This window comes from Colias eurytheme, chromosome 2 (assembly GCF_061535395.1).
Source record: "Colias eurytheme isolate Ceu_HAF_F1 chromosome 2, ilColEury1 Martin Lab GWU primary, whole genome shotgun sequence".
Taxonomy (NCBI): Eukaryota; Metazoa; Arthropoda; class Insecta; order Lepidoptera; family Pieridae; genus Colias; species Colias eurytheme.
Genome location: NC_142981.1, coordinates 7,865,862 through 7,937,950, shown reverse-complemented (window position 1 = coordinate 7,937,950; position 72,089 = coordinate 7,865,862). Strand labels below are relative to the sequence as shown.

At 32.4% G+C, this 72,089-nt stretch overlaps 4 protein-coding genes and 2 long non-coding RNA genes across 6 annotated transcripts; 3 read left to right on the top strand and 3 right to left on the bottom strand.

The window, feature by feature from the left end:
• The first annotated feature begins 4,154 nt into the window (after positions 1 to 4,154).
• LOC149910509 (uncharacterized) lies at positions 4,155 to 5,285 on the top strand. The gene is made up of 2 exons (XR_016457974.1): positions 4,155 to 4,436; positions 5,002 to 5,285. It is a non-coding gene; the product is annotated as an uncharacterized LOC149910509 (long non-coding RNA).
• Positions 5,286 to 14,447: 9,162 nt separating this feature from the next.
• Positions 14,448 to 28,803, bottom strand: PNUTS (Phosphatase 1 nuclear targeting subunit). Its single transcript, XM_090114594.1, has 5 exons — positions 28,339 to 28,803; positions 26,686 to 26,783; positions 25,529 to 25,803; positions 24,261 to 25,409; positions 14,448 to 16,105 (listed from the first exon to the last, which is right to left on the bottom strand). Exons 1-5 carry the CDS (start codon positions 28,339 to 28,341, stop codon positions 14,631 to 14,633), a joined length of 3,000 nt encoding a protein of 999 aa, XP_089970720.1. The 5' UTR covers positions 28,342 to 28,803; the 3' UTR covers positions 14,448 to 14,630.
• A 1,449-nt stretch (positions 28,804 to 30,252) lies between these two features.
• LOC149910507 (calcium load-activated calcium channel) lies at positions 30,253 to 31,996 on the top strand. Its single transcript, XM_090114588.1, has 5 exons — positions 30,253 to 30,480; positions 30,737 to 30,814; positions 30,917 to 31,091; positions 31,352 to 31,492; positions 31,580 to 31,996. Exons 1-5 carry the CDS (start codon positions 30,420 to 30,422, stop codon positions 31,674 to 31,676), a joined length of 552 nt encoding a protein of 183 aa, XP_089970714.1. The 5' UTR covers positions 30,253 to 30,419; the 3' UTR covers positions 31,677 to 31,996.
• Positions 31,992 to 34,097, bottom strand: LOC149910506 (FAD-dependent oxidoreductase domain-containing protein 1 homolog). The gene is made up of 6 exons (XM_090114578.1): positions 33,663 to 34,097; positions 33,278 to 33,581; positions 32,861 to 33,197; positions 32,451 to 32,685; positions 32,238 to 32,352; positions 31,992 to 32,164 (listed from the first exon to the last, which is right to left on the bottom strand). Exons 1-6 carry the CDS (start codon positions 33,924 to 33,926, stop codon positions 32,025 to 32,027), a joined length of 1,395 nt encoding a protein of 464 aa, XP_089970704.1. The 5' UTR covers positions 33,927 to 34,097; the 3' UTR covers positions 31,992 to 32,024.
• A 1,417-nt stretch (positions 34,098 to 35,514) lies between these two features.
• Positions 35,515 to 50,396, top strand: ath (ATP-dependent RNA helicase DHX33). Its single transcript, XM_090114561.1, has 12 exons — positions 35,515 to 35,950; positions 36,034 to 36,243; positions 36,489 to 36,708; positions 36,847 to 37,031; positions 37,138 to 37,213; positions 37,317 to 37,504; positions 46,927 to 47,100; positions 47,438 to 47,562; positions 47,661 to 47,785; positions 48,057 to 48,221; positions 48,293 to 48,421; positions 48,789 to 50,396. Exons 1-12 carry the CDS (start codon positions 35,724 to 35,726, stop codon positions 49,065 to 49,067), a joined length of 2,103 nt encoding a protein of 700 aa, XP_089970687.1. The 5' UTR covers positions 35,515 to 35,723; the 3' UTR covers positions 49,068 to 50,396.
• LOC149910505 (uncharacterized) lies at positions 45,949 to 46,778 on the bottom strand. The gene is made up of 3 exons (XR_016457970.1): positions 46,308 to 46,778; positions 46,120 to 46,181; positions 45,949 to 46,044 (listed from the first exon to the last, which is right to left on the bottom strand). It is a non-coding gene; the product is annotated as an uncharacterized LOC149910505 (long non-coding RNA).
• Positions 50,397 to 72,089: the final 21,693 nt, after the last annotated feature.

Below are 72,089 nucleotides of genomic sequence, written 5' to 3'. Positions count from 1 at the left end.
CTACCTTTAACTTGACACTGGCAAATGGTTATCTTCTTGCCATAAGGAAAAAAAAAAAAAAAAAAAAAAGTGACAACTCAACATAGAATAGACTATAGAGTAAATTGTATACCTAAGTGTATATTATACTATCTATAGAGTGCGAACAACCAAGTGGGAACAGTAGGCACAGGTGGGAACAACACGAAGTTCCCGCCGCGAGCGCTCGTAGTCGTGGTTGAGTGCTGTCGAAGTGCGTTGCTCCGGAATTTTTTTCATATATACGAATAAACATGGTGAAATGTGCAGTTCTATCTTGCAAAAAAATAAAAAAAATAATAAAATAATGTTTATTTTCGTAAGTATTAACAGATACACACGTTAATTATATTGACCGACCCGCGAAATTTACTTAATAATAATTTATTGTAATAAAAAAATTACATTTAAATTATCTCTAACTTAATTAACTAGTAACTACGTTCAATGTTGGAACCAAGAGTGTCCATTGTCTTCGGCGGGGCAGCGCGCGTCGCGGTGGTGGTGATTGCCGTAATACCTTCGGTTTTGGTTTCCAATCTGTTCGTCTTGTAGCTACAATCCAAATTTGTCGTAAATTATCCGGTTCTGGAAAACTGAAACAAGCCATTGAATATTTCAGATATTTAATTAAATACACACTGCAGAATATATATTATTATTTCCCATAATAGTGGTAACAATTTGTAGAAAAGTTGGCAACACAAAATATTTTAGGTTAAAATTTATAAGTGTTATTTTTGTGGTTTTTAAACAATGTATTCAAGTCATCAGCATGTGATACACAATATATTAACACGCTAAAATATGATGAAGGCCTATAAACTGATAAAGAGTTGTATACTTACGAGTGAAAAGACAATCCAGGCATTTTCATTCCATTATCACTTTTATACCCTTTAACGCTACACCGCACCATGGTATTATTTTATAAGGCATTAACAGTAAGTCTAAATCATTCAAAACCAAACATACCATGAATTACGTAACTTAGAGCAAGTAAAACTATATTTTTATGGAAGACGATAGCTAGCTGTCAAACTTTGTTTATCAAACTAGGTTGCTATTCTTATTTCTTGAAAAAAGTGGCACGCTGCGTGAAACAAAAAATTTTATCGTTCTCTCTCATTTCTTTACACAACACCGGCATAAGTTAAGCGTCTAGCGTCTTATTCACGGTCAATCCCCGACGTACGTCGGCTCAAGGCCGCGGTGCTGGATGTATCCTACTGACGATCGTGCGCGCATCAAGCATGGCTAGGGTTGCCAACTTTTATTTGAAGAAATAGAGTATATCTGATTTTAAAGGAGGTAAATAAAGAGTAAATAAATATTTTTAAAAATGTATTTTTTTGTACTTTTTGCAGTAACTAAGAATTTTTCATTATTTTTAAATTATATGAATCCAAACATTCCAAATCTAAATTTATATATTTCAAGAGCTCATTTTTAATTAATTTTTAATGAAGCTCGGTTTCTCTCTTCCCGCCACTTCACATTCATGACCGAAAAGACTCTTTCAGTAAATGCTAAAGTGGCGGGAACAGAGAGTATATAGCTAATCATTTTTTTTTAAACAAACAAATTCGTCAAGATATTTTATTTTAAATAAATTGCCATTTTTCTGCAGTGGACTTTTGCATAAAATCTGTGTTATTCAACAATTCGCCTTGGAGTTCTTTTAAAATAATAACTTCTGAATATAAACTGTCCATGTGTACAAGGTTGATCCAAAAGTAATGATAATTGGGATTTCCTGTGTACATAAAAATCAAAAATAACCGTTTCTTGCTTGCTCATGTACTCACTAAGTTATCACAAAAAAATCATATCAATAGGCCACGTTTCCAAGTATTTACATTAATTTCTGTTGGCAACACTAATCTGCTGTACGTCCGCGCTATTCACTGTCCATCTGCACGACGTTCGCGGTGGTGGGGGTGCTTGCTGGATGAAAAGTTGGTCGTGCACATCCAGCAAGATAATAATAATAATTATTGACGTACGTCAACGCTATTCACTGTCGTTTTGCGTCGTGCATCGTGTATGACCTTGGCGGGACGTACGTCAAGATGGACCATAAATAAGCGTTTATTTATTTAAAAAAAATATCTTGACGAATTTGTTTGTTTAAAAAAAATGATTAGCTATATACTCTCTGTTCCCGCCACTTTAGCATTAACTGAAAGAGTCTTTTCGGTCATGAATGTGAAGTGGCGGGAAGAGAGAAACCGAGCTTCATTAAAAAATAATTAAAAATGAGCTCTTGAAATATATAAATTTAGATTTGGAATGTTTGGATTCATATAATTCATTGAAAAATAATGAAAAATTCTTAGTTACTGCAAAAAGTACAAAAAATACATTTTTAAAAATATTTATTTACTCTTTATTTACCTCCTTTAAAATCAGATATACTCTTTTTCTTCAAATAAAAGTTGGCAACCCTAGCCATGCTTGATGCGCGCACGATCGTCAGTAGGATACATCCAGCACCGCGGCCTTGAGCCGACGTACGTCGGGGATTGACCGTGAAAAAGACGCTTTAATTACTCTTTTTCTTGTGTGAATGCGACATAAGATATCAGTTTGTCTCACAGATATATAAACATATATTTGGATGTCTATGGGTCTATGACGTTGACTGAGGACTCACAACTTTACGTTTACGATCTATCACTTCTGAATGATAAATGACTGAATTATTCACTGATTATCTCTAAGGACCAAAGACGTACATTAATATCATCAAATATCATAGTATCTAAAGAACAAGTAGGCCGACTTCCAGCGTTTAGGAGCGCACGGTACCTTAACTTGCGAGGTGCAGGTTATTTTTATGATAAACTAGCGGTCCGCCCCGGCTTCGCCCGTGGTACATATTTACGTTTTCTCTACATAAGAACCATCCTCGTACTTCAAGGAATATAATAAAAAAAGAATTATCGAAATCGGTTCAGCCGTTCTCGAGTTATGCGCTTACCGACACATTTTGCGATTCATTTTTATATATAAGATTTACAATGACAATTATGTATTTGCTTTACAATTATGTATTTATTTAAATATTAAATAATATTTTATTGGAATTTGACATAATATGTTCTTTGGGAAAAGTTGTTCAGTTTCAGTTTAGTTAGTTAGATTTGTTGCATTCTGTATACGTAAATATAAAAATTCATATAAATACACAAATACCATAACAAAACAGTTTGTCAACAAACAAATTAAAATAATTATCCATTTACGTTATTTTTATTTTCTTTTTTGCTGACCCTACCATATTATGTCAATGTAAGCTTTGGCCGCCATTCAAGATTCATTTCTTGAATAGTTATTATTATTCTTGATAGGCATATATTTTGTTCATGATTTGAATTATATTTGATAAAAATACATCTCATCAGGTTATCAGATAGGTGTAGGTCGATCCTCCACCAGCTCTTAGATCAATATAGGATGTGATACATTATATAGCTTCGGAGTTTGCCTATAACCATGTCTGGTGCACTACATACAAAAGACGATTAATGCCATCCGTCTACCAATAGATGCCGCTAAGTGTATCATTTTAACCAGCAAAAAATAAAATTAGATTTAATTGCAATTTCATTGCTTTTTATAATTTTTTACATACTTTTGTAAATGGAACCTACCTATTTAATTTAATTTTCACTCGATTTTAACTAATTTTACAGAAAAGTTTATATTCAAAACAACGCCATCTCATGAAACTACTATAAACAAGTTATTCTCCTCCGATTTGGCGATGCTAAACGAATACTAGATGGCACTACAGACGTTTTTACGTTACTTTTCACGTTTTTGGGCATTTTCACAAAAATGTATACCCCCCTGATTTTCAACTGTCCCTCGAATTCATTAAATTCTATATAATGAAGTAGTTGCCAGAATTATTTATATATGTTATCAAAGTGATTATACGTATACAATATTTTGTTTTTTTAACAAAAACTATGACAAAATCTAAAATAAAGTTAAGTTAATTATAAATAACAATCGAAAAATGGGTAATTTTACGCTGTCCCCTGCTTACTCTTACGCGTTTATTACATTATTTCTTAACTTTTTTGTAAGAAAGGTACCATCTTTTAAGGTTAAATGGTCCAGGATAATCAGTTACTGTGATAATAGTTAAAATATAATAACCTTATATAACAAAATAAAAGATAAAAAAATAAAAAAGAAAATCAAAAAAATTGTCCTTCCCGGAACATTCAGTTGTGTCACCGATTTTCTAAAAAGAAAATTACTGTGGTTCAATTAATTTTGCATTACTGTCAACACCATAGCTACTGCTATGCAACTTATCAGGTTAGAAGCCGTCAGGGTCAAAAAACTGCTTAGAAGGAGTGCACGCGTGTTTGCAAGCCGCAGGGACCAAATTCTTCATTCAGGTATGTGACCATATTTTGGCTTATTTCTATCTATTTATCTTGTAGTATTTAGTTAATTTTGTTTTAAATGTTTTTATATGTAAGTTGATCAAAAGTTTTGATGAATATAAGTGTTGTGGTTATATTTTAAAACGTTTTTATTACTAGAGGATTATCAAATGTGACTTCCGCTGTGTGACTATTTGAGCGGTCACATATACGCTGAATGAAAAGTCACAACATGCCTGAACACATAAAGCAATGTTTACATGGCGATTTTCTTGAGCTATAAAAATATTTTTCTAAGACATTTTTGACTGAGTAGGAAACTACGGCAAAAAGTAGATTTCAAAAATAAAAATTATTTCCCCATACAAATCGCAACAGCTGATTGATCATTTTGCATGAGGAAGTAAAATTTTTTTTTTGAGGAAAAAAAAAAGAAGCATTATGCAGAAAAAGAAACAAAATAAGCCAGCAGAACTAAGAATCTAGACAATGTGCCTTGTATAACAACGAAAGATAATAATGGAACAAAAATTAATTTTTTTCACGATATTTTCATTGGTTTTTTTTTTATTTACAGATTAACCTTCGTGTTTGCAGCGTCCACTGAAACAAGATTTTTTTTATCAAATATGGTGATTGAGATTATTTAAGGTTAATAATAAACGAATCACGAAGACTGATTATCGACTGATTAATTTGATTAGTGCCAATATAAAACATAAAAGAGACTTCTTATTCTTGAATCTTGATAGTAATTTACCCTTTAGATAAATAATAATAATGTGATGGCTTAAGCCCGAACTGATTGTGATAATTTAGTTTGAAGTTAAGTTAAGTTTATAATTATATTTATTATGTGTGCCTGCGTACTTTTTTTTCGCCATGTAAACGCACCCTTTCCCTTTTTAGGTATTCGGTTGTGTGACTGTCCCTATATTACGGAGCTGAATTTTTTAAATATTTCAGTAGATTTTACATTTAATGCCCTTCAAATCAGTCTCTTTAATGGAGAATAATACATAAGTGTAATATTTGTTGCCTTTTCTCTAAAAAAGTATCTAACATTTTAAATGTAAAGATAATAATGACAGTTGAAGTACCAGAGTCACAATACTGAATATACTATTGTTTTTTTTAATTAGCTTAGATCCAAAAGTTGGGAATAGTGAGTGTTTAAAATATACAAAATAACGATTTTAAGTTAATAAATAAACAATATCTAAAAATTCTTATATTTTGCACTGTTTTTCCAGCTACTGAATATAGTCACACAACTGATATAAAATTGCGAGACTTTCCATTGTGTCCTATTATTTTTACAGTTTTCTCATTTTAAACCCATCATATTATATGTTTTCTTGAAGTATATTGAATTTCCGTTTTAAAGAGACCAAAAAAAGTTTAAAATATAATATGTACTATCAAAAAAAATATATTTTTCAAGGAGGGGGTACATTTTTGTGAAAATGCCCTTTTAACACAGACTAATAATAATATCACAGACCACAGACTAATAATAATATACTACGTTTTTAATACATAACCTCATTGCCTTTGCAGTACCTATAAAAAATATTGTAAATGGGTTAAAGCCGTTATTAATTATTACTAACTGCGTTCCTGTAGCGGCTTATATTTGGTAGGTACCTAGTGTATTGATCGTTTTCATACGAAAAATGAATTGTCGGAAAACTTGCGAGATTGTGTGAATATTTGATTGCAAGATCTCATTACAAAATAATATACATAATACAACCTATACTTAAACCGTAGTAAGTATATTATTTCTAGTCACATTTAATTATAAGTATATAAATTAAATAAATATTAAAGGACAATATTACACAAATCGACCTAGTCCCACAGTAATCTCAATTAAGGCTTATGTTGTGGGTACTAGACGACGATAAATATAATTTAATATTTTATAAATACATATATAGATAACACCCAGACCCAAAAACAAATAATCAAGTTCATCACACAAATATTTGCCCTGACCGGGGATCGAACCCGGGACCGTCAGCTCAGTAGGCAGTTACTTTACCTCTGCGCCAACCGCGTCGTTAAGAATATCAAGAATTCTTAATGAAAACATTATAATGATAATAAATCGAAACTAAAGTTAAATACCTACCTACGTCATCTTGTTTTATTTTCTAAATAATCCTATCAGATTACCTTTATAATTTATATGAAGTATGAACCAAAAAGTTTTGAGATTTAAACCGTAGAAAAGGTTTTGAATGATCCTTTGCGTTTTTTTTCTTTATGCGCCTAAAATTAAATATTTCGACATCGATTCCCATAAGAATGAAGTATTTTCCCGTTATAAAAAGTAGCCTATGTTCATCAGGTAGGTATAATTTTTGCTTCGAATGGTGAAATAATTTTTCAAATCAATCCAGTAGTTTCGGATCCTATCCAATACAAACAAACAAACAATCAAATCATTTCTGTTTTGTAGATAAATACGAAAGTTACTCCGTCATAGTAGCGTATTTACAAACTATACATAGCCAGAACGCAACCATAGGAAACTGCTCGTGTATACTTTGTAATGCTGTTTTTAAGTTTGTTATTACAAAATATACACGAATTTTTGCGTACCGATCGTGTATACTTTGTAACGCGGATGCTTGCTTCTTCGTTCCAAACTATACACGATCAGTACGCAAAATATAACTAAATATACCTACTACATCACTTACGCTTGAGTGAAATAATAAATAAGCGTAGGCAATCAAAGACTTGTACAGCTATACCTATCTATCTACTTTTATTCTTCTCGATTGATTCAGTAAAATATGGAATAAAATATTATTAGGTGAGCTTAGAAAAATTAATAGGTAACAGATATAAGGGTTACCTGTGTGTTAGGTTAGGTTCGTGTTTTTTTTAACTACACAAAAATAGAAGCCCCGCGAAGCGGGGCTCAGTCGCCTCGCAACCGTCTTCTTCTGGACTTATTAGGTTCTTACATTTTAGCAATATTGTCAATTGTAAGTCGTGCAGTATAGTCGGGAACGAAGACACAAGCATCCTCGATACAAAAAATATACGACCAGTACGCAACATTACATAGTACATACACAATACACATGCATTTTGATAATAGATTTCAAAACAGCAATACAATAATATAAGCGCGAGCAATGGAAAGACGCCGCGCTTACTCCGAAACATACACGATTAGTCCGCATGCGTACTGGCGCTGTATATTTTGGAGCGCTATTCTTACTTACTTCACTACAAAGTATACGCGAGTACTTGCGTACTGCTGTTGTATAGATTGGAAGGACTTTGTAAAAAAGTTATTTCCAAACTATACGCGATTAGTTTCACACCGTTGCGTACTGGCCTTGTATAGTTTGGAAAGACGCGTCATAGTAGGACAAAATAGAAAATAGTGGGACCACAAGAAAATAGGTATTCCCGCACGCGTCTGAACCGATTTTGACGGAAATTTCGATATACATACACGGTACATACCTACGTTGAAAAAGGACATCTCAATTTTGTTGCATAAATAGGATTCAAGGTGTAGGAACAGGGATTGAATAAGGCACACGGTTGAAGCCGTAGAATGAAAGTTGGTAATTTATAAGATTAAGAGCCCCTTGTACTGAAAGTTTAGGCATTTTAGGCACTGAGATGGCTCGCGCCCGCGTTGCGCAGGAGCCGGCGCGGCATGAACTCCGGTGACCTATGAAGGCGGGCGATTATGCCACAGTATAAATAAATCAGTAGTTCGATTTTATTTGCTATCGTAGGAATGTTGTTGATAAATAAATTTACTACTTATCCTATACCATTAAACGAGCAATATTTGCATATTTATATATTTGTTTGTATATATACAGTGTGGAAATTTTCGATGTGCCCTGAATGGAAAGTACTTGAAATACTAGGGATAGCAAATTTTTCTGAAAGGAAACATTCCTTTTTCAAATTTTATTTTATTATTCAAATCGATAGAAACAATATAAAAGATAATTTATTGTTTATTTCTCGTAAAAATTTTTTGGTCTATTTTATACATACATTTAAAGTTTAAAATGAAACTCTCGTTCTGGATACATTAATTTATTTTCTTCTGAAAATATTGGTAATAATAATTAAAAGTAAAACAAATAAAAAAGGCAAAATAATAATTGAATATAAGTATGTAATAAGTAAGTTAGTGTATTCAACCAACTTAAAAAAGTGTGACTATTTTACAACAATTTGAATAATAATCAATTAATGATTTGTATTATTGTATACAATATCGAAGCTTTTTAAGAAATGTATAAAATACTTTTTTATGAATTATTAATTATTATCATACATCATAATATTATGTTACCGGCAATATATTAAACCCTTCTTAGTAAATGTATGTTATTCCGAGAAACGGTCGGAATGAAATAAATTATATTCGTCACATTACCTATGATATCTTTAAATCTGAACTTTTCCTAAGTAGCAAATGTGGGTGGTTTTTGGGCTAGCGATTAACCAATATGAGGTCAAAACTAAAATCCAAGATGGCGCCGACGAAAATTTGAAATGTTTTTTCACGGAGAAGTGTGCCTGATTTAGTAAAAGCTAATTTTCAGACTGTTTGTATGCATTTCCTGAGAACATTTACTATGGTGGTGTTTATTTTTTTTACACCATATGAAAGTAGAGATTTCAATGAATAAAAGGCACCCCAAGTTTTTGAAAAAAGCTGATATTTTGACGGGTGACTTTTCGATTGAAAATTAGGTTGTTTTTTTGGTATTAATTCAAAATAAGGCGAAAAATAAATATTTTCAATCAAATAAATTACAGTGTATTTGGGACATAATGAAGTAAGTTTCCACCAAATTTCGTACAAAAAAAAATAAATTTTGAAGTAGATAGAAATAAAAGACCAAAAACTTGGTTTTTTGAATTTTTCACCTAAATTTTTAGGTTATGTGAAAAAATTGTGAATACAAAAGTTGTAGAACTTTTAATTACCTACACTTTTGCCATTGAACTTTTTTCTATAGGACTTATAGTTTTGTCGGAAATCGAGAGAAACCATTTTTTTCTCTTAAAAGCTCCCCCCTCCCGCTTCCCGAACTCGGATTGACCGTAATTTATTTTTCCTTACATTTTTATCATATTCCCCTCCTTTTCTAATGGGTTTCATCCGACTGCGATTTTTTTTTGTTTCAAAAATTATCTAGTTACTCTAGTCTAAATAATTGAAATAAAATTTTGATTTAGATACAAAAAAATTATCAGAATCTATAAAGGACTATATGTATATCCCTCAATAATTTATAGGTAAGAAGATAGATTAGGCTTTTAATTTTCTTAAAATTGTACCGTTTTAGACCCCATTTTTTTGCATTTTATGCGATCATTGTGCTGGGAAAATCGTATTTCAGCGACAATTTTGTATGACGTCGTACAATTTTTATAAGATGATCGTAGATCTGAATATATTATCTTTAAATTAAGATATTACTTTGTTCTCACGTGTAATTGCTTTGAGTTAAAATGGTACCGTAAAATAGCGTTTTTTGTTAAAAATCGGTAATAGCACCCTTAAATACTTAAATGAAAATTTGATTTGATTGAATATAAGTTGATTTAAGAAATGTTAATTAGTAAGATAATATGAACATATTATTATTATTTTACGGTAAGACTGTTACCCGATTGTCTCAATAAGTGCTATAATAAAAAAAATAACAACGTGTTTTATTACAGAAATCATTTACTTTATATACATTTCCTAATACGATATTGGAATTATATATAATTCCAAGGAAGATTATACATTTACTAGGATATGTATGCATTAAATAGTTTATTAAACAACTAGCGGTCCGCCCCGGCTTCGCCCGTGGTACATATTTACGTTTTCTCTACATAAAAACCATCCTCGTACTTCAAGGAATATAATAGAAAAGAATTATCGAAATCGGTTCAGCCCTTCACACGTGATGCCATGACAACGCGAAACGGGTGCAGACCCGCCGCCTTTTTATAGCTCCCGCCGCGAAGCGCGTCGAACGCGGCAACTGACACACAAAAATAATCCTTATGGCATGATTCTGTATTCACGCGCGATGACTTATAGCGTATTTCATGTATAACTTTGGTGTTTCTACACCGATTTACATGATTCTTTTACTATAACCTGCCCAGGAGTATGAAGAATAATTGTGCCAAATTTGGTTAAAATCCGTCGTGTAGTTTTTGTTTCTATAACGAATATACAGACAGACAGACAGACAGACAGACAGACAGACAAAAATTTTACTGATTGCATTTTTGGCATCAGTAGCGATCCCTTATCACCCCTTCATAGTTTTTTTTTAAATATATTTCATGTACAGAATTGGCCTCTCTACAGATTTATTATAAGTATAGATATTTTATACATTTCCTAAGTGGCATCGGCATTGTACACATTTCCTATTAGTTTGAGACCCATTCGTTAAAAAGTCTTCAAATAACGTTTGTTTTATTATCTCGAAACTGCAATTAATAAAAAATGAAAATATTTTTTTTTTAATAATTAATAAAAAATATCCTGTCCAGGATTTTTCCAGTCAAACCATTTTTAATACACTTAATCTATACTTATAATAAATCTGTAGAGAGGCCAATTCTGTACATGAAATATATTTAAAAAAAAACTATGAAGGGGTGATAAGGGATCGCTACTGATGCCAAAAATGCAATCAGTAAAATTTTTGTCTGTCTGTCTGTCTGTCTGTATATTCGTTATAGAAACAAAAACTACACGACGGATTTTAACCAAATTTGGCACAATTATTCTTCATACTCCTGGGCAGGTTATAGTAAAAGAATCATGTAAATCGGTGTAGAAACACCAAAGTTATACATAAAATACGCTGTAAGTCATCGCGCGTGAATTACAGAATCATGCCATAAGCACAGACTAATAATAATATACTACGTATACAACATAAGGATTATTTTTGTGTATCAGTTGCCGCGTTCGACGCGCTTCGCGGCGGGAGCTATAAAAAGGCGGCGGGTCCGCACCCGTTTCGCGTTGTCACGGCATCACGTGTGAACGGCTGAACCGATTTCGATAATTCTTTTCTATTATATTCCTTGAAGTACGAAGTAACGTAAATATGTACCACGGGCGAAGCCGGGGCGGACCGCTAGTTTATTATAAAATTGGTCTCATTCTATTATCACGCCGTTGCATTTCGACTTATATTCGGATCTTAGACCACTAGGATTTGTATACAATTCCTTGATTTCATACATTTCCGGTAACATATACATAATTTAATTTTATTTATTTACATTAAGTATATACATAATTACATACTGATATTATATCTACCTATACATAATATATATATGTATATATATGTATATATCATGTTTTAACTGATGTATTTATTTATTAGTATTTATCATATTAATAGAAATATATCTTTCACATAATATACTCATGTTAAATTATCATTATATACAATTCTAGACTGAAACTCCAATAGTCACTTGGGGTCACTGAAAATCAGTGGTGGTGAGGTATTAATCACCTTGCCATCATATACTGAGTTGGCTCCATTTGTCAGGTCACTCACTGCCACATTACAGTTCTTAGGAATAAGATTATTTTTATTTAATTATTTTTCTTTTTATTTCTTTTTGTTTTTCCTTCGTTTATAAATGTATCTCGTGTTGTGATCTTGACAATAAATGTGTTTTATTTATTTATTTATTTAATGTCCCTTACTGCATGCTTTTCATGCAGTTGTCCGCACCATATGTATTGTGGTCTTTGTCCATACACACTTTCTCCAAAGCCCTGCTTTGGTCTTGTTTGATGTATAAGCTCCTGTATATTAGTAAAAGTTAATCAAATATTTAATTCTTATTTCTTGAAATTTGGTATAGTATTCTTTGTGTGATACAAATCAAAACCAACAGTCAGGTTAGGTAGACTACAATTTACAAAACTGGCAGGGTTGCCATGCAATGGTTGGTGGTTAATGAAACACTTGACTCGACTGTAAGCTTGTATTGAACTGCTTAAACTGTAGAACAACAGGACTATATATTCTAGACGCACACATACAATAGATTACACACTACACTGTAAACTGTAGAAGACATAGTTCACTATATATTTTGTAGTCTTTGATTATTTATACAACAGACTAGAAATAAATACTATGTATGCGATTATACCAGCTATTCTAGCCATCCATTTTAGTGTTCCTTAAAATTAAGTACATCTTAGTCAAAGGACAACTTATTGTGCCCTTGCCCGTAATGCACTCATAATAATTTTAAGTTGAATGTTTGTCATTCTTTATGTACCAAACACAGTCACGGCCACGGCGCTCATTCCATTTTACTGGTATTAAAACAGATGAAATCCTTCATGATCCCATATCCTTCTTAGTAGCAAATGTAGAAATCCCTTTCTTGTGTCTACAATGTTTTTGTGGAGAATCGTATTTACATCTAAAAATCCGAGTAGGTACAAAATATTATGTTGACAGTTGACGTTGACACTTGACGCCAAAGACTTGAAAATAAAAGGTACGTGTACATATATTTACATTAGTGCCATCTAGTGGCTCTGGAAGGAAAAGAACATCAAGTCTGTGTTTAACGTGCCATCTAGTGTGTTAAAAGCAAAAGACTAAGAGATATAATCGAACACGTAGTACGTTATTTCCCCACTGGCGCTTTAATTGCGTAAATTCATAGTGCAACTTTTTTTGTATGGAGTGCACCGTCTGTTGTATACGTAGTATATTATTATTAGTCTGTGCTATAACATATACATAGACATCTAAATAACAAGACACTATTATAGAAGTCGTAAGCGCGCGTGACCTTGTCGCCACTCAGGTGACTTCCAAGCCACCAGTGCGTTCGTCACTGTTCAGTTGCTCTCGAGACGTATGTGTGTAAACATGGTGTGTTTCAGCATTTCCCATTGCGGAAATTCTTCCATAAGTTGTAATTATACTAATAAAGGACTAACATTTCATCGGTATTTTTTTAGAAACCATGCCGTTTTTTCTTAAAATTATAGAATACTTACGAATAATTATAAGTATTACGAATGTCACCATAGAAATCTAAATAATAATGAATATCACAGTCGACCGTTCTTATTATCACGTTTAACACAAATATCAACCTTATTTCTATGTGCTTAGGTTCAAAGTTATATCTATTGAAAATTAACGCCCGCTGTTGTAGAAAAGCCGATTTTTTTCGTATTGGAGCAAAAAAAAACAAAACGTCTCATGTACCTACGGATGTTATTCAAAAATAAACCGTAACATCGTGCGTTAGGATACAAATTAAAAAGCTGAATTTAATATATGTAGTTATATGTTACTAGCGGTCCGCCCCGGCTTCGCCCGTGGTACATATGAAAAATAGATGTTGGCCGATTCTCAGACTTACCCGATATGCACAGAAAATTTCATGAGAATCGGTCCACCCGTTTCGGAGGAGTATGCAGACTAACATTGTGACACGAGAATTTTATATATAAGATTTTTCACTGAAATCAAGCTGTCCAATAAAAGGTATAGTTTACAAATAATTGTGTATGTTTAGCTATCGGTTTAAATGTGTAGATTTTCATTTCATACTAATTATAACATTGTAGCAGTTCTAGTGTCTTGTTATTTAGAGTTCTATGATGTTATGTGTTATATATATACTAGCAGTCCGCCCCGGCTTCGCCCGTGGTACATATGAAAAATAGATGTTGGCCGATTCTCAGACTTACCCGATATGCACAGAAAATTTCATGAGAATCGGTCTGTATGTGAAGGCATCACGTGAAAACTAACTGTTCGATTTCGATGAAACTTGGTACAATTATACCTTATTATCCTGGGCATAAAATAGGATACTTTTTATCCCGGAAAAATACGTAGAAAAAAAAATCTTATTTTTTCTTAATTTTTCCGCGCGGACGGAGTCGCGGGCGGAAGCTAGTATATATATATATATAGTTAGAGGTTAAAAAAAGTGTTTATCATGTAACATATTTTATTTGCACCATTTTGTATAACAAACTTGGATAGGTACTTAATTTAAGATATTTACACTTATTTGTACAATATTTACAATAGCAGTCTTTTGGCAAAAATATAAAAATTAATTAATTCATATCTTATGTACATTATTTCTTACTGTGTTATATTTACTTAAAATTTAGAATGGACAGTTGACGCCCGGATGTAAAAATGAACAATTATCACCCTGTCGACATGAACCTTTTCTTTGAAAATATATACAAACGGCTTTCCGTCCACCCCCGCGACCTCCACGACCTCTCTGGGACATGTCCCAGTTGCCAGGGGCTTTTCCTCTCCAATGTCCCCCTACGCCACGCCCACGCATAGCTCCACGGAAATTTCCAGGCCCAGGAAACCCATCTGGCCCGGGTGGTCCTTGTGGTCCACCCATGTTAAAATCAACAGGATACATATTTTGCTGCATATTAAAGCCGTCAGGACCGACGGGAAACATAGGGTTAGGTCCTCCAAACATATCAGGACCCATCATCATATTATCGGGAGGTACCATTAATCCAGGTGGTAGATTACCAGGCGGCATAGGACCAGGAGGCATACCTGGTGTTGGTATTGGGCCAGGCATTCCGTTTGGCATCATAGGTGGCACTCCATTAGGCCATTCACCAGGCATAATTGGGGGTCCTTGAAAACCAGGAACACCTGGAAATTGTGGACCAGGAAAACTCGCTGGAAATTGCGCCATGTTTGTAGGAAATATTGGAGCAACGTTCGCATTATTGGTTGTAGTTGGAGGGGCATTACCTTTAGGTTCTGGCCAGGGCATATTTCTGAAATCGCTTATATTATCTTGATTTCCTGTTACATCTTCAAGTGGTATAATCGTTGGCTCTGAATATGTGTGTGTTTCAACATCTGGCTCAAGTGGTGAATCAGGAATCATTGATTTATAAAAATATAATGGTTGTAGAGTGCCTTTTTGTCGGATTGCTTGAATATCTTTTTCTTTGCTATTTTTGCCATATTCTACTGGAGTTTGGCCTTCAACATCTATGAGAATTAAAGGTTTCCAACTCGTTTTTTCTTCCATAACATCATCATTTATGAGATTTCTTGCTTTTTGGAATGCTTCTCTTTCATGGACTCTTTCTAAGTATTTCATATCCGTAAACGTCTTTGTAACATTCACTCTTTCAGTTTCGTCTAGTTCAAAGTATTGAATCTCTTCCAATTCTGAATCAGGCTTCCATTTTATGCTTTTCTTGGGACCTTTTCTTTTGTGATAGCAAAGAACCCCTTTTATTCCATTTATTGTTAACGTATGAGGTTCTTCAACTTCAATCTTATTGTCTTTACTTGTATTACTTTCAGAAATTTCAGTAGTTTCATTCTCCGATTTATTTTCATCTGATTTTTCTTTACTCTCCTTGTTTTCATCGTTATCTAAAGTATCTTGATAAAATCTTGGAGGTACAGATTTATTTTCACTGTTAGGACTTGTTATAGTAGGTGTGTGGGGAGGAGATCCATCACTTGAAGGATTACCATCTTTAGATCCACTTGTCCGTCGCTTTCTTTTCTTTGGTTCTTTTTTATTAGTTGCAGAAGCATTTAGAGCGTCCATAAACATGTCACTCTCCTGAAGTACCATCGCTGAAACAAAATAATGTAATTATAATTTATAGTCAGGTCAACTTATATTAAAGTTATAGACTTAATCATTTTACAACACGTCAATAAATAAGAATAAAATGTATAACTGCGGGTATCTAGGATATAAAATAATTAGAAACAATGACAAATCTGGTTTGAAATGTGTGTTAAAACAGGATGTATTAAGTGTATCAGAAGTGTTATTATTTAATAGAAAAAAAAAACTCGATCATTACAAACCAAAAATACCATATCGACGAGTAAAAAATATATAATTATGCAATCCATCTTTATTCGTATAAAATTTAAATTTTGAAACCGAGCGGAGACGCGGCATGCAGCTAACGAAAGAAACTAATTGAAGACTAATCTATCTTATTATATATAAATCTCGTGTCACTATGTTTGACCTCAATGGACTCCTAAACCACTTAACCGATTATAATAAAATTCACACACCATGTGCAGTTCGATCCAACTTGAGAGATAGGATAGTTTAAACATGTAGGTACCACGGGCGAAGCCGGGGCGGACCCTGACTGCTGAGTGTTATAATAGATGTGGATTCATTTTGATAATATATCATAGCTACCGTAGCTCAGAGCCTTAGACAATTTTTATCGCTAAAATAATACTTAAGTGCATAGACATTGGAAAACAGTTGTGGTGCGAAAGGGTGAAGTACACGCGAGCAAGGTCTCGGTAGAAACAAGAAAACTAGTTCATAATACAAATTACAATGTCACCTTTCGTTATAAACAGCGCACTATGGTAGTACTCAGTTATGTATCTGAATACGTCGGATAACTAGATAATTTATCGCATTTTATACGCTGACCTAATAAATTTATTAATAGGATTAATTTATAAATATTAAACACAAAAATAGACCTATTACAAATCTGTATAGTAGATAATATGTAGGTATAAATGTATACCTCTCACTGGCCCGATTTTGATAATTTTTTGTAAGTATTTATGTATAAAGCTTATGAAATATAAAATTACATGTAGGTTCATATGGTACATATATTTAAAATTATTCGAACAGAAAACAAAAATATATTTCTATTTAATTTTCGTCTTTCTGTCTGTGTTTGTACTCGAATCACGTACCTATATAAATTTCTACGTGAATTAAAAATTGATTTTTAAAAATGTAGGTATCAATTGAAAGAAGCTTCAAAATTAAAATAGGTATATTCTTTATTTGGTACTTGTACCTAGTAGGTACATGGATGGATCGATAGTCGATACGGCTGAATAAAGCTAATTTTTCTCCACAAAATCTATAAATTAAAAAATACGTAGCTTACGAAAGCTTGTATAAAATATACTTAGATATCACATTTGCGCCATGTTTTGATTAGGTACCTACAGAAAATATGGATAATAAAAATAACTAAATGAGTTAGAAACAACATAACTGAATCAAGTCAGGATTCGAACCCGAAATAAGGCACATTTAAAATTTATAAAATAGTGATAAAAACAGGTTTTTTTCGATGTACGTATCACAGTAAAAAAAATAATAAAATTATTATATTATAATAAAATATAATACAAATTATAATACAAGTTGGTATTAATATAATAACGAGGGCAGTTCTTAGACTTATTTATTAGATAACACGGAGCGGATCTCTTAATGAATTTTGTAAAAATAAATCCTTGTTTCGATTTTTATACTGTGTGGATGCTAGTATTTACACTAAAACTGTATCTGGGTTAAATTAACGGTAAACTATAAAATATAAATCGACTATTAAAAGAGAAAGTTGATGTTAAATCTCACAAAACCCAATAGACGATTGTTCATGTTCATAAAATATTACGTACTACCGGTCCGCCCCGGCTTCGTCCGTGGTATATATTAACGTTTTCTCTACATAAGAAACACCCTCGTACTTCAAGGAATATAATAAAAAAAGATTATCGAAATCGGTCCACCCGTTCAAGCGTGATGCCGCGGCCGTGACCAAGAAAAACGGGTTTCATTTTTATATATTATATAGATGACCGTGACGTATGTTTATAATGGTGTTGCTCAGGTTTTTTTGAAGTCATTAAATTACAATTATTAAAAATAATAATTAATGTAAGTAAGTAACTAATTAAAAGCATTTAAGTTTTTTTCTACGCGAAAGCTCGGATATGAAACCGGGTTATTAACGGTGCGAGAGATAATTACGCAAATAGGTACCTATGCAAATATTTACCGCACAAGCCAAACCTTTTTATTTACTTCTCTAGACAGTAGAAATACATTTTAATTGTGTATTATTGTTAGATGTGAGATACATTTCATGAAGAACGCTAGTCGAAGAGAGATACCTAAGTCCTAAAATACCTACTTTATTTATTTATATATAGGGTACCTAGTAGTTCCATAATTAGGCAAATGAAAATAAACAAAAATTTCAACAGACCTAGTTTAACATGCAAATTAAAATAAGATAAGAAATAAATGATCTTTTATGAATGTATGATGAATACATGCAAAACTATATCTGATATAAATAATAATTGTACTATTTATGATAATTATAGGCATACAGCATACTTATCTTCGCAATTTATACCTATTTAAATTAGCCTTGTTATTAAAGCAGGTACCTACATTAAAATATATTTCAACCAATTAATTAAAAATATGACCTAATACCTACTACTGATACTGAAAAGATTCCATCTAAATGAATTTGGAATTTAAAAATAGCGTTTGAAATTTAAAAGACATATAATTTGAATTAATTATGAAAGTTGCATATTTGAACTAAACAGTGCAAATTTGAACAAATAATACTTGCAGACTACATGGCGCAAAGAGCTATTGAATATTCATATTATTATTATGTGTATTCTAAGCAACGTTATATATTCTACATTCAAAATTAACAAGAAAACTAAACATAATTAATGGTTTTCTAATAAAACATAAGTTTTGTTTGTTTCTTAAGAGTCCCTAGGCTATTGTATTACTTCGTATTTTTGCCTGACGATGCGAAAGTAGGATTACAATTTTGACCAGTACCTATGAAGGTATGTGGGTCTGGATGTTCATCTCATTCACTCATAGCTTCTAAACTAGTAATCATTAGACAAATACGGTCTTTAGAAGCCTCTTCGTTAGACCGGGAGATACTGACACAAAATTTCGAGTCATTTGTAACAGGATGGCGGTTCTACAGGGGTCTTAGTACGCAATGACAAAAAGAAAAACGATGGCGTGAACGCTGGTACCGGCGGCTTAGTCGCGTGGGCGTTAGTCGAACTCGTCGGAAAATAGCGAAAGTCAAACGATTTGTAACAGTATGGCACTTATTTTTCCTGTAAGTTTGAGGATCAACAAATATAAATACAAAATTTCAAAGAGCTATGTGTTGGAAATCTTCACTTATATAAATTAATAATAAATTAAGTTTTCAAGTATGACAGCACTTTTTCCCCCTACTAGAAGTATGGCAAATATAATAATGGTCACATTTTATCAAATACTCTCCAAAAATCCAAATGCAATACTGGTACAAAAAGTTTGGCGAAATAAAAATTTTTTGCAGATTTTCGGCGGTATGGCGACCATTTGGAATCGTCCGAAAAGTATGGCATGGCGATTTTCGTAAATGGCTGCACGACGATAGTTACCTGTGCAAAAGTTAGCCTGGTACAAATGGTTGAATGATTGTTTTATTTAAATCAACACATTCGCGTCGGTATGGCGGGCTGTAAGTCACACCGGAAAAGTATGGCATGACACTACCGCCTACTACTTTTTTATGGGCTATCGGCAAATTCTAAAATTTTTGTGTTACAAATCGTTTGACTTTCGCTATTTTTCCGACGAGTTCGACAAACGCCCACGCGACTAAGCCACCGGTACCAGCGTTCACACCATCATTTTTCTTTTTGTCATTGCGTACTAAGACCCCTGTAGAACCGCCATCCTTGTTACAAATGACTCGAAATTTTGTGTCAGTATCTCCCGGTCTACGTTGTCCGCTGGTAGTTCGTTATTTTTAAAAGCGTGTTTTAGTAGTCGGATTTAAGTTTTTATATAATCAAATAGGTACATAGCATGAACCTATATGATTCCAAAATGCTCTATCGCTAATCGCTTCTAATAATTTCTTATGAAGAGGGCTTTTGATTGTTTATTAGGTACTATTTAATTTAATACCTATTCCATCGATTTGAAAAAATATAATTCCTTTATTTTTTACATCACCTAAAGTATATTTACATCTTTACCTTGTAGGTAATAAAAGCTAGTTCAAACACATACCTATAATTATTTATATGTATTATGTACCTAGGTATGTAAAATAGGTATTTAGCTAATAAATTAATATTATACCTAGATATAGTTACAGACAGTTCCTTGACATTGTAACAATATCTTCAACTAAAAAAACCCGTTTACGTTGAGATAAGACTACTTTAGTAAGATTATTAATAATCTAATAAATAGACCGTTTGTCTGGATTTTAGGCATGATTTTATCTTGAACTCACAAATCCTTTTCTAAAATCGAGCAGTACCAGTAGTAATTATGTAAAAAGTATATATTTTAATGATTAAAAAAACAAGGTATCTGATAATATCAATTTTTTTCACGTGATTTGCTAAAATACGGTTTGCTCATAAAATATCAAAATATACAGACAATGGAGCATGCCTACTTAATAAATCTAAGTAGTAATACGAATGCATTTCACCAACGAATAATTAGAAGAGTATGGTAGGTTTAAGGTTAGTAGGTACTTACGTTAATGTTATTATCTACTAGTTATATATAAATTATCAACTTCGAAAGCGCACACTTTCCATCTATAAAGATATAGGCTACCTACGAGTTCTTGTCTGATGGAGACGCAGTTTTAAAAACAAAAAAATTAAGAATATTAGGTACTCAAACCTATCTATCAACAAGTTTCTCGTAACCTTACTAATATGTATTTGTAAGGTTATCTACGTTTCAAGAATATTTTAATTACTATCATCGTTGAAGCTGCATAAATTGCAATTATTTTAGTATGAAGTGACCAAAAATTATTCTCTCGAAATTTCTGAGCACTTTCACAGTGACAATGAAAAAACGGGTTGTTAATAAAGTAGGCCACACAGTCTATTAGATATTCATTTTGAGCAAGAGTTTTAGTTCTACGGTGAACCATTTCATTACATTGTGTATAAAATTGATTTACGAACCATTAGTAGAGAAGGTATATTTTTATATTTCAGTAACTAGTTAAATTTAATAAATTACATTTATTTTTCACTGTCGCGACGATCAAAATAGCAATTCTACACTTTAGATCATGTGTTCTGGTAATATATATACGTGTTTATACCTAGCGGGGCCACTCGAGCTAGACTGAAAAAATGCGGCATTGCTTTGCTGATCCAATGATCATGAATTTATTAACAAGATCCAATATTCTACAACAATCTAGAAAGAAATTACGATGAATCCTCAAATCCATCCAGCGGCGATCCATCACTTGTATTTTGTATTACGCTCAGAATAAATAATAATCTGATCGAGCCTGTCCTTACCTAACACTTAGATTTATGTATTAATACATAAACTCCAAGGATTTTTTAATAGAACAGGAATAACTCAGCGAGAAAGTTTTGTTTTTCGAGTTTCTTGCGGAGTCCTTAGTAATTTTCAATATTATTATAAACACGATCAGAAAATGCACACCAGTCTTATAAAATATAAAATTTCGCGGGGATAAAACCTACACCTAGTGTCTGCTATCTGCTACATTATTTTATGGAAAAAACTACGAAATTTTTGTAAATAATTGTGAGGTACGTAGGTAATACACAAGAACGGCGTGCATTTCAAGCTTTTTACTCAATACCTACAATTATAAACTACATTTTACACTTTGACCGTAAGAGCGGTTTCAGACTAGGTAGGTAGCGTTTTATATGTGCGTATAGGCGCGCTTGTATAATTCATGTCGATACTGACACGACTCCACTGCACCGGTTCGAGTGAACAAACCGAAATAAGCCCGTTTACGCGAGTCTGATTTTTTCAAGCACATAATATGCAGCGCGTACGTACTGAAACAACGCGCAGAAAAATACGCTAGTCTGAAATGGCTCTAACGGGAAAGGATCAGGATCGGAAAGCAATACGATATCGTCTACTATGCCCACTAGAGCGTATCAAAATTGCCGTATGTATGTCAATTGTGACGCATCGTGCATGCTTCGTCTGTGCTGATCGGCGACGGCTGTGGGCAAAAGCCTCGTAATTTTCAATACGATTGAGTGTTGATAGGAAAGTGCCAGGCAAAAGCCTGGCACTTTCCTGTTCCGGGCATAGTATGATACTTTGTAGTAGGCCGATTACGGTGCCGGTGTTATATTTTTAATTAAAATTACGGTGATCTGAATTAAAAACTGGAAAAATAAAACTTTTGTTACTGATTATTATTTATTGTACCTGTCCTGTTAGCGATGCCTTCTAATTGATACACAAATCGAAAGGTAGTTTGAGATGCGATACAATCGGTATTATTTATTCTGAACGTAATTCTAGCGAGAGGCCTGCTAGATGGATGAGGCGATTGCCCTCCTAAATTGTTGAGGTACATTGAACCTTGATAATAAATTCGTGAGGTACTTTGCCACAATTTTTTTAAGCCAAGGTCGAGTGGCTTAGCTAGGAAACTTTAAACACACAATTCTAGATCTTCATAGATTTTTATATAGAACAAACGTCTGATGTCGGTACTCACCCGCGAAGTCAATATACCCTTAGATACTCATGTAATGTGGGAACTTTCGCGTTTGATAAAACTAGTGCTTTCTTCTATGAAAATATATACTTAGTGCTTCAGATATTACTTGGATTATATTATTATTGCCTAGCAACTTTATTTACGCAAATAATCGAACAGATACGAAGATTTGAGACACGAAAATTCAGGCTGTCTGTGTTAATAGGGAACTAAAAATTATTAATTTAAAATCTTCAATTATCTATGCCCTGAATTTTCTTTAGGAAGATATAAATGCAGTAACTTCTGGTAGATTTCATCTGGCAGGCATTACGCTCATTGTGGTGTGAAATTTCGAGCGATGTTTTTTGAAAATTTTATCACCACATCGTAGATTGTCATGTGCACACGTATTTTTTTTCGTGTTGAAGTACTTAGCTACAGAATGCACTATTCTATAATTTATGATATCAAAATGAACACATCTCAACATGCTATTAATTAATGTCTATACTGCTCATCATAATCTATCACTTAACCTACTAATCAAACTTATAGCAATATGAGTATTCCAGGTAAGATATTTTCAAATCTTCAGTGTTTATATAAAAAGAAAAACATTGTTAATTTCAGTTCCCGGTCAAATGAGCTAGAAGACTAAAGGAGATATACAATTCGTTTTCTACTTTATATTACTCATTAATTAACAGTTATGATAAATTATCAAAATATAATTTCTTATGTTGTCAAACAAGGGGTCACACAAACAAGCTGAGTAGGTACGTCTTCTCTAGTTAAAATTTGAGAAAGGTATTCTTGCTTTGTTTAATAAAACTCATAATATAAATATGCCAGATTCATCAACCAGAAATAATTGCTTTAAATAATTTTCCTTAATGAATATGAATGAAGACTTTTTAGTTATCTGTTATTTAACATTGCCTGTAGGTTGAGTTTATTCCACTCCTCAAATAAAGTTTATTGCAAGTGTAGTACAGTCTGAGTTACGTGTAATTTCATGTGAACCTATTATCAGTCCTCCATAAAACGGACTGACGAAGACATTTTGATGCGACGACGCCCCATTGGCTCGGCGGCGAGTCCTCGGGATCTTCCACCGAATGATGATTCGTGCATATTTCATATCATCTTTAAACAGATCAGGTCCATATAATTATTCAACGAAAGAGTGTAATTCAATTTAGCATTTATTTGAAAAACCAAATACTTTACAAGAAATAAATTGTTATAACCCGCCAAGTTATACATTTTAGACTTACCACACAAATTACACTTAAAATTATATATGGAAAATGATGCAAATGTTGGCAGCAGTTTTGGCTGTTGCGTATTTCCTGGAAAAATAAAATATATTAGTAACAGTGATAATAAGGGATATAAGAAATCACACTTACGTTTCGGTTTAGCCGGTATTAATTTTATAGAACCCGGTTTCTCCTTTATTTCATTGATTTCTAGCATTTTAGGTTTTTTTTCTGGTGGTGTTTCATTATGCACTGGAGATGGTCTTTTAGGTATTGAAACAGTTGGTGGTAAAGCTGGGGGAGGTTTTTTATTGCTTAATAAAGTCGCTCTTGATGGAGGAGGTTTAACCTCTTCTTCGAGACCATGTTTTCGAAATCTAGAATGAAATGTTTTAACTGTTTTAGGTTTAGGTTCATCTGGCTTCCTGACTTCTATTGATATTGATGGTTTTTCTTTTTTAACATCACTCAACTTTGGAATCTTGCCCAATTTGTGGATTGAAGGAACTTGTGGTTTATCTTCAGCTTTATCATCTTTGTCATCCTTAACTTTGTCTTTTTCAGATGGTTTATTTGAATCCTTATCATCTTTTGATTTACTACTTGATGAACTAGATTTCCTACTACTACTACTATGTTTAGACTTTGAACTGTCAGAGCTATGCCTATGTTTATCCTTTTCCTTATCTTTAGATTTTTCTTTACTATCGCTATGTTTACTTGAACGATGCTTATTTTTGTCACTTGAAGAACTGGATGGTTTGCTAGAATGTTTGGAAGAACTTGACTTAGAAGAACTACTGCTCCTTCTTTCTGACGATTTTTCCTTTTCTTTGTCTTTACTTCTACTTTTTGATTTGTCTTTCACTCTTTCTGTGTCTGATGATGAATCTTTTTTCTGGCTTTTGTCAACCTCAACCTGTGTTATAATTTGTTTTCCATTTTTCAAACTTAATTTTATAATAGGTATAGCTTCATGTTCCCTATCTGATTCTACTGTCTCTTTGACTTCAGATAAGTTGTCAGCAACAGAAGTATCTTCTTCTTCAGGTGGACTTTCTTCCTTTATACTTTCATTTGCATCTACATAGCTGGTATTATTTGACTCATCGCACTTAACCTCATTTGAGTTTTCAACATTACCATTCTCAAAAATTTCAGGTTTAACTACTTCTGATTTTGCTTCTTGTGCTTTTGCAATAATTTGAGGGATATCTGATATAGATATTAAAGTTACTTGTTCACCTTTAACAATTTTTAGCCATTGCTCTACCAACTTTGATGCTAGAACTCTGATATCTACAAAAAAATTTGTATATTATTTTAGGTTTATTAAAATGCACATATACATATTTATGACAAAAAATGTAACAAAACATAAATCATGGTTCTTAACTAGCTAATTGCAAAAATCTTACCGAAATGATTGCCATCTTTTGATAACTCCTTTACTAGTTTTGGATTATTATTTGTTTTTAGTCTTTCAATATCCACAGGACAAAGTAAGAGTAATTCTAACAATTCTCGTACAAGAGGCCAATTTTGTGCTACTATACTTTCTGTTAGCCACATATGTACTAATCGCCAACCACCACAACCCATAAACGAAGCTAATAATTCTAAGTCTGTACATTTTAAAATCTGTATATAAATACATTTAGACACCAGCTTTTTGGAATATGTGGTCATTAATCTGAAATATAAAGAAATCTCTCTCAGTTATTATAAAACATTAAGGCCGGTTGCAGAGCTTGACCGACCATCAGTGCGTACGTCAGTCGCGCTTGTCATATGTATGGAAATTCATAAAACCGTTCATAGCTAGACCGACCATACGCACGCGTATTGTCATGCGCATTAGTGTCATAGTCATACAATTGTTGATGCGTATCGTCAGGACCGACGGTACGCACTGACGGTCGGTCAAGCTCTGCAACCAGCCTAATAATGTATATTGTGTATATTAAAGTACAGTTGCAAGCTACAAAGAAATTTGTACAAAAATCCAATTGACGGTTAACCTAAAAGTGAAATATAGTATAAAGTTATAAACCTTAAATCACGATATTCAAGCGACGCCATATTTTTTGATGTTATAGAGATGTTAATTAAATGGAATGGGGTAAAATCTACATTTAAAAAAAATATCAATACAACTGTCACATCTTAGTAGTCACATAAAGCCAATTCTTTTTAACACTATTATCTGTATGTAATCTTATGCAAACAAGGGAAAATCTTAAGATCATAGGTTTGCAAAAACGATTGTCATTGCTTCGTGAAAGCGGGATGCAAAATATGCAGGCAAAATGGACAGAAATAGGTTATTTCAGGTTAATGTACGAAATTTGTTCCCAGTTTGCAACCACAATTTAGTTCAAATTTTGTATTTTTCTGCTAACCCACTTTCCTTTTGTTGCAAGGTATACAAATCATATTCATAAATTTCAGGACTATAATGAATTATAAGTTCCATTATTATAATTCCACTTCTACACATAAAAATTCTACTATACAGGGAAAAGAAAATAATCTACTAAGTATGACACAGCATAAATAAAACTTTCGTACTAACCTTGCAAGAGGAGTAATAACTGAACCATCTTTGATGCCGCCAGTGTCGGAAAGAAGAACTCTCAAACAATTCAGCAATCTTATTGGTTCAATCCGTGGCTACAACAAATCAATGGCAAATTATTAAACACATAAATAAAACAGTTGAAACAGTATAATATCAAATGGGTAAAATTAAAAATATAAAAATGGGTTATGTGGTTTTATGGATTTAACTTTTTTTTTAATATCACACATTACACAGCATTCCTAAAAGATTTAAATAATGACAAGTTTTTATTTATATGATCTTGATTGAATATAAAAATTTTTGTTATTTTAAAACTTTATAGGAACCAATCCAATCAAGTTTTTATTGTTCATTTGTTTATTGAGACAAAATGAAACGAATTCTCACTAATAAAATGAATAAATTAAGGCCAGACAATAAAATATATAGAAAGCATTGACTATTTGGCAGAAAAAAACTGTAAAATGAATCATGAGTGAATGTTTGTGTACTATTTTTTATAACCCAAAATATTTTATTTTTTAATAGTTATAATATGTGATTATGAATTCGGTCCCAAAGTTATTTTTTGGAGAATCCATAAGCAATTAAGTAATATTCAAACAAATTAAAGTACATCATTAAATAAATCTAATTATGATGATAATCACTGAAACTTAATGACATGTTATTGAAGTAGATTATCCATCAGGCCCCGGAATCACAGACACAATAGAAAATCTATTGTGTCGCGGTCAGATCTGGCCGCTCGGTGGTTGAGAGGTTAAAATCAAAAGGTAAGGTCCAAAGTACCTTACCTTCTGATTTTAACCTCTCAACATTGTCAGAAACTAATTAAAAATAGGTTTCACATGGAGAAAAATAATTAATCTTGCAATTTTGTAATTGTAGAAAGACTGGAGTAATATAGTACAACAAAAATAATTTTGAATCTACTGTGTAAATGTCAAAGACAAAAAAATATCACACAAAACCTTGAAAAGATCGTGTCGACTGTCGACTTTAAAACGACACAATTAAATGTGTTTTGAAAAGATGGATTTATGTATTTTATATTTCAGGGAAATTTTATTATATTTTTAAATTTTATAGTCTTAAAAAGTTTCGTTTCCTACAATGACTCATCAGTATAAGTAGGTTATTTACGCTTTCTCTCGATAATTGATAAACGTCAAACTTATGCGCAAATACCTACGCAGGATATAAGTTCCTCTTGCACACGTTAAAATTTTAAATTCTAATGAATAGTGAATACTTCTTTCGTACATTTATGAGCTCTCAGCTATAGTTAAACTGGTAGTTATTTGTAACATACACGTTGATTACATCACGTAGGTACCTACCTACTTATCACGTTTGTGCGAAGGACCGAGAACATCGAAACAAAATGTCTGCCGAGCCCTAATACATATACTGCAACCTACTAATAAGATGCCCATATAATAAATACTAATTATTATAAATTAAATTTAGCTATAGATTTTTAGTCTAAATACAAATACGATTAGTTGATAGTGATAAATTCGCAGGTGTCAAATATTACGGTCGATGATATATTTGGACAGGAATAACATTTACACTATTATTTTCTTTATAATTGTTATATTTCAGCATTCTTAATATTAACAATAATAACTAACTTACCATTTTAATTTTGTGAATGTACTGCGTTTTAATATTTCAACATGTGGATGACGTGTCGCACTATACCGTGCCACGCCTCGCTTGTAAAACAAAATGGCGTATCATAGTTCCATTAGCTTTTCCCAAGCTTTAACACAATATAGATCACAATATAAACTGTTTAATGAGTTCGTTTAAATTGTTTTAGCACATTATCAACAAAAATTAAGTAACTATACGAATTCACTAAGGCAGTTCTAATTATTTTTAGACTTAGCTAATCAGTAGTATTCCTTACAACTATTTTACTATATTGAGCTCTTTTATCTTAAGAGCAATATTCAGAGGATTATAATTTTATATTTTATTCAAAAATCAAACACAATTTTCCTAATCCTAAGAATCAATTGAAGACCAGGGAAAGATAATAGCTTTCCCCTATTCGATCACCGGCTCAATTCACGTCTTGCAAACGAGATGCCCCGTAGAAGAATGAATTGAAAAATGAAAGCACAATTGAAAGAGTCAACGACCTGTCAATGGCGGAAGTACTAATGAATGAAAACAGTGTTACTATATCTTAGTATTGAAGTCCATGAATGGATAGTATAGTGTTTGTTAAAAATTTAAATAAATGTAATTTACATTAAAACTATCATTTAGAAACAACGTATGTCCTATACTGGTAAAATATTAATAGCTATTCCTATATTTTCCTAAAAAAAGAAAATCTTATTTCAAATTATGTAACCTTATAACAATTTTATACCAAATACAACAATTTTATAACAACATATTTGGTCAGATATATTTTTAATAATTTGTCAGGGTTTCATATATATTTGTTTATGTTCACACACTTTAACCCATTGACCACCGTAAGCCCCGATCGGGGCGCGACACAATAGATTTTCTATTGTGTCTGTGATTCCGAGGACTGATGGATTAAGAGTGCTGCAATTTTGGTGAAATTCATGAACCTGGCAGTACTGAATGAACGATTTAAATTTTCATTCATTCCGGGCATTAATCATAGAGCAACGTAGACAGAGAAAAAAATACTTACCACTTCCTACGACTTCTCTGTCTACGTAGAGCAAAGACCTATGTGACTAGTTTTGGCCTAGCTTTACAACATTAGAAACACAGATTTAAAACCACATTAAAAAAAACACTACAAGTCGTTTTTAAAGTCGATTTTACTTTTGAGTCGACCGGTGGTGAATGTTATAAATATAATGTAATGACGATTCAAAAGTGCATCTAGAAGAAGTCTAATTGAATAAATAAATGTTTGAGTTTGATTGAATAATTATTAATATGATTTTTATTACATTTATTGAAAACTTCCCAATATAAAAGACACAACATACGATTACAGAATCAAAAATGAAAAATAGAAGATATATTAAAAGTAAACTGGTAAAATCACAGAACAGTAAAAAATATAGTCCGGGCATGTTATTTTGTACTTCATTATATTTGTATTTAAAAGGCAATAATTTGACTAAAGCAGATTTTTTATTAGTCGTTACCAAAAACAAAAAGCTTATATCTAATACACTGAAGATTTCAGTATGAACATTAACTTGTAACAAGAAAATATGACCTTGAATGACGCCTGTATGTTTTTTATCCCTTTCACACCCACTTGCCTAGTTAGGTGTGAAAGGGATAAAATAACATACAGGCGTCATTCATACTGAAATCTCCAGTGTATTAGATAAGCTTCTTGGTCGTTACTTAATTCATAGATAACTCTCTATTAAAATATTTCACAATTTCACAGATATATAGATCCCTCTATCAAATCAAATATATCTGTGAAATATTTTAATATTTTGTGCTACACGCGTAGACAGAAAATATTTGTTTATGGCTGAGTACCTATATGTTCTGTGCGTCAGATGACAATGACATTTGACAAAGTGGCTGTTCGGCGTCCGCTGTCGAAGTTCGCATGCATATGATTACGATATAAAATTATAATAAAAAAAATATAATTAATATAATTAATAGAATATAAAACTGATACGTACTTACTACTTAAAAATAGATTAGTTTAAAGTTTTATATGAGAAAAGTTTAAACTATATATAATAATGTGGGGTGATTCTTTGCTGATAGTTTTTATTTCGATATGCACTGCCTTACTAAGTGAAGGTATTATTTTTAAAAATAATTCACAGTGTACTTATTCAATAGCGTTAGATTAGTGGATGAAGCTTATGCTAAGTCACCTATTTTAAATTAATTTCTGATGGGGACTATTTAATAAAATCATCTAATGGTTACCTATGCTTAGCTGAGCCTGAATTCACGATCTGATAATTTCTGCTAGTGTAATTTTTTAAACATTTTTTTTATATTTCATATATTTTTTATTACTGATAAACAAATAATTATTTCACTATTTCAGGATTGACTTGGATTTTAGTATATGGAACAGAGAAGTATCAGAAACTCAAAGTTGAAGTTGAACGTCAAAGTAAAAAATGTATGATATTGTGCTTTAAATATTGAAGTTCGATGTTTTTGAAATTTATTATTTTTTGGTATAATTTACATTAAAATATATAATTTTTTTTTGTTGTTGAAGTGGAGCGACGCAAGGAGGTTCATGGCGATTCTTTAGATAAACAACATAAGAAAAAGATTGAACGTGAGGAAGAGAGGCTTAAAAATAATAATAGGGATCTCAGTTTAGTCAAGATGAAGTCTATGTTTGCCATTGGATTTGCTTTTACAGCACTTCTTAGCATGTTCAATAGCATGTAGGTATCAAATAATATAAGATTATAGAAAAAATTATCATAATGGATTGACCATTTGTTAATTATCTTGTAAGTTCATACAGTTCTTCTAAATGAAATAAAAAAAAAAAACTCCTTTTCACATTTTAATCATAATTGTTAGATTCTAGAAACTTGTTCTTATAATGCTGTTTATAAGTTATGCTATGTATGTAAAATGTGTAATTTATCTATTTAATATGATTATAAAATAGCTTTTACTTAATTGATTTGATTTTCAGATTTGATGGAAGAGTTGTAGCAAAACTGCCTTTTTATCCAATTTCATGGATTCAAGGTTTAAGCCACAGAAATTTACCTGGTGATGATTATACTGACTGCTCATTTATATTTTTGTACATTTTATGTACAATGAGTATTAGGTAAATATACTTTTTCATTAGTTGGTAAAAAGTATATCACTTAATATTATAGATTCTATAATTGGAACTAATAATTTTATTTTTCAGGCAAAATATTCAAAAGCTTTTAGGATTTGCTCCATCAAGAGCTGCATCCAAACAAGGTGGTGCATTATTTGCTGCGCCACCTGGACAATTTAAATAAATCCAGTACACACAGTAATAACTAAAATGTTAGCAAAAATAAATGTACTGTATTGATAATTAATAATTTAATACCATAGAAACTAGGAAAATGATAGTTTGTATAGACTATAGTGTTTATTTTTTTTCATGATAAATTGTTACTGTCAATGTATTTCTTAAATTTATGTTTTTATTTAACGGCATTTATATTTATTATTCCTCGTTATTTCATTTTAAGAAAACATAATGGTTTTTCTTCATGTTATTTTAAATTGATGGAATTTTATGATTTTTGTGTCAATGTTTCAGAACCATAGAAAATAAAACAATCCACTATGATGACATGTTTTTATTTTTATACAATAAGTTAGTAAATATTAAAGTCAACTAGAGGTTCATTTACTAATATTCTATCAAAACCTAATCTTGTTAAATCAGTGGTTGTGTAACGGCCTTCAACAATTAATTCAGCTATGGCTTTTCCTATGCCCGGTGAATGCTGGATACCTGATAAAATAAAAATCGAAATAGCAGATAAATGTTATAAAAAATATATCAAAAATTTTAAATAAAATTTTACCTAATTTTCCAAATCCGGTGGCTAAAATTACATTAATATGATAAGGATGTGGGCCTATAATACCTGATTCATCATATGTATTACAGTCATAAACTTCAGAATCTAAGTTATTCACCTGAAAGAAAAAAGTGGATATAGCAATCTGACAAAATGTAGTATTGCAATAAATGTAATGTAAATAGTATTGCAATTCTGAGCAATGAGAATACATACTTCCATATCTGAAAAGCTTGGAAATCTATTGTGTAAAGAAGGTTTAAATATTCTTTCATAATTTTCTTCATTTGATAAATGCTTATCAGACTTCACTGGTATTTGTCCACAAATAAGATTATTTTTTAATCCATTTCTTCTTAACCATAAGCCAGAAGAGTCCATTACTAAAGGAGAATTCAGGCCAATTGAAGCTTTAGCCGAATTTTCACCCAAAGAATAAAGATTTACTTCCCTGAAAAAATGTTGATGAATGATTTAATATATACTGATAGATAATAATTGTAGCTTTGTTAATAATGCAGAAATATATAATTTTATTTTGCAATGATTATCTAGTCGCTTTAGATCAATATCATATTAATATATCAATGAAATAAAAACTATGTTTAATATTACAATGCATTTACCTTTTCTCTATAGGTAAAGGTATTGATAGAAGTGCATTATCATTTCCACCTTCCGCTAATTTCAGTACTTCTGGTGATTCATATCCATTTGCTAATATACAGACAGCAAATTTTATGGCTCTTTCTTCATTTTCCTCATTTCTATAAACTACTCTACTTAGTTTTTGATAAGACATAGGTTTGACACCTTCTATTAATACATCTCTTTGGGTTTCAACCTCAAATCCAACCACATTGCCATTAACATAATTTGCTCCTAGCTCTATAGATTTTTCCATCATACCTCGCAACAGTGCAGAGGAATCAAATACACCTTCACATTCTGTGCTTAAACATCCTGTAATGCAGTGATTGAAATGTAAGTGTTAAATTGTATAATACTATTATTATATTTTTTTTAAATATTACAGCCTTTACCAAGTTTCACATCAGATACATTAATCCAAGGATATTTTTTCTTAATCTGTTCAGGGGAAAGCAATTCATTTTTGATGGCATACTCTTTAAGTACAGAAACATTCCTTTCTAATAAATCACAATAGTTATCACTTGCAAGGACTAAATAGCCATGCGGTTGAAACCTTACATTAACATTTGTACCCAAATGTTCTTTTGTATTTCTTATAAAATCAGCACAGAATTTTGATAACAGGATATTTTCTGGCAATGAAAAATGATGGCTTATTATCCCTATAGGAATTTTTCGTGGAGCTGAATTATTCTGAAACATTTAAATGGGTTAAATGAGATGTAAAAATTGATTGAGGGGTATTCAATTATAATAATGTAGCAAGAAACATACAAATTCTCTATCCAAAACAACTACATTTAAACCTTTTCCCGCTATAGTCTTCAACCAATAAGCTGCTGATGATCCTAAAAATCCTCCCCCAATTATTACTATGTCTGCATGTTCGGGATGCTTTGAAGGAGGAGTTTCTGTTAACTTTCCAAATCGAATATTGCCTGTTAAAGCTTCTAAAGTTCGTTGCAACGGATTTTGATGTTGCACATAAGTTCTGATATTAATATATTTACGTGAATAAATTTTGCTTATTGAGAACATTTTGAAGCAGAAATATAGTTTTTTTTTTATTATTGATCCAAACTAAGAGTTCATTATAAAGTCTATAGTTAAAATAATTATTATAATATTACTTTTGAGAAACTCGTTATTTGATGATTCTTTTTTCACTACTGAAATGAAATCAAAGAGTTAAAAAGTAACACATACGGGAATGAAATGAATATAAAATATAAATTGTACGACTTTGACATTTCATTTGACAACTGACAAGTGATTGATAATAATAGGCATGACGAAAGATTTTGAAATCCTCTTCCATAATGTGTGTTAACGTTTACTATACAAGAAAAACCCTATATTTCGGTAATATACTTAAATTTAACGAAGATAAAAGCCATTTTTCAAAAAATATTTATTAACTGTGCCAAAACAGTTCGCAGGTGTCATGGCGTAGGCGTGACGTCACTCTTTAGTAAATACGTAATTATTTGTACGCATTGCGAAGAAAATTTAAAAAATATTTATTTAATATGTGTTATAGAAACGAATTACTAAGTTTATAAGTGGTGTGCAGTATTGCAGTGTGAATCCACATAAAAATAATGCTCAAAAATGTGTTAGTAATTATTTCAAGCAAGAAAATAATAAGAAATGATTGTATATAGTTATCCCGGAGAACCCCGAACCATGTATTCGTGAATTCGCAATTATATTTCTGTTCTGAGTCGATAAAGCATACGTGAAACAATAGAAAATAAATAAAAATGCGTATTCTCAACATATTCATAACAACAAATCACATCTGTCGTGAGTTGTTTACTTAAGCGTGACGTCACACGTGTTTTAGTCAAAATGGCCAACTGCAGAATTTCAATGTTTTATTTTATTGATAATCTCATTAATCTTAATGTTTTTAAGATTTCTAAGTCACTATAGTTAATTTATTTATTATACATATTCCCTTAAAACACTAATACGATCATTTATGGTTTACTGTCGTCATGCCTATTGAAGCGTAGACAGCGAGGTAGACAGAGAGTTTCTCTGTCTACGAATTGATGTGAAGCTAAACGTTACCACGACCACAACCACGACAACCTTGTGGATGTTCTGTGCTTGTGGACAACCTGTGTGGACAACCTTACTACGTCAATAAATAGATTCCACCTTGATTCCGCCCTCATAAGGCCTTAGCGTAAGGCCTTATTCAGAAAGAAAGCTGGAAGCTTATAAGCGCTTACCGGCGCTTGTAAGCGCTGGTTCGTTCTACACAAAGGAAGCAGGTTGAAGCAAACCAAGATAAATTTTATATTTCAGCGCCCAGCGCTGACCAGCGCTTGTTGAAGCTTGTCGGCGCCGTTCAGCGCTTATCGGCGCGTGTTCATATATTTTCCTGCGCGGTTACCAGCGCTGACAAGCTTCGGTAAGCGCTTATAAGTTACCAGCTTTATTTCTGCATACGCCCTAATACTTGAACGCCCCTTATCCCTTTACTCCATGGTTTACTCCTTACTTTACTCTTTGGTCTGTTTCTTTGTCTATGGCACTGGCAATGACAACAGACGTCAGACAAATGACAATGATTGTCTTTTTGACATATTATGTCCTAAAACTTGCCTAAAACACTTGCTTTGTATTTCAAAAAATAACCTACAAAATTGCACTATTTGAAAGATTATATTGACTATAAATAAAAATTATTAAATTTAATATTATTTATTTTATGTTACAGTAATCTAAGCCGAGAAATATAATTGAATTTAAGTTTATAATAGCTTAGTTTATAATAAGCTAGCTGTAAGGTACCTTATCATAAATAAATAAATATATAAATAAATGGATTCTAAATATACATCATTTGGGAAGGACAAAGATCAGAAGAGACATTTCGATATTAAGGCAAAAAGGATTAAGCTAAGTATCGATAATAAGAAGCCGGTTGACCAAAAACTTGAAAATAAAATAAATGGATCCGTTCTTCCTCCAAGTAATAATGTTAATGTTATCTCTGAAGATTTTCAACAGTCCAGAAAATTATTGCCAGTTTACACTGTTCGAAATAGGTGAGTTTGTTTATCCTTGTATGATAATTGATATAACATAAGATTGGTTTCAGAAACATTTTGCAATTTTTTCTTAATTTTAGACTTATTGAAGAGATAAAGAAGTACAACACAATGATATTGATAGGTGAAACAGGGTGTGGAAAAACTACCCAAATCCCCCAGTTAATTCATGAGCATAGGCTCGAAGGCACCAGTAGAATAGCTGTTACACAACCTAGGAGAGTTGCAGCTATCACACTAGCGCTCCGAGTGGCAGCTGAGATGAAAACAGAAATAGGATCCATTGTGGGGTAAATTTGATATTCTTCATTATTTTGACTAAACAATATGAAGGACTCCTTAAAACAAAATCTACTATTCTTATAAATCTTTATGGAAAGTAAATATTTATTAAGTAAATGTCTGGTGGTCTCCGAATTTGCACATTTTTAGATAGGTAGTAATGAAGTACCACATCTGTGAAAGACACACACAATGCATAATGTTATATTTTTTGAAATTATGATAGTTTTGTATTGTAACTCAATTTTTTTAGATATTCTGTTCGATTTGAAGATGTGACAAGTCCACAAACCAAAGTTAAATATTTAACTGATGGTATGTTATTAAGGGAAGCCATTATTGACCCACTGTTATTGAAATATTCTATTATAATTTTGGATGAGGCTCATGAAAGGACTGTGAATACAGATGTCTTATTTGGGATAGTGAAATTGGCACAGAGAGAAAGAAAGTTCAAGCCAAATAAGTTAAAGGTACATGTTTTAGAAATTTATTTTTGAATTTTAAAGTGTTAAAAGATTATGAAAATCGTTTAAGAATATAGTGAAATATACAATTAAGAATGTGTTAAATTTACTGTATAATCTCTACTTACTATATACAATTTTTAGGTAATTATTATGTCTGCTACAATGGATGTCGATACATTTAGAAATTATTATGACAATTGTGCAGTAATATACCTAGAAGGGCGCACATTTCCAGTAACAATATACCATTCACAAATAAAGCAGGATGACTATCAATATTCTGTGGTTTGTGCTATATTCCAGCTACATGTTACTACACCGGCCAAGTAAGTATTGTGCATATCACTGAAATAAGCACTAAACACTAGTAATTAAGTTTACTTCAATATATTATGCATCATTTATATAACTCAGAATTTTTAATGATTTCAGTCATGATTTTTTAGTATTCCTCACTGGCCAAGAGGAAATTGAAACTGTAATGGCTAACATCAGGCAAATAGCAAAGGTGAGTTCGTGTTTAAACATTTTGCATTTTGCATAGTTTTTGTTATTATAAACTTGTTAAGTTAAAATATTAAAAGTATCAATAAAAACTTTGCTAATTTTAGGAATCACAAGGGCCACCCATAAGGGTTTGTCCATTATATGCTGGTCTTCCAGCTGCAAAACAATTGCAAGTGTGGCAACCTGTGCCTGCTGGAATGAGGAAAATTGTCTTAGCAACTAATATAGCTGAAGCGTCTGTAACAATTCCACAAATCAAATGTGTTATAGACACTGGAGTTGTCAAAGAAAGGTAAGGTTTAATAAGAACTACTTTTCCATTCATTTTTTTTTAATTCTTCACTTTAAGACACTCGCCTTGTATCCGCAAGATCCTACGAAAGCAGCACGGTCACGAACTACGTATGATTTTGTATATTATTCTACATAAAAATGAAGAATTCCGTTCGCACGAGAGCAAATACGTCAATCAGTGCAAACGCAAGGCATTATATTATTAGAACATTACTTTCAAGCTGACAATGATGTAACGAAACCGGTTGTAGTTTTTATATAAAAAATCGAGAAGGATATAAAATTAGAAATAATGAATTGTGTGTTTCTTTAAACATCTAAACTATGCACAAATGTAATTCCATCAAGGAATAACAATAGAAAGTATAAATTACACTATTGTGCTTTTCTAAAAGAGATAGCAAGGGATGTGTTTGTAAAGAACCAATCATATTAGCATTTGTAAGCATTGAGATAATATTACTACGTATGGAGGAGACACCACGAACAAAATCTGTGCGCCATTTTTTTGCTCTAAGTTTTAAAAATTATTATCTAGTTAGGTACTTACCGATGAAAGTTATTCCTTTGCACTTTTCCGTATTATTTGTATTATTTGTGCAATATCGTAACACACACGAAGGCATATTTGATGCGTTTCACTTTAAAACCATTGAAAAAAACCGCTCAACATACGCCATATGGCGTATGTTGAGCGGAACATAAGTGATGTAGGCGGTGTCGTCTCCATATTAATATTATCTCAATGTTTGTAAGCGATACTATTGGTCCTTTACAAACACATCCCTGCATACGCATCCTCGCACATCTCTGGTGGAAAAGCAACCTTAAGACGATACACAAAAAAAAATCCACTTCTTGGCGGGCGGAGTCTAATAGCTCGCTATCGCGAACGCGGGTGTGCGCGAAGTCATTCTTGCAAACTCGCCGCGCTGCCGCTGGCCGACTCGGGACAAACATGTATGGAGTCGTCATACAGTTATAATATATTGTTATACATTTATTTAATTGTTGATTTATTGGTTTTATTTTCTTGCTTATAAACAAATAATCTTCTTTTTAACAACTACTTAGACATTATTAATAATTATTATTATTTCGTAATGTTTACTTTATTACAAAATAATACAGGTTATAAATAATCTTTAAAATAACAAAAAATATTGTTACTCTGAAAAAATGAAATGGTACTCAATAACGCGGACTACTGAATTGATTTAGATAGAATTTGATGCTGACATAGATATTACATCATGCCCAGAAATGAAAGGTACTATTTCTGAAAGAAGTTATAAACCCTAATTCTTCTCAGTCAAAGTCAAGAGTGGAAGATATCACTAATACAGTAAAACTGATGCGAAACTTTGGATGTTAATTTGTATATTTTTTTGTTAGTTGTTACTTAATCACGTCAAGACTACATTACCAATTTTGATAAAATATAGCTAATTGCCTGGATTTACACATAGGATACTTTTTATCCGAACTGAACACTTCTGTGGGAAAAAACAGGATTCACGATATAACTTAATTCCACGCGGGCAAAGCCGCGGTCGGAATGATATTTTTTTAAATAAAAAAATTGTTTAAAAAAAAACACAAAATATATTGACGCATGTATTTATTTTTTGCACTCTATTATAATTGTAATTATTCATTACAAATAATCAAAATAAAATAGCCAGAACAAAGTTAGGCCCTGGTAGGGTAGGTAGGCAGGTACAGCAATGTGAGACGAACACTGGCTTATTTATACCAATAATAATGTATTATAAACATTTAATTAAGTTTACAACAAAAATACATAATATTAGCTAATGTGAAAACGAATCAACCAATCATCCCACAACAATGAAATGTGCACACAAATATTCATCCAAATCGGTTCATGTGATTAGGAGGAGTGACTGCAGCGCCATCTTCCGGGGCCCGGGCCCAATTGTGTTTCCAGATCACCCAGGAACTCAATTTAATATACTTACACAAAATTTTTCGAAATGAAAACTCACATTACTATGTAAATATGAATATAAACCTGTTTTAGTACTAAGCAATTTCCCGCACAGGTGTAGTAAGTATAAATGAAATAAATATCAACATCAAATTCTTTATACAACATACTTATCTACCACCTACTAAGAAATGTAATTCTTGAAATTTTTTCGTATTTTCTATACATATAATAAAATCGTAGGAAAGTCAAAACTGTACATTGAATATTTTTTTAAAAGAATACATAATCCATGATCTATAATCGATATAGAAGCCAAAAACATAGTTTTTAGAATTTTTGTCTGTTTGTCTGTTTGTCTGTTTGTCTGTTTGTCTGTATGTTTGTCCAGGCTAATCTCGAAAAGTACTGCATAGATTGACTTAAAATTTTGCATGAATATTACTAACAGGTCGGGTGAGGCTTTTTTAAACATATTATCATGCTATCACCTCCGGGGGAGGAGCTGTGAACCTTTTTTTTTCTTACGTATTCCGTGTATTACGACAGCGTACAATCTAAAGACTCATGTTTAAATGTTGGTTTCGGGTAAGCCATGCTATTATCTAGCTTTACACAATAAAAACTATGTCATTTACGTAATTTGGGCAGAGAATCAGTTTAATGAATTTATTAGTATACAAATTTGAAACAGCGCCATCTATGAGATTTCGTAAAAATCAAATCAATTTACATGTTAACACTACTGAACACAATGTTAAAAATTAATAATTTAAATATAATTATGTTATTTATTTATTTAACTCTTTAACCCATATCTTCCCTTCCCTATAAGGTGCGCTTATAATTCGTGTGAATATACTACATTTTTAAAAGTGAGGGTAGATGTTTATTATTTTAAGGGCCGATTTTTCAATGCCCAGATAAACAGCTAGATAGACTTTATTCTTCAGTTAACAAAATATTCAATTTTTCAATAGACGAATAGGACGTATCTATCGAATAACTACGTTATTTGAGGAATAAATCTATTTGCCGCTCCAACGGCCAGATAGCGCGCTATTCGACGGTTAGGCGTTTGAGTTGACAACTGACGCGTCAAATTTGGGATATTTTCATATGTCATAACATAGAGCGTAGAATTATTAACAATTAAACCTCTTTCTATATAATTATTTTCAATTAAAATCATATTGAAATTGATGTTTTTGATAGTACTGATGACCATGCCATTAAAAATTTGCCGAACGCTACCTTTGAGTATGTCGTTTCCATCGTAAAATATATAAATTGAAACACAAATTTAACCAAACTCTTTGCTCGAATCAAAACAACAATCAACAATCATAGAAGACAAGACAAACTTAAAATGCACTCCTGACATGAGTCATAATGACGGTTGTTGACAAATTGCAAGAGTTGACTCTATCCCGCTCTAACCTGACTAATTTAATATGTTTGTTTCGCTACTCCGAGAGCAGAGCTGCCAATATGGAAATATTTGGTCAGATAGTTGTTCATCAAATAAATCACGATTGAAAAATAGGCGAGCCGTTATGAGTTAGATAAATAATTGAATAAATCTATTCGAGGGGTAGTTATTAGACTGTTTATCTCGGGATTGAAAAATCGGCCCTTAGTCAAACTAGACACCATTACAGTTAGGGCCGATTTTTCAATGCCCAGATAAACAGCTAGATAGACTTTATTCTTCAGTTAACAAAATATTCAATTTTTCAATAGACGAATAGGACTTATCTATCCAATAACTACGTTATTTGAGGAATAAATCTATTTGCCGCTCCAACGGCCAGATAGCGCGCTATTCGACTGTTAGGCGTTTGAGTTGACAACTGACGCGTCAAATTTGAGATATTTTCGTATGTCATAAATGGTCATAACATAGAGCGTAGAATTATTAACAATTAAACCTCTTTCTATATAATTATTATCAATTAAAATCATATTGAAATTGATGTTTTTGATAGTACTGATGACCATGCCATTGAAAATTTGCCGAACGCTGCCTTTAAGTATGTCGTTTCCATCGTAAAATATATAAATTGAAACACAAATTTAACCAAACTCTTTACTCGAATCAAAACAACAATCAACAATCATAGAAGACAAGTGCACTCACAGTGCACTCCTGACGTGAGTCATAATGACGGTTGTTGACAAATTGCAAGATTTGACTCTATCCCGCTCTAACTTGACTAATTTAATATGTTTGTTTCGCCACTCCGAGAGCAGTGCTGCCAATATGGAAATATTTGGTCAGATAGTTATTCATCAAATAAATCACGATTGAAAAATAGGCGAGCCGTAATGAGTTAGATAAATAATTGAATAAATCTATTCGATGGGTATTTATTAGACTGTTTATCTCGCGATTGAAAAATCGGCCCTTAATCTAATATTGATTGTGTTCATTGGTTACATTTTTAAAAATCTTCGTGTTTTAAAAATTCGATAACGAGGCGGGACTCGAACCAGCATTCTTTAGTGGTCGAATTTTTTCTATTCTTTATAAATTTATTGTTTATGAATTTATATTTATAAACAATAATACAAAAAGGTTAGTTCGTTGATAATTATTATTCCTTCATCATTTACATGTTGTAAGTAAAAATATACTTTGACTGTTAATACTTTTGTTCAGTATTTACCTGTATGATTATTGCTTGGTAATTAATATATTTTCATGTCGTATACCTAATTAAAAACATAAGTTTGATGTGAAACTAGCTGGATTTATTTTTACACACTCACAGTCTTATATTTTGTGTTAATGTTAAAATAGTATCTATTTAGGTATAGTGTAAATCATAATATTTTTTCACAATTAAAAATATTTCCTTTTTTTGATGGTGTTGGCATCGAATTAAACCGCGCTGTCGTTTCGTTCACAAAAAGTGAAGTTATGAGGACCAAATATGTAGCCGCCTCAACTTACGGAAACGAGAGTAACCTGCGTTGTCTGTTAGTTATTGTATAGTCGAATTTAACGTTACATGGAAATTGGCATCTAATTATATGAATAATACTTATATTAAATCTGTAGAGGTCAATTCTGTACATGAAATATATTTCCTAAATAACTATCACGAGGTGATTAGGGATCGACACTGACGCCAAAAATTTTTGTCCGTCTGTCTGTCTGTATAACCGTTATAGAAACAAAAACTACTCGACGGATTTAAACGAAACTTGGTACGAAAATTAGTATGAAAGAAATGTTCTCCATATTATATAAAAAATATCTCCCGACATCATAATTAATGTCTATCTTTTATGGTTGAGCTTAGGAGTTCAAAGCTTTCTGATTATATTTGTCTACTAGCTGTGCCCGCGACTTCGTCCGCGTGGAATAGTGACTATGGGACCTATGACCATGGGCTCAGGGTGGGGCAACAATAATTGTTTTTATTTTCATGCTTCCACTCCCACGCCCACTCCCAGGCCCACGCCAACGCCCACGCCCACTCCCCTTCACAATTGGTACCTACCAGATCAAAGCCAGGGTAAGCGCCCCACCCAGCCCCACCGTGGCTACGCCCATGCTGAATTACTACTTAACATACAATTATTGAGTAAATACGTACTACCATAAATAATTAAAAGAATTGTTATTAAAATTTCTTACTAAACTGAGCTAAAAAACTTACGTACCAACTTATTAAAGAAAATCAAGAAATGAAATGCCTAACCTATACCAAATAGTTACTACATAATATTGTAATTAAAAATTATGATTAGTATAATATAATATCGAAAATCAAAAAAGAAATGCCTAACTAATTCTACGTAAAATTTCTTTTAAATTATGTCATATTATTTTTTAGGAACCAGGGGGGGAGAGGAGCAAATTCTATTTCCTTCCTTTCTTAAATGGATGTTTTTAATAATGTATGGTGTAGCCACTGATCAGCTTAATCGATACTCAATTTTTATCAAATCCAGCAACAAATCCAAATAAGATGTTTCCTGTCTCACGCACGTAACTAAAGGCTGAAGAGAGAGAGAGGGAGCACGTAACTTAACCGTTTAGACGAAGAAAAGTGTATAGAAAAAGGAATAAATAATTTCATAAACTTCCCAACGATCTTTAAAAATAAATTATTATATCATTTTTTTCATTCCCACTTTTACCCCTATGTAGGTATAATAAGTGGATGAACCGATTTCGATACAATTTATCTAAGAACCAGCGTCGGAAAATATGCTGCCTAACAAAAAAAAGCCGCATCTAATTCGGTTTACCTGTTAGCCAGCTACGGTGCCATAGACAGACACACACACACACACACACAGAAATACATAGCAGTCAAACACATAACACCCGTCTTTTTGCGTCGGGGGTTAAAAATATAATACGACATAATTTAAAGGACATTTTGTGTGGAAAATTTACCTATTAGAAGTAACCATAATGTTAATTTGACCCCGCCCCCCCTACTACCTCAGCTTACCCCCAAACCCTTGGGGAATTTTGATATGATCATCTGGACATGTAAAGGAATAACTGTAGCGTATAACAGATAAATTACGTTTTATCGTACACTGTACAGTGTACAATAGAATGCCTTAGCAAATGTTCGCCGTGATTACTTATAAATTGTCATAACTTTTTTATTTATGAACCGATTGACATGAAATAAACACTAACTGTTAAATGAAGATTACCACAATACATTAGTGAAAACCGCATCTAAATCGGATAAGCCGTTTCTGAGATTAGCGTGCACAAACATACAGACAAACAGACAAAAAAATTTTTAACTACAGTTTTGGGTTCAAGATCGATTTAATAATAACACCTGCTAATTTTTTTCTACATATTTTCATTGTACAGACATCGCTTTTCCACAATTTTATTATATGTATTGATGATGATGATGATTGATGATTATAACACTCTCAGTCCGTTTTAACTTAATTTTTATTTACTCGCATCAGTGCCACCTAAAAAATCTTTATATCGAAATTCGAGCAAAGCTAAGAAAATGAGAAATAAGAGTTCTCAAGGATCGTTAGAGGTAAGAGGCTTACTATTGACCGAAAACAACATATTGTGTTATGCCGAGAACCTGAAACCGCTTCACAACGAGAATTGCGGCTCACAGCTGACCGCGAACGGCATGTACTATCCTGTGAGACCGAAACCTTCACTGAGAGGGTATAACGTCTCACAGCTGATCGCAAATGGCATATTTTATCTCGATAATCTGAAACTTTTATTCAATATGAAGACCGATTGACAAATGATAGGGTGCACCATAATATTATTCGATCTCTTGAAGATGAACATGAGCATAAGCAATGACTAGAGTAGGGACGCGAATATTAGTTACCATTATTTGAGACAAGATTATTTGAGACAAGTACGATTAATAAGTTTTTTTAATGAAAGATTAAGAATTGAAACTATTTGGTCTCTTGAAACGAACGAATAGCGAGAGGCCCGTCTTACTGTAGACAGATTTCGACAGTCTTAATGACTTAAGAGGTAAACATAGAAGATCAATCTACGAATTCGGTGGTGTGGTCCGACAAATATAAAAGTGGGTTTGCTTATAACCTCACAATTGATTACAGATCATCTTCTGTATAGGCGATATTAACGTAGTATCACAGACTAATAATAATATACTACGTATATAAGTAGTATGTTCTTTTTGTAATGCTTTAAAGAGGAGTAAGGAGTCGGCTTTCGTTTGAAGATACACCAGAACCTTTGAAATCACTACTTTTAGAGGAACATGTGCAATCTAGGTAAACAGTTCTTAGACAATATTCGCTCTTATAGTAGTGCGTTTTAAATGATCCTTTGGTGCTCAACAATTATCAGAGGATCCTTTCATGCTTACTTTTAAGATACAAGGTCAAGTTTATCATTTGATAGGATCCCTTTTGCCTGAAGGCCAACCTAAGTTTCTTCAAATATATTTTGTATTCGACTACAACGAATAGTCGAATACAAGAAATCAATATTTCTCGAATTTAAAATATTACAATTTTTCCTACAGTAGGGCGACGAATGTATTTTCGCATAGTAACGGAGGGGAACTCGCGGGGGGTCAAGTGATGCGGGCCACGTACCACAAACATGCTTAGTTTGTTGTACCGAGCGCGAAAGAAAGTCATCGTGTTTTTAGTAAAATTACTATGTAAACTAACGTAATTTAATACTTAGGTACATATTATATAATGATGCGCTCAAACTGTTAATCTACATTTAATTTAGATTATTATTTGAATTACTAAGTAATGTAGAATTTAAATCAAATTCATGTTTTCCTCAGATTTTCGATGTCCTCCGATTTTAAGATTTTCTTATCAGAGTATTCAATTTTAATGTAGTTTATTTTTATAAGAGACAATTAAGAACATTCAAAAATAAAGTGTCACGTATTTTTTTTAAACGACGAATGACGAAAAACGACGTAATCGCGGACGAAGTCGCGGGCAACAGCTAGTTTTTAAATATAATACTACTCCAATGAGCTCCTGTTCCATATTACATCCACCATACTTCCACTAAGTTCACCATGATTTTTTATTTCTTTGCACTTTGTTGCTTTTTGCTAAAAATGGAATCATGCGATAAAAAAAAGTAGAGCGTTGATAACATACATTTTTGACTGAATAAAGGTACTTACGAAGGAGTGGGTTCACATTGTGAACAATCAGTGGGTTTATTTTCCTTCTGGATTCCGGATTTCTGAAAAGATTGTCTATGCTATAAATGAAAAAATCTTACACATTCGTTATGTACTTAAAACAGGGGTACATATCAAACATCGTCTATAATACAATTATCATCAAATTTAAAATAAAACCAACTTACTTCATTAATTTGTTCCAATTGTAAGCATTCTTTTTCCTCCAATCTTTATGTTTCTTCTTCTTATTTTCTTTATTGTCCCCATTTGTCTCATTTTGTCTTATCGTGTTGTCACCCTTTGTTACGATTGCGCGAGCGACACAAGTTCCCCGTGTGACGGCCGTAGCGGGAATGACTCGTGCAGCGATCGGGGTAGGAAGGTACAGGGCGGCTCTCGCTATATTGGCTGGTCGCGCGCTAATTTCAAGTATTTCTTGTTTATTTCAAAACCATCGCATATTTCAAAATTCTAAATCGGTAGACGTATAGGTTGTATATTTTATAGTTAATATCCAAAAAGTCGTAACTTTACGTTTGTTATTTTGAAGATGCCAGAGATTAAAAAAAAATAACAATGAGAACTTTGTATTTTTTTTCTATCGAGAAAATATCATGGAATCATGTTTCTAAAACGGTAGACGTATTGTGTTACTATTGAACTTTCTTGTCAAGAATTTTCATCACGACAACTTTAATAATATAAAAATTACGAAGGTTTAAAAAGGGCCGTAAATGTTAGAAAAATTAATTCATCACCTTAAGCTGTTTAACTATATCTCATATAAATTCCACTGAATGTTAGGACGTGGTGTACGACAACGGGCGCAGAGCGGCTCCGCGTGGTGCCGTGCTCGCAGGCGGCGTGCTGGCAGCGCGCGGGGCGAGCGGGCCGCACCGCGCCCGGCGCCGCCTACCGCCTCTACACGGCGAGCGAGTTCGCTGCGCGCCCAACGCACAATACGCCGGAGATATTGAGGTATATACACAAAAAATATCCAACTGATTTGTGATTTTTTTATTTGTTGCATTGTAAGTTCTAGAAATGCTATAAATACTACGGTTGGTACATAGCTCCATAAAGTCTGTAATGTACGTAGTTTATAGTTTACACATATTAGAAATGTCTATTAAAAATTTAGTTACCTACTAATAGTAAAAAAAAAAATTAAATAATTGTACTGTCAAATCAAAATGTGTCAGCACATTCAGATTTCTGGAAAAATGATTCCTTGAAAATACAACTTAGAATAATTCTATTATTCTAATATTCTTTACATTTATAAGTGTAATTTGTAATTTTTCTCGTTTATCAGGTGTCCACTGGCAGCAACTTTGTTAATGTTAATAGCTACGGGGATGGACCCCAGCACATTTCCCTTGATTGATGCACCTTCATCCGATTCTGTTCAAGCATCAATAACCCTATTAAAAGAACTAGGTAATGTATAATTTATTTTGATTTTGATAATTTATTTGATATTATTGCGTTCGAATATATGCGATTAATGTAAGTAATAATAATAATAAAATTTCCAGGTGCTATAGAAAACGAAAGTAATCCGAAATTAACTACACTTGGGAAGAAAATGACAGCATTTCCGATTGATCCCAAGTATTCTAGAATAATTTTAAATGCTACAGAATATAATTGTTTAGAGGAAGTAAGTATAGATGTCTAATCTTCTTATATATAAAAATGAATCGCAAAATGTGTTGGTAAGCGCATAACTCGAGAACGGCTGAACCGATTTCGATAATTCTTTTTTTATTATATTCCTTGAAGTACGAGGATGGTTTTTATGTAGAGAAAACGTAAATATGTACCACGGGCGAAGCCGGGGCGGACCGCTAGTACTTTAATATATATATATATATATATATATATATATATATTTATAGGTATCCATAAAGTAAAATTGGTGATTATTACAGGCTTTAAGTCTCGTAGCGGTTATGTCCAGTGAAAATGTGTTTCACACGCCATTACACAAAAGGGAAGAAGCCATAAAAGTAAAACAAAAATTTGTGTCACCTCTCGGCGATCATATCACTCTTCTTAACATTTTTAAAGCGTTTTGTAAAGCACCTCTTAAAAAGGTAAACAATAAAAATTTATTGTAATCTGGCAGAATTGGTTTCCGTTACCTAATAAAAAAATTATCTTACAGCAATGGTGTAAAGAGAATTATTTGAATCATAAGAATTTGTCTTACGCGTGCGATATTAGACACCAGTTGCTTTCAATTTGTCAAAGGTTGAATATGGAAGTGATGAGTTGTGGAACGGCATTGGATCAGGTATTTTTTTGCTATTATTTATTTTATTTGTAAGAAATGAAACTACCAGGAATATGTGATAATTTATTAAATACAGACTTAAACTTACAAGCTTAATATATACGTATACATATTGTTATAAAAAATATATATTATTGTATCATAATAAGGTAGCGATCCGTTATTATATCTAATCTACAACTTATTGTATTCCATTTATATGTATTCCATTTAGAATCGGAGCAAAGCAGAGCTAAATGAATCCTAATCTTAACTCAAGTGTAAACTTTCTATTCGATATATCAGATTTTCTTCTAAAAAATCTTGCCCTTGCAATAAAATATTGTGCATTCAGACATACTGAATTTTTTTATGTTTTTTTTTTCAGTTATTAAAGTGCCTTCTCAGTGGTCTATTCACGAACTGTGCGTGGGCACGCGGCGGGGCCACAGGCGGTGAGGGTCGTTACGTCACCGCATCGAACACAGCTGCCTCCATACATCCTTCTTCCGTGTTACACTCTATCCGGCCGCCACCACCCGCGTTACTGTATTCGGAACTATTGCATACGAGACGAGCCTACTTAGTAAGTGTGTCTGTTATAGATGCTAACTGGCTCCACCAGGTGGCGCCGGAGTATGCAAGGCGGTGCCGCGCCAGTCGGTGACGAAAAGATTATTGGAATACATTGAGGTATTACTATAGAGAGGACACCACGAACAAAATCTGTGTAACAAGCGCGGCGTCGCCGGCCGGCTAGTGAGTAGACACTTTGTAGATATTCTGCCTTTTATTACGTATAAATCCAATCAATGTAACAAATAAATATTGTTTATCTTATTAAAAAAAATATGAATAAAATTTTCTTTACTTTTTTTTTAATGTAACAAAAAAATGGCTTGAGACGATTGACTCTAACTCGTGATAGAAATAGTTTAGTAGAGATGCCCTCTCTACTACGTAGTACATGGTAACTCAATGTTGGAATATGTGATTGTGTGGACGGGAATGCTTGACACTGAACTATAGCTGTTTCAAATGTGTCATCTTATTTGAGGTACAGAAAGCTCAATTGGGAAGTTATTTCGTCAACCGGCGGCCACTAGTGCATATATAATATAAATCAAAGTTAAAGATAACTCGTAGCTGTGTCCGTGAGGATTCGAGACGATACCGGTGATGAAAAAATAATTTAAATATTTAAATTTAACGTGAAATGTAACGTGAATTAGTGTGGACAGGAATGCTCGTTGTGACTGAAGGTACAGCCACGACAAACAACTGAGAACGCTCAACTGAGAAGTTATTCCATCAACAGCTACTGATACACAATCAAGCTGTATTTTTCATAAAGATAGAGGCCATTAAGTTCGAGTGTGAGTTCTGTCTGTACCTCCGCCATTCTTACAATAAAATAATCCGCCTCGGAAAAAGGAATCATCAGACCCTCGTGCTATTGTTTTATAGTTGCTTTAGACTAAACGACTTGACTGTATAGTCAATATTAATATTGTTTATAAGTTTTAAATTATAATAGAGCTTGCCATATTTTATTTTTTATATTATGTTTGTGCAAAAAAAAACTTTAACACGTTGTATATTGTACAGTAAGATATAATAAACTTGCATTTAACCAGTTATTTTGCTATAATTTTTAGTAGTATTTTCTTAATTATGTATATTATATTGCTATTCACCAGTGAAATATCAATCATAAACCTATATAAGATGTTTTCGTACTTAGAATGTATTATGTACAAATTAAAACTTAAAATGTTAACTTAGAACATGGACTAATAGAATATAATATGGTGTTTTTTTTAGATTCTATTAGTCCATGCTTAGAATAAGGAATTGTTATGAAAAATAAATATTAACTGTTATGATTGCATTATACATTGTATATTTTTTATACATCTAGATAAATAAATGCATGATATAGTTGCAATAATTTGTTACCATTATATAAGCAAAATTATATTTTGCTGCCTACTTAACATAATAGACTGGGGTAGAAGCCTTTGAAAATAATGAAAAGATAAAAAAAATCGCAGTCGGATGAAACCCATTAGAAAAGGAGGGGAATATGTTAAAAATGTAAGGAAAAATAAATTACGGTCAATCCGAGTTCGGGAAGCGGGAGGGGGAGCTTTTAAGAGAAAAAAATGGTTTCTCTTGATTTCCGACAAAACTACAAGTCCTATAGAAAAAAGTTCAATCGCAAAGTTGTAGGTAATTAAAAGTTCTACAACTTTTGTATTCACAATTTTTTCACATAACCTAAAAATTTAGGTGAAAAATTCAAAAAGCCAAGTTTTTGGTCTTTTATTTCTATCTACTTCAAAATTTTTTTTTTTTCTACGAAATTTGGTGGAAACTTAATTTATTATCTCCCAAATACACTGTAATTTATTTGATTGAAAATATTTATTTTTTCGCCTTATTTTAAATTAATACCAAAAAAACAACCTAATTTTCAATCGAAAAGTCACCCGTCAAAATATCAGCTTTTTTCAAAAACTTGGGGTGACTTTTATTCATTGAAATCTCTACTTTCATATGGTGTAAAAAAAATAAACACCACCATAGTAAATGTTCTCAGGAAATGCATACAAACAGTCTGAAAATTAGCTTTTACTAAATCAGGCACACTTCTTGAACTCTATATCTTCTCTTGTATCGGCTTTTCGGTAATATTTCAAAAGAAAAATAATTATCTGTTTTAAGTTTAATATTTTACAGCATATTCAAAAGCAAAATGATGTCGATAAAAACATTTCAGGTAGTTCGAGAAGTGTGCCTGATTTAGTAAAAGCTAATTTTCAGACTGTTTGTATGCATTTCCTGAGAACATTTACTATGGTGGTGTTTATTTTTTTTTACACCATATGAAAGTAGAGATTTTAATGAATAAAAGGCACCCCAAGTTTTTGAAAAAAGCTGATATTTTGACGGGTGACTTTTCGATTGAAAATTAGGTTGTTTTTTTGGTATTAATTCAAAATAAGGCGAAAAAATGAATATTTTCAATCAAATAAATTACAGTGTATTTGGGAGATAATAAATTAAGTTTCCACCAAATTTCGTAGAAAAAAAAATAAATTTTGAAGTAGATAGAAATAAAAGACCAAAAACTTGGCTTTTTGAATTTTTCACCTAAATTTTTAGGTTATGTGAAAAAATTGTGAATACAAAAGTTGTAGAACTTTTAATTACCTACAACTTTGCCATTGAACTTTTTTCTATAGGACTTGTAGTTTTGTCGGAAATCAAGAGAAACCATTTTTTTCTCTTAAAAGCTCCCCCCTCCCTCTTCCCGAACTCGGATTGACCGTAATTTATTTTTCCTTACATTTTTATCATATTCCCCTCCTTTTCTAATGGGTTTCATCCGACTGCGATTTTTTTTTGTTTCAAAAATTATCTACTCTAGTCTATAAGTTTAGCTGTAGCAAATAAAAATATATTCAGAAGACCTTTATTATATTTTGATTGACATTGTTGTTAATGATAAACAATTGACAAGTATATTGTGTACATTGTCTACTTAGGAGCATTTAATAATTCAATATCATTTACCTTCGACGGAAAATTTGTACATTATTATTGAAGGGTAACTGCTTTAGGCACGTTGAGAGTCAAATTTCAAGGTCGCGTTATGGCAATACCGTCATGGAGTTAGGCGACGATTTTTGGCATCTTTGTATTTTGCCCAAGAAGTTTCATTTCTGATACGTGTGCTCGGCACACAAGTTCTTTTTTGTAATAAGATTATTTCACAAATAGGTAAAAATTCGATCTCTGGGCGGGATTCGAGCCCGCATCTTTTGCCATACCGTGGCAACTCTACTTTTTTTTGTACATTTTTTTAAGTTCTCATGGTTCATTTTTAATAAATTTGAATGCTATAAAACTAAGCAACAACAAACTAATCTGTTAAAATAATACATAATTAGATTATTTTCAAAAGCAAAAATATTTTATCCCTGATTTGAACAATGCCTCAGGCTGTTATGTAGTTTTACAAAAAGCTTCTAATAATTTTTAACCAAAGGTGTGACGTCAGGAAATGTCCTCGTACGTGTGTAAGCTCGTGATGGTCGTAACTCTTGACTTCCTTAGTCAGGGATACACTATGAAGTGAAGTACACTAAGGGCGAACAATAGGTAAGACAATAAGAACACGCATATGGCAATGTTCGAACGTATGAAGGTAAATTTCCCTTAATAATTATTATATCTGTCTAAATAGATCTATTCGACAAAATCACAGATATAAAAACATAAAAAAATAAAAACATTGTGCTTCAAAAACACAAAATTATTATTTTTTGAACTGGATTGTCGTTAAGATTTTTTCAGTGATTAATTTTCATACCTATCAAGTTAATTTCATCGTTCGATTAATTTAACTGTAATACTCTTGGTAATACCCAACAGCTCTATTTTTACGATTTCACTTAAATTTTTAGATAATTCATGGACACCAGATTAAGTTGATCAGATTAGACTAGAATTTGAAGGACTTTAAAAGGTTTTTTTAAAACCATTAGGTTGACACCACCTTGCGTGTATTTATTATTGTAATGCTTGAATGCAATATTTGAATATACCTAATGTTCATAGTAGTTATAAATAGCATTGTTACTTAAAAATGTTTAGTTGTATCTAAAAATATCCTTTGTGCCTATTACATATACCTACCTATAATGTTTATTATAAATTATAATATTAGATATAGATACCTATTTTATAAATAAGGAACATGTAACTGTTATTGTTATATTTAAGGAACTATGTTGGACCTTTTGTAAATACATATTATAACTATATTAGTAATAAAATATTGCTTGGAATTATTTGTATTTTTTTTCTGATTTTCAGCAACCTTATTGATATGACCATATAATATTCACCAGCTGGGGTGATTTTGATAAACATAAGTAGGTAGTTAAGTATATATATTCTGTGTCAAAAATCCATACAAAATGCATCCGTAAATATGAGAAGATGTGAAGCTGAATTGTGGTATTGGATTTTATTTTTAAAAATGAAACAAAGGCCTATGTTAACAATGCATGAAAATGTAACAAGAAGGAACTCCAAACGAAAAATCTTCGCGGCAATTGTATATTGCACGAGCTCGTTTTATAGCCTGAATGTAAATTGTAAATACCTACGTACGTACATAATAGACAAAATGTAAACACTCTATACGGATCTCAATTTCTGAAATTAGATACCTCCCGCTAAACCCTTACCGCAGCTTAAGAAACTACTCGTAGATACATATTCCTATTTTGATCAGAATTCAGAACCGCTTTTAACCATTGAGCTACTTTTACTACGTAAGTATAGCTCAATGCTTTTAACTAAAATGTTTGATACAGCCTACAGATATGTGTGTATTTTTATTTTTAAAACAAAACTAGGAATTATAGGCTAATAGGAATTATCCAACTTATCATCCTACCTGATAAGTTTAATAAAACAATATAAAAATTAAAAATAGTCTAATAAAACAACTTAGAAACACGCACATGAAATTATTGTATAATTGTCACCGAATCTTGATAAGTGGACAAAGTTTGAATTAAATCGAGTTAAAAGGAGTCGGCCACATACAAACCTTTTTTTTTTTTTTTTATAGTGGAGAATGCATTTAGGCATACCCAGGGCACTCGGGGGAAGAGCCCTGGGTTATGTCGGACTCACCCTGCTGAGTGCAGGGTCCTACCGACTAAACTCCACTGTGTTCCGCCGTGCCGCTTTATTGACGGGGCCGCGGGTATTCGGTAGAACCGCGTCCGCAGACCCGTCAGCGGCAGCCTATCTCCAGGCCCAACGCGAATGTGGCGGGAAGCCGCCAGGTCTACCTTCCTGGGGGGGCGGCGTGAGTGGAACACTTCTCACGCCGCCTCTCCGCACCGGATGATGGATTATATCCCCGTTCCATCATCCGGTGCCCATCATCAGGGAGGCAGGTCGCGACCGTGTAAAGCGGCCGCGACACGGCGACGACGCCCAATAGGACGACGCCGAATCGGATCCGCGGAAGGGTTGGCCACATACAAACCTACAGGAAAAGCTAATAAAAGCATGTTAAAAGGACGTTGACTTGATTTCTTCTTTATTTTTATAAACTAGGTAAGTAATTAAAAAAAGTTTATCGTTTTTACGGTATACTGAAGGCAGCTTGGCTTTATCAGCATTCAGTCAAACATACATTTGTTTTACATAAATAATAAGGCACGTCATCATCTTCCTAGTTCAGTGATTATCGCATGAGCATGAGAATTCCGAGTGAGACTAATAAAAAAAATCTTGGTATAGCAAGCCCCACAAGAGTGTAATGTAGGTATCTTCCCTATAATCCCAGCGAACACGAGACCAATTTTATAGGCAATAGCAACCCACAGCTTTTAATTTGATTGATATATCATCACATTTTATTTCAATTCACGTAGTAGCTACCTATATTTTACTTAGTGAGAAAGTATCTACTAAATAAGTTAGTTTACTATATTCATCGTAACGCAAATAAATGTTTAACAAATCTTACAACGTGTGAGGCCGACGAATACCCGAACCCTCACAGAATAGTCAGTATAGAAATTCGTTTACAAGCTAAAAGCTTTCCATTTGCAGGGTAAAATGCTGTAGGTAACGACAAAGTTAAATAAATTGTGTCTCCACGATTTTAGACGCATAGACGTGTCACACAAATAAGTGTAGTCTATTGCAATACCCACTTCTACAAAAATTTAATATTTAGGAGATTTATCAAGTCCATTTTGATGAAAGAAAAGTACATATTATTATACTTATAGTAATGCGTACAGGAATAAAGATTTTTAGTAGCCTTGTTTGAAACGAATACATTTATATATATTATAGATATAGTATGTTACATGGAAAACAAATATTAACTGTGCGTGTTAGTAGTTTGATATGTTGTGTGTTACGTGAAAGCTCACGATAAAAGACTGATCTATTTATGTTTACCACGTACCAAAAAGAGGATAAACTAAGTTAAATGAAAGCAGCAACAATTTACCTACTAATCTATGCTATGTAGGTACTGATTTTGGGAAGGTCGGTGAATAATTAAATCTCCAGAGGGCTATTCTACTTATGCATAATTGCTAGCCAATCACGCGAGAAACGAGTAAACTTGATAAAGTAGCTTTTAAACAAGCTTATTAGAATAATGTGAAATTTAAATGTTACTTACTGGTAAAATGTAAATAGATGTTATTTAAACATGATTTTCATGTTTTATTTTCAGTTAATCTTGTTTAAAGTTGCCTGCGATAATTGTTGCTCTTTCACACAAAAGCTTCTCAACAGATTTGGCTGGCTATCAGAAAAAAATCTAAAAAGTACTCAAATTTTTATATATACAGTGCGTGAGATGTTATGTTTATTGAGCCTATAGAGGACGAAGGCGCGGAGAGGAGGTGGGGTTAGAGACAATCTTTGCGATGGCTCATTCACTGCTGCAACGAGCCGAGCAGAGAATTGAATTGGAAGCAAATGTGCCGTACGAATACAGCCGACGAATATAAACTGAACCTCCCAAGTAAGTCTGATCAAATTACAAAAGGGATAGAAATTCGATTATAATCAATTCTATTGGACGTACTGGATCAACGTTTCTAATTTTAACATTTAATGATGTTACATATTACAGTTTCAACCTGGCCGTTTGCTAAATGTATGCATCACATTTTATAATTATTTTTTATATATCAATGGCCTCATAATATTTCTGTACCGTAATAGGTATCAATTACTTGGTAAGAAATAGATTTCCTGTAAGGAATTTAATCCGCGATAAAATCTTTCGTTAAAGCTTACGGTCGTAAAACTTAAAATAAATCTTTAAATTCCGTATACGTTTCAGCGAACACGGCTAATCCGGCGGCCGTAAGTTGTTCACAGTGGACAGTGACGTATAGGTAATATAGGAACTTCCATGTGAGAGCGAAGGAAGCGTTTGCGGGTTGCTTCATTTCCGCGCGTGAGTGCGCGGCCGCATCCCTATTTCCTTACAGTTTATAGCCTGTTTGCCGTTATACCTTCTGTACTAAAATTTGTAGAACATGTTTTGGGCTGCATGCGGCAAACTTTATTTAGGCACTCTGCAGATACTGTGCACAATATCCGGGTGGTTTATATTGTGCCTCGTATCATGTTTTAATACTGGGTAGTGGTTTCATTTTGACTTTTATGAAGCTGTTGCGTTGACCCAACTATTGTGCCAATAGTTATGGTCTGTAGATGCCATCACTACAACTAGAAATCAGTATCTATCCATTATTTAAAAATATTATTATATCTAATATTTAGTTGACTAATTAAATTTATTTGATTAAAGTTTAAGTTAAAGAAACGAAGAGTAGACAAAACTTATCTATTTACCTACTATCACTCCGTGGCCATGGCTTTTTTAAACTTGTAACTAATTCCTCAAACAATGAACTTACTAGGATAAATATTTGCACGACATCTTAGTGCTTAGCTTAGTGTTCATTTAGAATAGAAACAGTCGTAATTACAAATCCCATTCCCGGCTCTTGTCTTTTAGTTATGTTCGCTAGGTACAAATTGCTTAACCGCTGATTAAAATATAATTTGAGTTTCACATAATTACAATGCAAAACTCTCTGCTTTTGTACACTTACCAAATTTAATTAGTGACTGATTGTATATGCCATTCGGTAATATTTTCAACCGATTTCCATATTAATAAGGGTACCAGTGCTGCCCACACATCGTTTTATCACTTACCATTTTGCGGTAATTATGTTAATAGATATGTAAAGTAGAACTTATTACAATATTGGTGTATTTCGCATTTTCAATGTGAAAATAAAATTTTACATTAATTGTAATGCATAAATAATTAATAAAAGTCTATTCCACAATTCCATACTATTCTACATATAAAATAATATCCTGTACTATATGGTTATTCCATTTTAACATTTCTCATCTCATCTTATCAGTCATGTGAGAAACATAACATTTTATCAGAAAATATTATAAATACATATGTAGCTGCTAAAACGATACAAAGCCAGTTATTTCATAATAAAATTAATTAAATATTCATTCCTACCATAATACTGGTTGTGTTTTAGATTTCTATGCGATAGTGAATATTGAAATCGCGTCATGGTCAAGTACGAACTCTAGCGTAAGTGGGTACTTTGTAACAATCTTCATTCTGCTCGTGTGAGACATTAGGTTGTGTATGACTATATGAAACTTAAAAATGTAAAGCTTTACAGTTTTTTATATAACTGCATATTAACATTTCTTTTCTTCTCTAACTTTGTTATCCCCGAGTATCTAATGATATACATCATTATATTCTGAGATTAATTAGTAGCTTTGGATAAATATTTCCATGCAATTATTACATTTGCAATCATAAAATTTAATGAATCCTATTAAATCAATTAAGAGAAAAAAAAAAGAAAAAGCGATCACTGCAATTGTACCTCGGTGTTTTATCTCTCCCTCGTTTGAAAAATAGAGCAAAGCAATAACGGATTCGACAGTTTTCCTGCCTCGCCCCCGTACTTTACTTTTCAGGGAAAGATCGCTCAAATTGTGCACGAAACAGTCGCGTTTAACTCGTTTTGTGATGTTGTCGCCTTGTGTTAGATTTATTGGAAGCAAATAAACTTTACAGCAATTTTAATAAAAGCGCAACACATTCGTCTTTTGTTCTGGGAACCATTTCTGATATGAATCCCTTTGTTGCAGGCTGCAGGGTAAGACGAGTGGCTGGCTCGCCGCCAGTGCTACATGTTTCATATTTCACTGGATCAAGGCGACGCACAAAGGAGAAAATGCATTTCTTTAATTCCTTTCACCGATATTTAATTTTACTGTAGCCATATATTATTTGATTTATTACACTTGTATATTCTTTTTAACGTTATATACATCAATAAAACCTTATTAAAATATGAATGCATAGTCATGTTTTGATAACAAGTTATATTGCTATGATGAGGTTGATTTGATTTATTTTACAATCGCTAATCTAAATTAATACTATATGTGTATCTATCAACTCTATTTTTAAAAAGTCAATTATATTCTGAAGCTTATATTCATAAAACAACTTTTGATATGATCGTCACTGATACAAGTTATTTATAACTTATGTAGCCTTTCAGCCTGCGAGTTAACACGTGTAGGCAAAGGAAATTCTCATGGGAATAAGATGTTTCACCGCATTAAAAAGTAGTCTATGCCACTCTCTATACCCTTCTATATACTCAAAAATCATACTCGTAGCATATAATAGCTTCGTTGCAACATGAAGGAAAGACATTTAAACCAACTTTCTCATTAATAATAGGTATTAGGTAGGTACGGAAAGTGAGGATAAAGTGTCTGTGTCTTAAAATATAGAAATCTTTAAAATAAAAATCTTATTCCACGATGATAATATGTAAGCGTATAAAAATATAAATTTAATATAATGGAAGTAGTGCTAAAACAAAGTTTGTAAGTACAACGCCGACGCTGTGGTGCTACGGCTCCATTTAATTGCACGAAATGTTTGGCAGCGCTCGTGGCGTACCTGCCACGTGTGCCAAACATTTTAATTTTTGATTACTCTTTTAATTAATCCTGTTCCATAATGAACATGTTGTTTGACCAAAAAATATCATACATTTTACTCATATTTTTCAATTGTATTCAAACATAAAATATTATGTAAGGTAGAGCACAGTTAAAAGATTCGTATTTTTCATCCAAGAGGCATTTTTTGCTTCGAAAATGATTTAAAACAGTTTTTAGTAATAATTTTAATGAAATTAGTAATATAAAAAAAAAAAATGGTTGAAAGTCAACTTAAGATATATTAATAGGTGTTATTTCAGAACGGTGCGATGGTGGTGTTACAAGTAAGTACTATCCCTTAAATTCCCAAACGATTCACATTTCCTTATATGCTTTTCCCATCGCATCTTATCCCACTATTTCATGATAATCCACAAACTTATGTAAGGGCAATGTTGTCTCAGCTAAGTTTTGGAGATGCTTAAGAGTAGTATTTGACTAAATGGACCATTATATCTCATACAAAATGTATAAATACGTGTCTACTCATACTTACATAACAATGTTTTGTGGGTAAGGATAAATAAAAAGCTTATTCGATATTTATTAAGCAATAATAATATTTGAGCGGAGAGGAGAATTGTTCGTATCATGTACCGCAATGACTTGAGAGCGTTGTTAATCCCGTGAAGCAGACAATTGGCTCTGAGCCACTTTAGTGTTTTTTTTTGGCTATATTATCCTTGGGAATTGAAATATAGACATAAAGTACAAAAACTTTGAATAAAACTCAGAGAAGTTTTAATCTTTGAGGAATTATAAAACTGCGGTTAATCTGAGTGAACTGGATATTATAAAAAGCCATCATTTAGTCACTGTCAACACGCAAGATTCGCCGCAGGAGGTGTGTGCTGGATAAAAGAGTGCACTAATGAGAAAGTAATATCTTTTCACAACTGTCGTCGCACTGCAGAGCGGAATACCCGATGATGTTGCGGTTCTCCGGACTAATTATAGCGACTTTGTTCAAGGAAATACCCTTTTGTTTTTGTTAGTAATTCGATTTGATTTGTTATAAGGCGGAGTGGTCGAGATTAAATAAAATTACCTACAGAGGTCGGTTTGTAATGTTGATCTGATAGCTCGGCTCGCTATGTGTATACAAATTTAATTTATACTAATTGTCTTGGAAATTTAAATGTTACACTTCGCTATACTAATTTCTAGAAGTGTATTTGTTTTTGCTATTTTTTTGTATTTTAGTATATAATATTTAAATAATTTAAATTCACTGTAATAAACGTTTAATTATAAACCCTTTATGCCTAGATTCTAAGTTTAGAGTTCAATTTGCAGCAAAATAAAGATGAACGGAAGAACTTATTATTTAATATTTAGTACAAACAAAGCAGGATGCACATAAAAAATGTTACAATTTGGAAATAACATAATTCCACACAAAGGGTAGTTTCTATCACATTCAAAAGAAACGCTACATTGGCGAGATACCGCGTCTCACAACTGCGACAGACAAGTTGTTTACACAATTTATTGCTCCCTCGACTAGTTTAACTTTCAACATTTACAATTTTAAAAAGATACATTTAACAAAACCTAAAATAACTTTTCAGATTTTAGCTTTAAATTTTTTTTCTGAATGGATATGAAATATCGATACTGTAAACCAATAACTTGGATAGGTTTATCTAAATCTCCAACATCGTAAGTAAGTACCTAGTATCTACAGTAACACAGAAACATAATAAAACAAGAATAATATAATACGAATACAAAGAATCTAAAACAGGTAGTTTGACCATTTGTAACTTTGACATTGCTGATAATTAAAAAAGGAGAGTGATGAAAGAACGTCACCACTTTGTATGCAAGGTTTACATTCTAATGAAATACAAATATAAGTGAAAATAATAGTTTAAAAAAACTAAAAAACACGCTTTTTATAGAAAACCGACCTAAAAAATAGAAAATTTTATCAAATTAGTGTATTGTCATCGGTCCTCAATAAATCTACAAAGTTTGAACGAAATCTGGCCGTTTAAAGTGGGTCAAAATCGCGCCCAAAGAAGTCGGTTACAAACAAACAAACATACAGGTGAAGCTAATATAAAGCGTGTAATAACATAAACTGACAGAATATGCAGACCGTCTAACGGCGATATTACTCGATACTATAGTCCTTTCCACCTAAGATGATTTCTGTGACACATCGATTTTTGACACGTGTAGAGATGTCGGTTACTGAAATCGTATCAATTGTTTCCGATAATCGATAATATTCTATATGGAAATGAAATCGATTTGAATAAAGTACCAAAATTAGTTTTTTCGGCATTTCGCCAACAATTGACTAAGGAAACTTAGCAAACAACAGCAACAAAAAGTCAACAATAACAATTAGTAACAATAACAGAATACCACGTAAAGTATCAATATAAAAATGCAACTTGTATACAAGGCTGACGCACTCGTACAGACGATTGACTCGATTGACAAACGATCACAAGATGGGCGCCGATTATATGATTTTCCAACTCTATGATTTTTCAACGATCCATTTCATGTACACGAATTGCGTAGGTATTATATTTTTGTGTTATTTTATTTTATTTTTCATTATATTAAACTAAACAATACTGTTTTTGATTTATAAGCTTAAGATGTTTCATTTTTATATTTTTGGTAATAATGCCGCCATAAAATAAAAATATTATGCACTAAAATTATTTTGACTTTTTAAACATAAAATTCGTAATTCGGAACACGATGAAGTGTCACAGGAATCATCATAGGTGAAAAGGACTATAATAAAAGTCTCATATATATGATAACTAGCTGTTGCCCGCGACTTCGTCCGCGATTACGTCGTTTTTCGTCATTCGTCGTTTAAAAAAATACGTGACACTTTATTTTTGAATGTTCTTAATTTTCTCTTATAAAATTTAACTAAATTAAAATTGAACACTGATAAGAAAATCTTAAAATCGGAGGAAATCGAAAATCTGAGGAAAACATGAATGAATGTGATTTAAATTCTACATTACTTAGTATTTCAAATAATAATCTAAATTAAATGTAGATTAACAGTTTGAGCGCACCGTTATAGAATATATTGTACCTAAGTATTAAATTACGTTAGTTTACATGGTAACAAAACAAAAACACGATGACTTTCTTTCGCGCTAGGTACCACAAACTAAGCATGTTAATGGTACGTGGCCCGAATCACTTGACCCCCCGCGAGTTCCCCTCCGTTGCTATGCGAAAATACATTCGTCGCCCTGCTGTAGAAAAAATTGTAATACTGTGGCCTGGGCGTTATAACACGCCCAGGAAGTTCCTGAGTGCCGATAGACGTCCGTCTATCGGCATTTATAACAATTTTATATTAATATCACCATTCACCATCTTGAGGAAAAGCTTCTAATGTCGATTTAAAACTGCATACATACGAATTAACCTGATGAAACATGTTCTAAAATTGTCCTTACTCCACTTTAAAGCATTACAAAAATAACAAACTACGTTAATATCGCCTATACAGAAGATGATCTGTAATCAATTGTGAGGTTATAAGCAAACCCACTTTTATATTTGTCGGACCCCACCACCGAATTCGTAGATTGATCTTCTATGTTTACCTCTAATCTAAGTCATTAAGACTATGTCGAAATCTGTCTGCAGTAAGAGGGGCCTCTCGCTATTCGTCCGTTTCCAGAGACCGAATAGTTTCAATTCTTAATCTTTCATTAAACAAACTTATTAATCGTTTTTGTCTCAATTAATTGTAATATTCGCGTCCTTACTCTAGTCATTGCTTATGCTCATGTTCATCTTCAAGAGATCGAATAATATTATGGTGCACCCTATCATTTGTCAAACGGTCTTCATATTGAGTAAAAGTTTCAGATTCTCGAGATAAAATATGACGGCCGTGATCAGCTGTGAGACATTATACCCTCTCAGTGAAGGTTTCGGTCTCACGGGATAGTACATGCCGTTCGCGGTCAGCTGTGAGCCGCAATTCTCGTTGTGAAGCGGTTTCAGGTTTTCGGCATAACACATGTTGTTTTCGGCCTATAGTAAGCCTCTTACCTCTAACGATTCTTGAGAACTCTTATTTCTCATTTTCTTAGCTTTGCTCGATTTTCGAGATAAAGATTTTTTAGGTGGCACTGATGCATGAAAATAAAAATTGAGTTGAAACGGACTGAGAGTGTTATAGACAAATATAATCAGAAAGCTTCGAACTCCTAAGCTATCGGAAGTTACACGTGTTATTATGAGTCAACCATAAAAGATATACATTTATGATGTCGGGAGATATTTTTTATATAATAAGGAGAACATTTCTTTCATACAATATGATTTCTGTGTAGCTTTAACTCTACTTTTACTGCTCTGCTCAGGAATATGTAAAATAATTGTACCAAGTTTCGTTTAAATCCGTCGAGTAGTTTTTGTTTCTATAACGGTTATACGGACAGACAGACGGACAAAAATTTTACTGTTTGAAATATATTTCATGTACAGATTTAATATAAGTATACATAATATATTTAGATTCCAATTTCCATGTAACGTTAAATTCGACTATACAATAACTAATTACAGACAACGCAGGTTACTCTCGTTTCCGTAAGTTGAGGCGGCTACATATTCGGTCCTCATAACATCACTTTTAGTGAACGAAACGACAGCGCGGTTTAATTCGATGCCAATACCATCAGAAAAAAGGAAATATTTTTAATTGTGAAAAAATATTATGATTTACACTATTAACACTATTTTAATATAAAATATATGGCTGTGAGTGTGTAAAAATAAATCCAGCTAGTTTCACATCACACTTATGTTTATAAATAGCTATACGACATGAAAATATACATATTAATTACCAAGCAATAATCATACAGGTAAATACTGAACAAAAGTATTAACAGTCAAAGTTAATTTTTACTAACATTTAACAACATGTAAATGATGAAGAAATAATAATTATCAACGAACTAACCTTTTCTATAATACTTAACACAGCACATTTTTTAAATTATCTTGCTCAACTCTGCTCAAAAATTTGAGGGTTTTGTTGGAACTTTAATGTGTCAAAACTATGATAATATATCTAAACTACGATACAACTTGCATGCGGAAATGCTCATTACAATCTGTGAATTTAAAGAATAACTAACAACATACTATTCAATTTTATTGAGCTGATGAATATCTTTTGCCTGGAAAATCACCGCCGCCTAATAAATATACTGTGTTTTCTTATAAAATCGTTACATAATTTCTTTTATCTACTAAATTTTAATAAATAAGTTCTCTTTGTTATTTTCATCTAAAAATGAGCTTGAGCTTATATTAGGCAAAAGTATACATTAAAATTTCAGGACCGCACCTTAAATGGGGCGCTTGGAAAATATGCCTACGGGTTATTAATAGAGAAATGATACACAACAAAGTTATGTTGGTTCCATTTTATTTATAAAATATAATGAAAATGGGCAAATATAAAACATATTATGTAAAATGATTAAAAATAAATAAATGAAGCAACTACGATTCAAAGAAAACATCTTTTTCAGTGTGAAAATGCTCTGTGCAATCCTAGATGATGAGTATATCATGTACTCTCATCCCAGTACGGTCGAAAGCCATAACGATAAATATTATAATCAGATAACAGCAAAGTCAGAATAAAAATCATAACTTGTACAGTTGTGAGTGCAAAATTTATGTTTCATTTGGCAATAACATTTTTTTCGGTACTAAAACGTAGTACTTTGATATGTGGTTGGCTGCTCCTTCTCTCCTTCCTGAAAAATATCCTCCAAAATTACCCGAGATACTTCCAATGATTGAACCATACGTTGGACATTAACTTCAGTCAAAAAATTGACGAAGCGGATGATTACTAATTTCCACTTAATCCTCGCTGCCACTATCTTCATCATCAAATCATCAATTTTCAAGTGGAGTTGTAAAATTGTCAGCAGAAATCGTCTTCCAAAGGCGATATAATTTTATGAACATTGAATCTGTAAATAAAAAATCAAAAGTTAACTGTAAATCTATAAAAAAAGCTACTTACAAATAAAATTTTGGTAAAACTGTACATTATAGGGCGTGGAATTTGGGGGTAGTGGGGGGTGGAGAGAGGGGGGGTGGGTACTAGGAACTTCCCCTGTAAAGGGGGGGGCGCGAAAATTAATAGTTTTCGAGATATTTACAAATTAAGTTTTGGTCCGCCTAAAGCAAAGGGGGCGCAAAGTAAGGACTTAGAAAATTTTTGATCTAAAGTGAAAATTGTATAGGAATCATAAAATACATAATTTTTATTCAAAACGCTAAAATAAGCATGTTTTATAAAAAAAACTTTTTCTCTAAAATAAAAAATGGCCGAGATATTCGCCCTCAAAGATTGATGATAAAACCTAACCTAACCCTTTCCCTATCTCCTCATGTCTTTTTTATATTGTCTCAGACACTGCCTTAGCTCCGGCGCTACGGGAAGTGCAGCCCTTCCGCCCTTGCGTGACAAAGCACGGTCGCCCGTACTCCACTTCGCAGCTTCAGCTTATTGGTCGCCTTCGGCGACCAGCCTCAGCCGCTCCGCTCCGCACGGCTCCCGAGCTTTGTCACGGCGGGCGAGGGCTGCTCTCCCTCCGCGCCTCCGGCTTTTTACATACACTCTAGGGGTAGGGCAAACAAGACCACGTGGAATTCGGGGTTGACAGCTTCGGTTCTGTGGCAAGTCTTATGATAATGCAATGCTTATTTTAGCGTAACGTTTTTTAGCTAGATTCGGACTTTCGCAGCTTAATATTGAATACATAATATTCCATCATTGAAAAAATTTACATTTTACAATCCGTCATGTATCTTGGTAATTATCAAGTTTAGAGAAAAGTTGCCCCAACAAAACATGCTTTTATTAGCGTAATCTTTACGATAAAACAATAATAAATAGGTGTTATAATGATACCAACTCCATCAAAAATTTTCTAAGTCCTGCGCCCCCTTTGCTTACAATTAATATTGGACAGCGCTAGTCGTCCGCTAAACGGATGAATAAAATAAATTAGTCGTCCGATTACCGGATGAATAAAATAATTTAATCGTCCGATAACATCTATTTATCTATATAGTTAGGTTATCGGGGTTTCTTTAGAGAACTGCCGCACGTATTATAGGTTTTTTGTGGGGGGAGGAGGGCACACGTAGGTATTTGATATTTTTTTGCGCGTCGACGGAGCCCCGCTTCGCGGGGCTCCTATTTCTGTGTAGTTTTTTTTTTAAAGAAACCTAACCTAACCTAACCTAACGGCTAACCTAACCTAAACTAGATTTTTTTTTTGCGCGTCGACGGAGCCCCGCTTCGCGGGGCTCCTATTTCTGTGTAGTTTTTTTTTTAAGAAACCTAACCTAACCTAACCTAACGGCTAACCTAACCTAACTTGATTTTTTTTTGCGCGTCGACGGAGCCCCGCTTCGCGGGGCTCCTATTTCTGTGTAGTTTTTTTTTAAGAAACCTAACCTAACCTAACCTAACCTAACCTAACCTAACCTAAAGGCTAACCTAACCTAAACCTAACCTAACGAATTGAGGGTGAATATCTCCGCCATTTTTGATTTTAGAGAAAAGTTGTTCCTATAAAACATGCTTATATTAGCGTTATCTTTACGATAAAACAATAATAAATAGGTGTTAAAATGACACCAACTCCATCAAAAGTCCTGCGCCCCCTTTGCTTTAGTCCAACCCAACTAGCTTTAGTGTTAAAAGGTTATCTAGTAATCCGAATAATCGGACGATTAATTTATTTTATTCATCCGGTAATCGGACGACTAATTTATTTTATTCATCCGTTTAACGGACTACTAGACACTTCGATTAATATTTTTGTTAAATTATAAATTGCGAATATTAATAATTTTATTTTATTTAATCTATTTTACAAAAACTATACTTAATAATAATTATTTTTAATGTTGTTGTTAAAAAATATACAAATTTCATAAATAAAATTTAAATTATAATATTTTTTTTTGTTAGATAGAAATGTTTTACCTGAAATGAAACGCGTTTGACAATCGCTGTAGGTCAATTTGACACTGTCATAACAGTAAGTTCGCGTTTCAAAGATAAAATGGAGTAAAATTTTCCGATTTTCAAAAATTCGTGACTCAAAAACAAAAAGTTTTCGCGCTGTGAAATTTCAGATTTAGGTTCCATAGGACAATAGCTAACCACAAAAAAAATTTCGACTCTCAACTCCACGCCCTATAATGTACAGTTTAGCCAAAATTTTATCAACAAACTACTGTTCCCAACGCACCTCAAAATCTTGTAAAAGTCAAAAAGAATTCATCATTTTATTATTTCATTCTAAAAGTGTAATATAAAACCTTTATAAAACCAATAAAAATGTTGTGTGGTTTTATGAAACCACGGTAAAAGTGAAACTTAGGCACAAAATTATCGTATTTGTACGATAATTATCGTACGGTTCGACCGTCACGCGACATGCGCTACACAGACCAAAAAGTTTGAGACGATGTAATAAAAGTTTCAGTTTAAAAAAACATGAATTGCTATCATTATAAATAATAAATACCTATAAAAGTAACAACTTACCTTTTGTGGGAACGCATGGTGAAAATTCACAAAACACAAAGATTGAATTTGATATTTTTGGTTTTATGACATTCAAATGCTTTATAAATATAAATTTATAAATAATAAATTTATAAAGAATAGAAACATTCGATCACGAAATTATGTGGGTTCGAGTCCCGCCTCGTGATCGAATTTTTTCTATTCTTTATAAATTTATAAAACACGAAGATTTTAAAAATGTAACCAATGAACACAATCAATATTAGATTAATTGTAATATTGCTCTGAGATTGTAATGGTGTCTAGTTTGACTTAAAATAATAAACATCTACCCTCACTTTTAAAAATGTAGTATATTCACACGAAATATAAGCGCAGCTTATAGGGAAGGGAAGATATGGGTTAAAGAGTTAAATAAATAACATGATTATATTAAAATTATTAATTTTCAACAGTATTTTCAGTAGTGTTAACATGTAAATTGATTTGATTTTTACGAAATCTCATAGATGGCGCTGTTTCAGATTTGTCTTTATACTACTAAATTCATTAAACTGTTTCTCTGCCCAAATTACGTAAATAACATAGTTTTTATTTTGTAAAGCTAGATAATAGCATGGCTTACTCGAAACCAACATTTAAACATGAGTCTTTAGATTGTACGCTGTCGTAGAACACGGAATATGTAAGAAAAATAAAGGTTCACAGCTCCTCCCCCGAAGGTGATATCATGATAATATGTTTAAACTATCCTCACCCGACCTCTTAGGAATATTCATGCAAAATTTGAAGTAAATCTATGCAGTACTTTTCGAGATTAGCTCGGTCAAACATACAGACAAACAGACAAACAGACAAACAGACAAACAGACAAAAATTCTAAAAACTATATTTTTGGCTTCTATATCGATTATAGATCATGGATTATGTATTCTTTTAAAAAAATATTCAATGTACAGTTTTGACTTTCCTACGATTTTATTATATGTATAGATAATATATCTATTGAATTGATAGAAGGCCCAATAAATTTAATGCTTTTGTTTGTGCATGTCTTTCCATTTAGAAAGAGCTGTATGTAAAATCTGAACGAGCTATGTTCTTATGGATTTTATACGAGCGAGTCTCGCGGGTGCCGAATAGCATTTCCATTGATAATGAAAGCGACAAGCCGCGGCTCTACCTACTACTTCGTGAATTATTCCTAACCTGAATATAGTTTACGAAAAATAAAGAGGCTTCATTAACATAATATTTACATGACACTTAATACATTATTTTCTGTTATATTATCATAACTTGTTAGGCTGAGAATGTATCATAAAAAGTAATCTTCGTAGATTGCTACGTTGTAAGAATTAATTTGTATTTATGAGTGTGCAGCGGAATATTATAGCTGTCGGTTAGCACTCCTTTTACAATAACGATGTCTATAGCGTATCCCGCGCACAGAAATAATAAACAAAGTTTGTAAGAGTGTGATGATATTTGCGAAGGGGGATGCTTGTTTGTCAATTATTTGCGAAGTTGGAGTGATCGGTTATAAATTGGTTATAAATTTCATTTTATAGGAAATCTCACTGACATATATAAAAAAAAAATAAGTACCTACGCAAAGCTCTGTACTCCACTATATATAGAACTTAGGGTTACATATTGCTTCTCAAATTTCGAATTGATTTCGATTGTCTCTTTATAATTCTCAGTATCATTCAAGGTATTATACAATTGAACTGAGCTTAAAATACTTTTCTATTTTAAAATTCTACATCAGCAACTTAATTTGCTATCTCCTGGTAACTCCTGTTTCATTTAGAATTCTATCATCTGTTGACGCTTAACAATAAAGCAAATTGTACGTACAACGCTAAATTTCCAATTTCTTTTGTAGTTACTGATGATGTACCAGATAGTCGGAATTTTATCTTATTTCATAATGACGACAAAGAATCATAAAATAGGTTAAGGAAAGCAATTTGTATGTTTTGTGCAAAAGCATTATTTGAGAGCAATTAAAGTTAGTTAAAATGTGTTATGAAGTATATATTTTTAATGATAGGAAATTCAGTATTAGGTAAGTTTGACCTGTATTTCTGTTTTCAGTAGCGCGCATGCACCTCTATTCTTTCTCATTAGTAGAAGGGTTCTTGCTTTGTACACAAATTTTAGTGTTATTTTAATATTTATTCAAATCTACGCCAACGTTTTAGGTTTACCTTTGAATTAAATAGGCGTATGCTCAAGCGATTGGTTTATGATTTTAAATACATTAAATTGATTAAGAAAATAATTTTAATGAGAGAAAGAAAATAATTAAGAAACTTTGTTAAGTATATAATTTAAACAGATAATAATTAAATTGATAGTAACTCATTTTAATAACATTTCATACTTTGAACATGCAGTATCTCTAATATTAAAACTTTATGTTGTATACAATTTTTTGAATATAAAATTTAATTAGTAAAGTCTAAGCTCGTTAAATGTTATAACGATATGAGAATGAAAAGACAAAGACAACTTTCAAAAGTAACTAGATCTGTTTGTTTAGGATCGAGCAACGACTCCAAGTTTTGGTATTTTGTGCCGCACCCATAATCGTTAAAATACTTTTTAAGTACGTACATTAAGGAATATGTCAGATATATTCAGATTCGACTATTTTATAAAGTTATAAATAGTTATAACGATTCGAAAGAAGTCTATCATCTGTATAATTTATTCATTCATCATGATGTTAATTAAACATCGATAACGGATTCGAATATTCATCGTAATAATGCAAGAAAGTATTAAAATTGATAAACTTCATCTTTCAACTGGAAAATCTATACAAAAGAAATGCATTTGTAAAAGCAACGATGAACGTATCATCTAAATAGAGGTTAGTCTGATAGGCTTGCAAGCTTAAACATTAATGTGGTCTGTGGCAAGTCAGATTGTAGACGGAATGGTCGATAACGGTAGCATGTAGGTAATTCTAGTTGAAGTGAAAATGACCATTGGATCTACAATACATATACAGGCTTTTATTTTTGTGAAATACTCGACATTTTTTATTCAGCATTCCTTTGTGTAAGATGTACAATGTACATATTGTTTTTTTTATTTACTATATTTTCAGATCTACGAAGCTTGTCGAGTTATTCTGCCTCCAGCGTAAACATAATTAAATTTTAAAGCAAACATTCACTCAAAAAGGTTAAAGGTCGGTAGAAGGGCATTTATTTTTTGCGTTTTAAAGAACGATTTATTTATATTTAAGGCAAACGCAAAACGACAAAGTTGTTTTAACATCTTGAATTAAAAATATTCAACCCGATGCAATTTTGTTTTGGTTAGGCATATGTGCCCAAGCCAGAGAAAGACTTCTTATAGTCTCAATTTTTATTTATAACTCCATTAAAATAAAAATAAACCATTTACCTATTATAAAACACGGGAGAGACGCGTAGGTTTTATATGCAGGGTGTTAAACTGATGGAGAGATTCAAAGCCTGCGATATTCTTTTTATGTAGTGGAAAGATATTGGAATCGATGTCTTGTCTGTGCGCTTCGCTGTGGCTGATTCGAACTTTTATATCTTTCGATATAACCGTAGGGGAACTAAAGGAAATTTGTTTTTAGAATATATTTCGCTGCCCGAGATTGTTTACTGTTATGGTTTATTTCAAAAATAAATGTAATATTTAAATATATGGTATTTTTACTAACTTTATTATTTTGAGTAGGTACAACTATCTTACATTGATCTATCCATTATAATGGAGGCTGAAATACCAACACAGATTACTAAACAATCACTATCTACATAATTAATAAAAACTAGAAATTAACAATTATCATTAGTGACATTACCTAGTATTATAAAATATACTTTATTCGTACATAAATTTATGAAGTTGCTAGTGATTACACTTCTAGAAATTAAATTGGAAATCCAAAGCCAACAACATGCTCCAATTTTCAAATTCTATTCCAAGAGTATATTTGTGGGTAAAGTGATCGCTCCTATAATGAAGTGATCGATCCTATAATGCGGTCTTGTGACAAGAATTCATTTAGAATTTTCACCTATAATCATTGTAAATTATAAATACAGTTTAGTAAATCTGCTTTTTTACTGCGAATCTATTTAAAATTTAATTGGCATATAGTGAGATAGTGTCGTGTCTCTTTTCTTATAAAGTGCCGATGATAGTTATTTGCTAAACGGTAATTTACTGTACTATTTGACTCGGAGAACAATGTCATCTAGGGGCGAGGCCTGGCTGCGTGTCTTCTTTTACGGCACACATAAAAGTTTATAGGTTCTTACTCTGGGTTTATTATGTGTTAAATATATTTATCGCAGCACAGCTATATGAATCGATTAAGTAATTAACTAATACAAGAAATAAAACTTAAAAAATACATATGATTGTTTCATTACCTTATAGAGTTAAAGTTCACAT

Excerpts from the sequence above, each read along its gene's own strand:
- PNUTS (XM_090114594.1), bottom strand. Across the intron at positions 25,410-25,528 it reads AAAAGATGGCAATCATTTCG|ATATCAGAGTTCTAGCATCA; the intron begins GTAAGATTTTTG and ends ATTTTTTTGTAG. Across the intron at positions 16,106-24,260 it reads AATACCGGCTAAACCGAAAC|CGATGGTACTTCAGGAGAGT; the intron begins GTAAGTGTGATT and ends ATTTTGTTTCAG.
- LOC149910507 (XM_090114588.1), top strand. The coding sequence starts at position 30,420 with ATGTGGGGTGATTCTTTGCTGATAGTTTTTATTTCGATATGCACTGCC. Across the intron at positions 30,815-30,916 it reads TGAACGTCAAAGTAAAAAAT|TGGAGCGACGCAAGGAGGTT; the intron begins GTATGATATTGT and ends TTGTTGTTGAAG. Across the intron at positions 31,493-31,579 it reads TTATGTACAATGAGTATTAG|GCAAAATATTCAAAAGCTTT; the intron begins GTAAATATACTT and ends TTTATTTTTCAG.
- LOC149910506 (XM_090114578.1), bottom strand. The coding sequence starts at position 33,926 with ATGTTCTCAATAAGCAAAATTTATTCACGTAAATATATTAATATCAGA. Across the intron at positions 33,198-33,277 it reads TGTATCTGATGTGAAACTTG|GATGTTTAAGCACAGAATGT; the intron begins GTAAAGGCTGTA and ends ACTGCATTACAG. Across the intron at positions 32,686-32,860 it reads CCTTTACCTATAGAGAAAAG|GGAAGTAAATCTTTATTCTT; the intron begins GTAAATGCATTG and ends ACATTTTTTCAG.
- ath (XM_090114561.1), top strand. The coding sequence starts at position 35,724 with ATGGATTCTAAATATACATCATTTGGGAAGGACAAAGATCAGAAGAGA. Across the intron at positions 37,214-37,316 it reads ACATCAGGCAAATAGCAAAG|GAATCACAAGGGCCACCCAT; the intron begins GTGAGTTCGTGT and ends TGCTAATTTTAG. Across the intron at positions 47,563-47,660 it reads AACCCTATTAAAAGAACTAG|GTGCTATAGAAAACGAAAGT; the intron begins GTAATGTATAAT and ends TAAAATTTCCAG.